This window comes from Scylla paramamosain, chromosome 19 (assembly GCF_035594125.1).
Source record: "Scylla paramamosain isolate STU-SP2022 chromosome 19, ASM3559412v1, whole genome shotgun sequence".
Lineage (NCBI taxonomy): Eukaryota > Metazoa > Arthropoda > Malacostraca > Decapoda > Portunidae > Scylla > Scylla paramamosain.
The window spans coordinates 7,369,989-7,442,077 of NC_087169.1; the positions used below are offsets into that span (position 1 = coordinate 7,369,989).

The 72,089-nt window shown below is 40.0% G+C and overlaps 1 protein-coding gene across 1 annotated transcript; it reads right to left on the minus strand.

Moving 5' to 3' along the window:
* Nucleotides 1–22,149: 22,149 nt before the first annotated feature.
* LOC135109460 (probable glutamate receptor) lies at nt 22,150–54,883 on the minus strand. The gene is made up of 7 exons (XM_064020839.1): nt 54,759–54,883; nt 53,431–53,663; nt 50,105–50,292; nt 49,749–49,985; nt 43,564–43,742; nt 24,706–24,868; nt 22,150–22,221 (listed from the first exon to the last, which is right to left on the minus strand). The coding sequence occupies exons 1-7, from the start codon at nt 54,881–54,883 to the stop codon at nt 22,150–22,152; spliced, it is 1,197 nt and encodes a 398-aa protein (XP_063876909.1).
* Nucleotides 54,884–72,089: the final 17,206 nt, after the last annotated feature.

A 72,089-nucleotide genomic window follows, 5' to 3' on the forward strand; every position in this document is an offset into this window, starting at 1 on the left:
GAGAAAGAAGAAGAAGCAAAGTTATTGGAGATATTTTTGGCTAGATGCCAGAAATCACGAGGGGAGTTAGATCTTGAAAGGTTTTGACATTTTTTGTTAATGAAGGAGTTTTTGGCTAGTTGGAGAACAGACTTGGCATGGTTCCGGGCAGAAATATAAAGTGCATGAGATTCTGGTGAAGGAAGGCTTAAGTACCTTTTGTGGGCCACCTCTCTATCATGTATAGCACGAGAACAAGCTGTGTTAAACCAAGGTTTAGAAGGTTTAGGACGAGAAAAAGAGTGAGGAATGTACGCCTCCATGCCAGACACTATCACCTCTGTTATGCGCTCAGCACACAAAGACGGGTCTCTGACACGGAAGCAGTAGTCATTCTAAGGAAAATCAGCAAAATACCTCCTCAGATCCCCCCAACTAGCAGAGGCAAAACGCCAGAGGCACCTTCGCTTAGGGGGATCCTGAGGAGGGATTGGAGTGATAGGACAAGATATAGATATGAGATTGTGATCGGAGGAGGCCAACGGAGAAGAAAGGGTGACAGCATAAGCAGAAGGATTAGAGGTCAGGAAAAGGTCAAGAATGTTGGGCGTATCTCCAAGACGGTCAGGAATACGAGTAGGGTGTTGCACTAATTGCTCTAGGTCATGGAGGATAGCAAAGTTGTAAGCTAATTCACCAGGATGGTCAGTGAAGGGAGAGGAAAGCCAAAGCTGGTGGTGAACATTGAAGTCCCCAAGAATGGAGATCTCTGCAAAAGGGAAGACGGTCAGAATGTGCTCCACTTTGGAAGTTAAGTAGTCAAAGAATTTCTTATAGTCAGAGGAGTTAGGAGAGAGGTATACGGCACAGGTAAATTTAGTATGAGAATGACTCTGTAGTCGTAGCCAGATGGTGGAAAACTCGGAAGATTCAAGAGCGTGGGCACGAGAGCAGGTTAAGTCATTACGCACATAAACGCAGCATCCAGCTTTGGATCGAAAATGAGGATAGAGAAAGTAGGAGGGAACAGAAAAGGGGCTACTGTCAGTTTCAGTGAGGAAAAGAAGATGAGGTTTAGAAGAGGAGAGGTGGTGTTCTACAGATTGAAAATTAGATCTTAGACCGCGAATGTTGCAGAAGTTAATGAAGAAAAAGTTGAGGGGGGTGTCAAGACACTTAGGGTCGTCGACGGAAAGACAGTCCGACCTGGGGACATTTATGGTCCCCTCCCCAGATGGGGACTCCGAGGCTGGTGTAGGAGTCGCCATGATTTAAAAATTTTTTGAGTGAAGGGTGTGTTTTATTAGGTGCTTGTAGTTTTGTGTAGAGGACTAGAGTTGTCTTTAGAGAGCAGGCTGTGACTACCCCCTTGTGTTGTGAGACACAAAGGGAAACGTTCAGTGAGGTCACAGCTGGGTTTAATGATAAGTTCACAGCACCCCCTCAACAGTGCTTTAGACCTCACTGGAAGTAAGTATCGTTTCGGCAGGTGTCTACTGCCTCCTCCTTGAACTTGTACTCCTCCTGCGGTTGCTTCTCATGGTCAGGGGTTCCCAGTTGACCTCCCCCACCCCGCAAAAAAAAAAAAAAAACATGTTTTACATATCAACATTTATTTATATATTACATTGATGAATAAGGTCTTTATATGTACATATACATAAAAAAAAATTGTAAAAGGAGTCGAGCCTGACCCGTTCATTTCCTGTATCGTACAAGTTAACACAGGCTTTATCAAACTGGACCAATCTGTATCAGCATGGCCGAAACAAGTGTCTGTTTTTCATTAATATAAAGTCTCAAAATCTTTCAAGATCTAACTTTCCTCGTGACGTTTGGCATCTAGCCAAAAACATCTCCAATAACTTTGCTTATTCATCTTACTCTCCTTTATTTAAACTTCAGGGCACCACTGCCATCTAATCTATTTCTAAAGCTGAATCCTTCGCTCAAACTTTTTCTAAAAACTCTACCTAGGATGATTCGGGTGATGTTCCTCCCTCTCCTGCACCATCTGACTACTTCATGCTATCCGTTAAAATCCTTCGCAGTGATGTTTTCTATGCCCTCACTGGCCTAAACCCTCGGAATGCTTATAGACTTGATGGGGTCCCTCCTATTGTCCTCCGAAACTGTGCCTTTGTGCTTGCACCTTGTCTAGTCAAACTCTTCCAACTCTGTCTATTAACATCTACCTTTCCTTCTAGTTGGAACCTTGCTTAATCTCAGTTTATTCGTAAAGAGTGAACATTCTAGTTCCTCAAACTAGCGTTCTATTGCTTTAAATTCCTACTTCTTTAACGTTTTGAATCTATCCCCAACAGGAATATTCTTAAACATCTATCACTTCACATCCTACTATCTGATCGTCAATATGGATTCTGTTAAGGCCGCTCTACTGGTGATTTGGCCTGGTAATCCTCTCTTAAGGATTTTGGTGAAACGTTTGTTGTTGCCTTACACATATCAAAAGATTTTTTAATAGAGTCTGGCACAAAGCTTTGATTACCGAACTACCCTCCTATGACTTTTATCCTTCGCTCTGTAACTTCATACCAAGTTTCCTTTCTGTTCATTCTTTTGTTGCTGTGATAGACGGTCACTCTTCTCCTAAATCTATTAAGAGTGATGTTCCTCAAGATTCTTGCCTGTCACCTACTCTCCTACTTCTATTATCCATCAATGAACTTATAAACCAATCTTCTTATCTTATGCACTTTTAAGCTGATGATATCACACTGCACTTTCTCACGTTTTTTTTATAGACATCCAACACTTCAGGAAATACATAGTTCTTGCAGGGAAGCCACATAACGCCTGACTTCTGATCCCTCTAAAATTTCTGATTGGGGCAAAGTAAACTTAGTACCGTTCAATGCCTCAAAAACTCAACTCCTCCATCTTTCAACTCGACATAACCTTCCAGAAAACTATCCCCTTTTCTTTAATTACACTCAAATGTCTCCCTCTTCTACGCTCAACATCTTCGGTCTGTCCTTTACTTATAATCGAAGTAATCTCCGCCAGTTTATTTCACCACCATCCCCAGCTGCTGTTGAATCTTGTCTTGACATTCATGATCATTAATGTCTATGCATCCATGCCATACCGTGCTATCCACTCGGTTTTCAAGCCTTCTGGAACAATTATATATATCCTTTTCAAATATGACGACGATTGTATCTCTAATCGGTGTTATGTGACATTTAAATTTGAAATTTCTGACAAAACTTCCCTTGAGGGAATAGATTATCTGCCTCTTAGAGACAACAATTTACTTGCTGAGATTAGTCGACCAAGCAATGTAGTTGACGGTGAGAATGATTATTGTCCTAATGTCTTTGATGATGCTGAAGAATGTGCTCCCAAAGATCGCCACGCCCCTACACCTTACTGGCATATTATTGGGAAGATAGAGGTAATTTTATTCACGCTGCTAAATATCTAGAAAGAAAGGCTGGAGTGCTCTCTACAAATAGCATGAAGAAATATGGTAAAGGTGCCTTGACCCGAGCTAAAAATTTAACGTAGGCCATGATGCCTCTCCATCTACTATGACTTTCTGATGGGATCTTTGAATCCATCAAGCCACACCGGACGTTAAACGTGCAAAGGGTATACTTGAATTTTATAGTTCTTATCTTACTGAGCGTGTAAAGATCGATCCTCTTTCTCTTCCAATAAAGGCATTCGTTGACCGTCCTTTACGATGTTTTTGGCATTGAGCTCATTTACGGAAGGAAAAAGTCATCGGCGGTGCGGTTAGTGCTCTACCGTTGACTCACACTCTACTCATGGATGTGAATAGGAGCCTTATTGTTTTATTTCTGGGGAAGCTCACCAGTTGCGTTCATGACAATGCAGGAGCAGGACATTCTTTAACTGGGTAATTTTCAGTTTATAAGTCTTCATAATGTCAGGCGAGAATTTCTTTTTAACAGAAGGATGTGGAGCGAAGACATACGCCTCCTTTCTCAATTCTAGCTCTTTCACTCTACATTGAAAACAGTTGTTGCACCTTCCGTCTTTCTCAACCATCCATTGTTTCCTTTCGCTCTTGTGAGAATGCTGTTCCTGCAGTTACCGTCTTCAACAAGTTTTCTGTATTGTCAGAAGCTACAGATAACCTCTCCACTACGTCTTCAGTAAAGGCTTAATTGCGTCTTCAGCTACGATATCACAAACTTCCTCTACAGAAATCCACGATTTCATGGATTCTCAACCAAAAACACTTCCCAAGCTGTTAAACTACAACAAACGTATACAACGAAATTTCCCTAAGTTCCTTCTCAGTCCCACCAGAAACGTTCCCGCAGATCTGGCGAGTCCCTTCACTCAAGAGGCGTTCTCCCTAGAAAGACTCATTTGGGAGCATCAGATACCCCTGAGCCGGACACTAGTAATCAAAGTAATCCACATCCGATATGGACTTTGAGGGTTTCTCTGCACGTCTTCACAATACAATTTCGAACAGGTGCGATACCAATCTGTCAGTCTCGAGGAATCCTCCTCCTATCCGTCCCTTCAGGAGCTTCAGAGAATCGTGTGAGGGTTCCTATCCCTACGTGAAGCACACAATCTTTGGTTCCTGCAACTTTACGCAACACAGGACTAGATAAGAGTAGTAGGGAAATTGCCATGTGAGTCGCCATTCCTAAAATGGCAAGCCATTCCCAAAATGGCAATGCCATTTTAGGAATAGCGACTCCTATGGCAATTTTCCGGAGGCCTCAGTGGCAATCCATTTCAGGATGGCGACCCTGGCTGTAAATTAACGGGGGTGGGGGGATGATGGGGGGGTCATTCACGACGGCGTCACCATGGGTCATGTTAAGGGGGAGTGGGACGGCGACGGCGGCGCTGACGGGAGAGGTGGGGCCGTGTGTCCTTATCCTTCGCCGGTTATGGAATGACTAAATGAATCAATGATGGTGGGTGGAAAATAATTGAATGGAAATGGGGGGTGGGGGGAATGGGGGGACTGAACGCATCAGGCAAGGCAGGCGGCTGGGATCGCTGACGGCTAGACGTGGGAGTCGCCATCACACGCGTGGTTTGGGAGACCCTCTCGGCCTGCCATTACGGTCTCCCTTTCACTCGCGCGGATCCTGGACAGCCAAGGTGGTTTGAGTCTTGCCATCACGTGTTCCCTCCGACATCTCAGTACATTCCAATGTCTCATACAACTCGATGGTCAAGGTCGGCGGAAGAAAAAGTGGGTGTCAACGCCGCCAGGGACCATGCGGCCTTTTGTTTTTATGGACGGGAACAGGAAGTTGTAGGCCATAGAATGGACCGCCGCGCGGCCGCCACGCGCTAGTTGCACGCGAGGATTCTGGACAGCCAGGGTGGCGAGTCTTGCCATCACGTGTTCCCTCCGACATTTCAGTACATTCCAAGGTGCTGTCACTTCCCAATGGCCAAGGTCGGCCACGCTGTGCCGTTATATCCTCCAGCTTGTCGACGTATATATGACATGAAAAATTAAAATTTAAAGTCAGTCTGTTAGTTGACAGGCCATAAAAAACATGTCGTTCAGAGATAATGACGATATATATGTATACCTATCTTCTCTTGCAGGCGGTAGATCATTTCCCAAAAAACACAACAACAGAATTTGAAAACAGAATCTTACCCATTCATTTAGACACCGGCAGGGATTATGAAGTCGGTCCGTGTAATATCTTATTCCCTAAATATTTCTACTGCATTATGGAAGGGGATCCAAATTCCAGTATATCGTTTTATGGTCGGGTTATGCAGTCAAAGTTTGACGTGTATGAATATAACATGTATACCTATCTACCGGAAAGAAATATTATCTCCAATTTTACCGATAAGAACATACCGGCCATAACTAAGGCGATCAATGGACAGATAGTGAGAGAACTTCAAGCAAATTTGAATTAGTCCTTTAAGATCTATTTCCCTTACTCGGAAATAATCTGTTATGGACGCGACTTGGAGAGAGTCGTAGTTAACAATGCGATCGTGCCTCCTATTGACGATCGTATTTACTGTGATATAAGTATAAAATTTGCCTCGCATATAGCTCGCATTCTGGGTTTTAATCCAAATTTTCGCTACACCGTCTACTTTCAAAGATCTGGCGACGCCATTTCATCTTCCAGTGCGAGCGAAGCTTCCCCCTCGACACCCATAAAATTATTCGCTCAACACGTACCGCGAGCTGATGTGGGGACGGATTATATGTACGTTTATACCGACATCATTTCTCCCACGGGATTTGGTAACCAACTAATTAATATATTAGACGACAGCACTAGTAAAGGTGCGAATCCAGTTACATATAAACCACTTTCTGTATCAACTATACAGAGTGTTGCCATCAAAATTGCCAATCAAAGAGGCAAACCTATTCAGTTTGAAGATGGGGAAAACAGTGGTACTTGCGTGTTACATATAAGACCACGTTAACTTTTGCCCCTCGGACGTAAAGTTTTGAATAGAATCTTCAGTGTTTGAAGAGAAGCTTCAGTGTTTCCCCGCGTGCCATAGCGGACGGGGTGCAAGTGTTGACAATGTTATAGAAAAAAAAGAAAAAAAAGAAAAATGGGGGTTCATTGTGGGACAGCAGAGACGCGGCTTCTATATGAAGTGTGTGGGAGATGGCACACTAATCCACCCTGCCCCTCATGTGTGGAAGACCAGTGCGATTTATGTGAGCGGTGTGGGGTTCTGTTTCCACATCCTCCACCAGAACACACCTGCGAAGTTGGAAATCCTGATTCTTCTGGTAAGCATTATTACTTATTTTGGCGAGAATGTATAATAATTAAGATGAATTGACTGTTAATATTTACAAGTTTTAGCTCTGAGTACATCTTCCCGTACAGGCTCGCACTCGATTGAGGTTGAGCAGAACGGTGACGTAGAACACACTCGTCAGCAAGCGTCAAAAGCCAACATCCCACACGGAGGTGGGGGAAGAGGTGAAAGAAAAAAAAAAAAAATACTACAAATAATAAATCAATAAATACGGTGCCACCGCCACTACTACTAGCTACTACTAATATTCTTTATTTAAGGCTCGCCACAGCCGGGACCGAGTGGATTATCGGAGGACGTATTAAATTCTTCCGAGACTTCAAGTCTCTCGCTACCTACACAAGGTAAATATCAATTCAATAATGATAATTATAATAATAATGATAATAATAATAATAATAATAATAATAATAATAATAATAATAATAATAATAATATTAATAACAATAACAATAATAATAATAATAATAATAATAATAATAATAATAATGATAATAATAATAATAATAATAATAATATATATATATATATATATATATATACTCGTATATATATATATTTTTTTTATGTAGGAAGGATACTGGCCAAGGGCAATAAAAATCTAATAAAAAAAAATGCCCACTGAAATGCCAGTCCCATAAAAGGGTCAAAGCAGTGGTCAAAAATTGGTGGATAAGTGTCTTGAAACCTCCCTCTTGAAGGAATTCAAGTCGTAGGATGGTGGAAATACAGAAGCAGGCAGGGAGTTCCAGAGCTTACCAGAGAAAGGGATGAATGATTGAGAATGCTGGTTAACTCTTGCATTAGAGAGGTGGACAGAATAGGGGTGAGAGAAAGGAGAAAGTCTTGTGCAGCGAGGCCGCGGAAGGAGGGGAGGCATGTAGTTAGCAAGATCAGAAGAGCAGTTAGCATGAAAATAGCGGTAGAAGAATGCTAGATATGCAACATTGCGGCGGTGAGAGAGAGGCTGAAGACAGTCAGTTAGAGGAGAGGAGTTGATGAGACGAAAAGCTTTTGATTCCACCCTGTCTAGAAGAGCAGTATGAGTGGAACCCCCCCAGACATGTGAAGCATACTCCATACATGGACAGATAAGGCTGGGGGAGAGCTAGTAGCTGGGGGATGAGAAAAACTGGCGGAGACGTCTCAAAACTTCATAGAAGCTATTTTAGCTAGAGATGAGATGTGAAGTTTCCAGTTCAGATTATAAGTAAAGGATAAACCGAGGATGTTCAGTGTAGAAGAGGGGGACAGTTAAGTGTCATTGAAGAAGAGGGGATAGTTGTCTGGAAGATTGTGTCGAGTTGATAGATGGAGGAATTGAGTTTTTGAGGCATTGAACAATACCAAGTTTGCTCTGCCCCAATCAGAAATTTTAGAAAGATCAGAAAACAGGCGTTCTGTGGCTTTCCTGCGTGATATGTTTACCTCCTGAAGGGTTGGACGTCTATGAAAAGACGTGGAAAAGTGCAGGGTGGTATCATCAGCGTAGGAGTGGATAGGACAAGAAGTTTGGTTTAGAAGATCATTAATGAATAATAAGAAGAGAGTGGATGACAGGACAGAACCCTGAGGAACATCACTGTTAATAGATTTAGGAGAAGAACAGTGACCGTCTACCACAGCAGCAATAGAACGGTCAGAAAGGAAACTTGAGATGAAGTTACAGAGAGAAGAATAGAAACCGTAGGAGGGTAGTTTGGAAATCAAAGCTTTGTGCCAGACTCTATCAAAGGCTTTTGATATGTCCAAGGCAACAGCAAAAGTTTCACCAAAATCTCTAAAAGAGGATGACCAAGACTCAGTAAGGAAAGGCAGAAGATCACCAGTAGAGCGGCCTTGACGGAACTCATACTGGCGATCAGATAGAAGGTTGTGAAGTGATAGATGTTTAAGAATCTTTCTGTTGAGGATAGATTCAAAAACTTTAGATACGCAGGAAATTAAAGCAATAGGACGGTAGTTTGAGGGATTAGAGCGGTCATCCTTTTTAGGAACAGGTTGAATGTAGGCAAACTTCCAGCAAGAAGGAAAGGTAGATGTTGACAGACAGAGCTAAAAGAGTTTGACTAGGCAAGGTGCAAGCACGGAGGCACAGTTTCGGAGAGACTAAATAATGATAAAAATAATAATAATAAATTGTCGCTGCTACTTTTTTTTTTTTTTGCCAGACACGCCACAAGCAGAAGCAAGCCATGATGAGCGCGGCATGCCGGAAGAACCAGTGGAAGCAAGCCACGGTAAGCACGGGACGCCGGAAGAACCGCGGTTAATTAATTCGAGGGAAAATTTTATGAGGAGCTTCACGAGACATCAATATGACATATCTGATCATGTAAGCAAAGATCCACTCGGTCTACTTACCGAATACAGGGCGTTCTTTATACGGGAAATTCATATTTCACGTCACATGACTCGCCATTCCCCCCACCCTGAAAATATTTTCACACATTTCTCTGGAACTAGTTAAATTCTCTATCTTCGGCGAGGATGAACATCGAGTCATTGATATTGCTTTTAGAGCACGTCTGATCACCTATCAAGATGTGCCTGACCTTGTTGATTTATGGATCCATCAGCTGAACAGACGGTTGGAAAGCCTTACCAGCGAGACTGAAGGACCAGGTTTTATCATTTCAAGAGTACAGAATTTTTTAATCAACTATTGCATGTCACATGCAGTGGCATAGGAGATTATGTTGCTTATCCTAGAGGCGTGCGAGGTGGGAATTAAATTTTCAATCCTGATGGCCGACATTCATCCTGTGTTATTCAGTGTTTGGCGGCTTTTAGACTTCACGCCCGAGGTGTAACCTGGAAAAGAATTCCAAAAATATTACGGAGACGGCATGGCGGAGAGAAATACGTCACGCGCGGAAAAGTAGAGAGTCCTGTGACTTGGGAGAACTTGAGTCAGTTAAAAAGGTTAAATCGACTGTCTCTGGATGTGTATACACTGACAAAAAGCGGTGAGATGTACTGTTTAACATTATCAAGAAAAAGCTCGTAACCCCACTCCTTTTACTAGGCGGAAGACATACGAGTATGACGCTCATTAAAGACGTGGAGATGCTGCACCGAAAATTGACGAGAAGCTGTCCCACCCTAGAGGGTCATCAGTTTTGCAAAATATGTTTCAGCTCAGTTCCCAAGTCTGTCAGTTTGAGCGATCACGGGTGCCATTGCGACTTCACTCAAACTCTTCTCTTTCCAGGTGATGCTGAAAAAGTAAAATTCAAAAATTTTGCCTACACCTATCAGCCTGCCTACTTAGCATTTTTTTTTTATTTTGAAACTATGATAAAACCTAAGGAGAATAGGAGTGTGATAGCTGATAGCCAATTGGATACTCGTATCTCATCATCAATAGGCATGTAGATGTCGTGAAAAAGAGAAGTTATTTCGGGGAAGATCCCGTGAATAATTTCATTGATAGCCTATCCGAAGCTTGGCGAATCATCAAGGAAAGTGTAGTTAGCTATCCAGTTAGCATGTGTGCGGAGGATGAAGTCCACTTCAAACGTCAGCGCCACTGCGAGCTCTGCCGTCAACCCTTCAATATGAAAACCCTACTTCATAAACATCACGACCACTCATTACCACAAAATAATTACAAGGGGGCATTGTGCGCGCGATGCAACCTCCAGTGTCGTGACATGAGGAAATATCTCATCTCTCTGGCTCATAATATGATCTTTGACGTCTCCTTAATCAAAAAAGACATTCAGTTGCCAGAGTCGCACGTGGACATCCTTGCCAAGTCAGAATCGCATTTATTGAAAATAAGGATTAAGGAATTGCAGTTTCAGGACACGCTTTCCATTATGAATGCCGGCCTCGGTGATTTCGCTCAGAGTCCATGCTATATATAGCTTCAGACAGGCTTCATACCTGAAACCTTTCATAGAAAGGAACGTTGCTCAGCGTAAAAATGAGACGTGCTATGACACGCGTTACGCACAGGAGATGGTGAATTACCTCCCCGAGGATGTAAGACGTGTAATTTGCACTCAAAAACATTTTCTTTGTTATGAGTACATCACCGACCTGGCCCGCTTAGAAGATCGGCAATTGCCACCTCGCGAAGCATTTTATGACACGCTAAAGGGGAAGGCTCTGTCACCTGGAGAATATGAACACGCTGAAAGCGTGTGGAGTATGGCATCCTGTCGCACTTTAGGCGATTACAGAAGACTGTATTGTGAGATTGATGTGAGGTTATTAGCCGATACATATCTCAAATATATATCATACCTGCATGAATTTTATGGAATGGACGTGGTTAATTTCGTGTCACTGTCTTTTTATGCTTATGACGCTTTTTTTAAAGTCGACAGGCGTTCAACTTGATCCACCTTACGATCCTAACATCACCTGATCAAAAGAAACGTACGAGTAGGCTTTGTAACTTGCGTCAGACCACACCTGCAGTCAAACCCGACACCTATATGTTCTATCTGGACTATAATTCATAACTATTACAGAAGATGACATCTCGCCGTACAGTAAAAGACTGTTAGAAGCTGAGGGTCGTAAGCTGGGGAGGAAAAATCGTAAATTCGTGGCCAGTCATAAGGGACTAAAAGATCATCTCATCAGTCTGGAATTGCTGCAACTTTTACTCTCACTTGGACTGGAAATACAATGTGTCCATGCTATATATAGCTTCAGACAGGCTTCATACCTGAAACCTTTCATAGAAAGGAACGTTGCTCAGCGTAAAAATGAGACGTGCACCATTAAAAATCACATTTGCAAACTGATGTCAAACGCAGTTTATGGCAGATCCATGTTATCTGAAGTGAAGTATGGACTCCAACAGAAATTAGTGACAAAAAGAAAGTCTTTCCTGAAGTATGCAAGAAATTCATCCTTTAAAAGGGTACACCAATTAGGCGAGGACCGAGTCATATGCGTCAACAGTAAGAATACGATTAAAATCAGACAGCCAAATTACTTGGGATACCATATTTTGGAAGCGGCAAAGAAGTACATGTACAACTAATTATGGGGAGAGAGCTTGATTAGCTTATGAAGATGCTGACAGTTTCATATTCTGTCTACACATACCTACAAACTTAAGTGATGAACTGAAACATGGAACCATGGCAAATTTTCTCGACACCAGTAACTTTGCTTCAGATCACCCGTGTTTTAATGGGGAGCGGAAGGGTCAACTAGGCTTGCTGAAATCTGAAACCAGATCCACGCCCATCAAAGAAGCGATCATATTAAAGCCAACGATGTATTCGCTGCTGTTGGAAGATGAGAAGCAAGTATCTCGAGGTAAAGGCATTCCAACTGACCATCAGCAAAATATATTGCATCAGCAGTATAGGGAAACACTTAATAATGTCGCATGTGGGATGGTGAATTCCTATAATATCAGGAATGTGAAAGGACAAATTAGCACCACTCGCATGCGAAAGCGTACGTTGTCACATTTTGACGACAAGCGCTTTCACGTCGATGGCTATACCTCAATGGCGTATTATCACCCCGACAATGATCAGCGGGAAAGAGATGTGGAGAATTAGATGGATGAGGAGGTGGCGGCGGATGTGAAGGAGAAGGTGGATGAGGAAGAGGAGGAGGAGGAGGAGGAGGAGGAGGAGGAGGAGGAGGAGGAGGAGGAGGAGGAGGGGGAGCGGGAGGATGGGATAATGAGTGTACTGTGGCGTGATCGGGAGAGACTTTCCACGACATTATTCACATCATAATTAAGGGGTAGAGAAAGAGAGGACGCCGCTGGTAGCAGCCGCCCTTCATATAATGTAAAAAAAAAAAAAAAAACATTTGCACTGACCATGTAGGCTAAGGAAGAGGAGGAGGAGGATGGGTTAATGAGTGTGTTGTGACGTGATCGGGAGAGAGTTTCCATGACATTATTCACATCATAATTAAGGGGTGGAGAGAGACCGCGGGGGCTAGCAGCTGCCATCCATGTAATGTAAGAACATTTGTATTGACCACGTGATTAAGGAAGGGGATGAAAGGATTGTTCATGTAATGTAAGAAAATTTGTACTCTCCACGTGGGATAAGGAGGAAGAAGAGAAAGAGGAGGCGGAGGAGGAGGTAATGTAAGAACATTTGTACCCAGGTTAAGGAGAGGGAGGAGGAGGTTGAGGAAGAGGTATGGGTCGTGGGGAGATCCACGTCATAATTAGAAGGCAGGGATGAGGATGCAGCTGGGGAGGCTAGTTATGCTGTTACCAACATGACCATACAAATAAAGGTTAATCAATATATACTGTAAACATATCGTAGCGTCTTTTAGTGATCCTCTGAACTTAACATGGACAAGACATTTAGCAAAGAGATGCTGAATCTCTTCAGATATCCTGCACGCATAATTATCGCAGGTTATACAAATTCCGGCAAAACACACCTCTGCACACCTCTGCAATAAAATTATAGATATATATCAGCATGGATTTAACAGAATTATCACTTGTGGCGTCTCATCGCATTCGCTGCAGCAGAATTCTCCTTCTGAAGATAAGGTCGAAGTGCATGAGAAAATTATTGATCCCGTGATGGATGATGACAATCCATATGACGATCCGCAAACGTACACGCTCTTGATATTCGATGACAATTTCCTCACGGCTGGCAATTCTCAAACGATAGCAATGATAGAATGCTAGAACGATAAATTTAAATGCCTCACATTACATTCTTATGAAAAACAGAGATATATATCAAATGGAATGTCTGGGCAGGCAACTTTATGGAAAGGAGCGCGCCAAACACTTTATAGAAATTTATAAAAATGTCATGCTTAGACGAGATCACGGTTATTTGTTGTGCGATTTATCCTCGAACGCACCCGAAGAAATTCAACTGCGCACGAATATTGTGGATGAGCAGCCCTGTGAGAAAGTCTATCTGCTATGAAAGCCGTTTTGGACGAACTTTAACGGGATATGACGATTCCTGTGGCTTTAGGATGTGTTCAAGCACTCTACAGAGAGGGGAAGAAAAGGGATAAGAATCTAACACTCCGCTATGTGAAGACATTTCTGCAGGGCGTCCGCACTTATACGCTTCACAAGCCGGCATTGAAACATTTTCCGCGACGAAATATTATCGCTCCTAAACCCTCCATAATTTTAACTTGCGATTTGGCAGATTTTACGAAGCTGCACAGACACAATGGCGGCATTCGATACACCATGTTTTGCCTCGACGTTTTCAGCAGGTACTTGAAAGTGGCAACGCTGACAAGTAAATCCGGACGCAGTAGCCTGCAAGCAATGAAAAAAAAAAAAAAATAAAAATTAGAGTCGGGAAGTTTTACAGACGTGTCGCGTCTTTTTACCGATCAGGGATCTGAATTTTATAATCAAACAGTGACAAAAATATCTAACTTTGAAAGATATTACCTTGTATTCCAATTACTCGCGTGAAACAAAGGCGAGTTTGGCAGAAAGGGTCATCCGAACCATAAAGGAGAAAATATATAAATATTTCACGCAGAACAATACACTGACGTATATTAACGTCTTGCCCACCCTAATAAACACGTACAATCACACCCCACACCGTGGTTTGGGTGATAACCAAACACCGGGCCAGGTTGACCGCCTCCGCGACCTGTCACAAGTCAGGAGGCAATTTAAACGAATGCATTTAAATCGGCCAAGATTTCGGTCACTCATAAATTAGATGTATGAGACATTGTACGCTTGCAACGTGCTTCCCAAACGCAATTTAAATTCAAGAAGGGTTATACCATCAACAATACCGAGGAGCTTTTTAAGATAAGTCGTGTGGATTACTCACATAAAATCCCTATTTATTACATAAGGGATTTGGTGGATGAGGACGTGACCGGCGCATTCTACAAGGAAGAATTAATTAAGTCCTCTTTTCCGACACATTACCAGGTCGATATATTACGATCGAAGGTCGAGCGAGGTAAGAGAAATTATTTCGTCCACTGGCGTGGATATCCAGATAAATTTGACAGCTGGATAGATGTGGACGACTTAGTAAGATATGGATGAGGAAAAGCCATTGATATTGAAGTACAAGGATTTGGTTTTCCTCCTCTCTCATGTCTCCCCTAAATTGTGGAAGCAGGTCTTGCAAAGTTTGAATAAGCGCGAATCAAATAAAAATCTAATAAAAAAAAAAATGCCCACTGAAATGCCAGTCCCTTAAAAGGGTCAAAGCAGTGGTCAAAAATTGGTGGATAAGTGTCTTGAAACCTCCCTCTTGAAGGAATTCAAGTCATAGGAAGGTGGAAATACAGAAGCAGGCAAGGAGTTCCAGAGTTTACCAGAGAAAGGGATGAATGATTGAGAATACTGGTTAACTCTTGCGTTAGAGAGGTGGACAGAATAGGAGTGAGAGAAAGAAGAAAGTCTTGTGCAGCGAGGCCGCGGAAGGAGGGGAGGCATGCAGTTAGCAAGATCAGAAGAGCAGTTAGCATGAAAATAGCGGTAGAAGAATGCTAGATATGCAACAATGCGGCGGTGAGAGAGAGGCTGAAGACAGTCAGTTAGAGGAGAGGAGTTGATGAGACGAAAAACTTTTGATTCCACCCTGTCTAGAAGAGCAGTATGAGTGGAACCCCCCCAGACATGTGAAGCATACTCCATACATGGACGGATAAGGCTCTTGTGCAGAGTTAGCAGCTGGGGGGGTGAGAAAAACTGGCGGAGACGTCTCAGAACACCTAACTTCATAGAAGCTGTTTTAGCTAGAGATGAGATGTGAAGTTTCCAGTTCAGATTATAAGTAAAGAACAGACCGAGGATGTTCAGTGTAGAAGAAGGGGACAGTTGAGTGTCATTGAAGAAGAGGGGATAGTTGTCTGGAAGATTGTGTCGAGTTGATAGATGGAGGAATTGAGTTTTTGAGGCAATGAACAATACCAAGTTTGCTCTGCCCCAATCAGAAATTTTAGAAAGATCAGAAGTCAGGCGTTCTGTGGCTTCCCTGCGTGATATGTTTACTTCCTGAAGGGTTGGACGTCTATGAAAAGACGTGGAAAAGTGCAGGGTGGTATCATCAACGTAGGAGTGGATAGGACAAGAAGTTTGGTTTAGAAGATCATTAATGAATAATAAGAAGAGAGTGGGTGATAGGACAGAACCCTGAGAAACACCACTGTTAATAGATTTAGGGGAAGAACAGTGACCGTCTACCACAGCAGCAATAGAACGGTCAGAAAGGAAACTTGAGATGAAGTTACAGAGAGAAGGATAGAAACCGTAGGAGGGTAGTTTGGAAATCAAAGCTTTGTGCCAGACTCTATCAAAAGCTTTTGATATCTCCAAGGCAACAGCAAAAGTTTCACCAAAATCTCTAAAAGAGGATGACCAAGACTCAGTAAGGAAAGCCAGAAGATCACCAGTAGAGCGGTCTTGACTGAACCCATACTGGCGATCAGATAGAAGGTTGTGAAGTGATAGATGTTTAAGAATCTTCCTGTTGAGGATAGATTCAAAAACTTTAGATAGGCAGGAAATTAAAGCAATAGGACGGTAGTTCGAGGGATTAGAACGGAACAGGTTGAATGTAGGCAAACTTCAAGCAAGAAGGAAAGGTAGATATTGACAGACAGAGCTGAAAGAGTTTGACTAGGCAAGGTGCAAGCACGGAGGCACAGTTTCGGAGAATAATAGGAGGGACCCCATCAGGTCCATAAGCCTTCTGAGGGTTTAGGCCAGCGAGAGCATGGAAAACATCATTGCGAAGAATTTTAATAGGTGGCATGAAATAGTCAGAGGGTGGAGGAGAGGGAGGAACAAGCTCAGAATTGTCCAAGGTAGAGTTTTTAGCAAAGGTTTGAGCAAAGAGTTCAGCTTTAGAAATAGATGTGATAGCAGTGGTGCCATCTGGTTGAAGTAGAGGAGGGAAAGAAGAAGAAGCAAAGTTATTGGAGATATTTTTGGCTAGATGCCAGAAATCACGAGGGGAGTTAGATCTTGAAAGGTTTTGACATTTTCTGTTAATGAAGGAGTTTTTGGCTAGTTGGAGAACAGACTTGGCATGGTTCCGGGCAGAAATATAAAGTGCATCAGATTCTGGTGATGGAAGGCTTAAGTACCTTTTGTGGGCCACCTCTCTATCATGTATAGCACGAGAACAAGCTGTGTTAAACCAAGGTTTAGAAGGTTTAGGACGAGAAAAAGAGTGAGGAATGTATGCCTCCATGTCAGACACTATTACCTCTGTTATGCGCTCAGCACACAAAGATGGGTCTCTGACACGGAAGCAGCAGTCATTCCAAGGAAAATCAGCAAAATACCTCCTCAGGTCCCCCCAACTAGCAGGGGCAAAACGCCAGAGGGACCTTCGCTTAGAGGGATCCTGAGGAGGGATTGGAGTGATAGGACAAGATAAAGATATGAAATTGTGATCGGAGGAGCCCAACGGAGAAGAAAGGGTGACAGCATAAGTAGAAGGATTAGAGATCAGGAAAAGGTCAAGAATGTCGCTCTACTGGTGATCTTCTGGCTTTCCTTACTGAGTCTTAGTCATCCTCTTTTAGAGACTTTGGTGAAACTTTTGCTGTTGCCTTGGACATATCAAAAGCCTTTGATAGAGTCTGGCACAAAGCTTTGATTTCCAAACTACCCTCCTACGGTTTCTATCCTTCTCTCTGTAACTTCATCTCAAGTTTCCTTTCTGACCGTTCTATTGCTGCTGTGGTAGACGGTCACTGTTCTTCTCCTAAATCTATTAACAGTGGTGTTCCTCAGGGTTCTGTCCTGTCACCCATTCTCTTCATATTATTCATTAATGATCTTCTAAATCAAACTTCTTGTCCTATCCACTCCTATGCTGATGATACCACCCTGCACTTTTCCACGTCTTTTCATAGACGTCCAACCCTTCAGGAGGTAAACATATCACGCAGGGAAGCCACAGAACGCCTGACTTCTGATCTTTCTAAAATTTATGATTGGGGCAGAGCAAACTTGGTACTGTTCAATGCCTCAAAAACTCAATTCCTCCATCTATCAACTCGACACAATCTTCCAGACAACTATCCCCTCTTCTTCAATGATACTCAACTGTCCCCCTCTTCTACACTGAACATCCTCGGTGTGTCCTTTATTAATTTTTATTTTATAATCTGAACTGGAAACTTCACATCTCATCTCTAGCTAAAACAGCTTCTATGAAGTTAGGTGTTCTGAGACGTCTTCGCCAGTTTCTCTCACCCCCGCAGCTGCTAACTCTGTACAAGGGCCTTATCCGTCCATGTATGGAGTATGCTTCACATGTCTGGGGGGGTTCCACTCATACTGCTCTTCTAGACAGGGTGGAATCAAAAGCTTTTCGTCTCATCAACTCCTCTCCTCTAACTGATTGTCTTCAGCCCCTCTGTCACCGCCGCAATGTTGCATATCTAGCTGTCTTCTACCGCTATTTTCATGCTAACTGCTCTTGTGATCTTGCTAACTGCATGCCTCCTCTCCTTCCGCGGCCTCGCTGCACAACTTTCTTCTTTCTCTCACCCCTATTCTGTCCACTTCTCTAACGCAAGAGTTAACCAGTATTCTCAATCATTCATCCCTTTCTCTGGTAAACTCTGGAACTCCTTGCCTGCTTCTGTATTTCCACCTTCCTATGACTTGAATTCCTTCAAGAGGGAGGTTTCAAGACACTTATCCACCAATTTTTGACCACTGCTTTGACCCTTTTAATGGACTGGCATTTCAGTGGGCATTTTTTTTATTAGATTTTTGTTGCCCTTGGCCAGTATCCTTCCTACATAAAAAAAATAAAAAAATAACGTATCTCTTTCCGCTTTGACATCTATCTGGGCGATGTTGGAGGTAAGCGAAGCCGCGCCGACCATGAAGATGTCGATGTGGAGAAAATGTCGGAGCCTGTAAAGAAGAAATTGATCTTTAGCGATGACAACATGTCACCGCTGCCGGCGAGTCCACCTCCTGATGTCCCATCAGGATAGGAGCCACAGCCGCAGCAGCAGTCGCAGCAGCAGTCGCGGCCGCTAGCTCCGGAGTCACTGATGCCGCCGCCCGCCGAAACACAGCCGCGGCGGACAGATGAATCGGCTGTAGGCGGCAATGAGGGTCAGGAGGTAAAGAAGAAGTCGCAGGAAAACAGAAAAAAATAAATAAAAATATGCCCCCTAAGACGCCAGAGGATGTCAGCACACCAAAACTCCCCAATGCCCCACCCCCTCCTCGTAAGAAGGTGATTCCTAGAGTTATTAAAACTACGCCCGTCATTGACAGCGATGACGATGATCTCTTTGCCTTCAATTCGCAAATGTTTTGAATGAATGAGATGTATTTGTTCTAATAAATCAATGAGCTGTATTTGCCCTAATAAAAATAAAATGTCCCATCGACTCTGCATAACCTTTCTAATAATAATAATAATAACAATAATAATAATAATAATAATAATAATAATAATAATAATAATAATAATAAGGTGACCATCTGTCATAAGTATTACGTCGGCGAAATCATCCACACTGCTGGCGATCAGCGAAAGTGAAGGTGACGGCCGTCCGCTCTAGCCATCACAGATGCTTCGTCCAGGTAAAGGGATGGCAGGTAACGGAACCGCGTGGGTAGTCGCGACGACCTTGCCCATCGGGAAGTGGCAGGACCTTGGAATGTACTGAGATGTCGGAGGGAACACGTGATAGCAAGACTCAAACCACCTTGGCTGTCCAGGATCCATGCGAGTGAAAGGGAGACCGTAATGGCAGGCCGAGAGGGTCTCCTAAACCACGCGTGTGATGGCGACTCCCATGTCTAACCGTCAGCGATCCCAGCCGCCTGCCTTGCCTGATGCGTTCAGGCATCCTCTCCCCCCCACCCCGCCTTTCCATTCAATTATTTTCCATCCACCATCATTGATTTATTTAATCATTCCATAACTGCCGAAGGATAAGGATACACGCCCCCACCTCTCCCGTCAGCGCCGCCGCCACCGTTCCCCTCCACCTTAACATGAGCCCTGGTGACGCCGTCGTGAATGACCCCCCCATCATCCCTCCACCCTCGTTAATTTACAGCCAGGGTCGCCATCCTGAAATGGATTGCCACTGAGGCCTCCGGAAAATTGCCATGGGAGTCGCTATTCCTAAAATGGCATTGCCATGGGGGTCGCCATTTATGGCGACCCCAATGGCTTGTCATTTTAGGAATGGCGACCCCCATGGCTTGCTATTTTAGGAATGGCGACTCCCATGGCAATTTCCCTACTACTGATAAGCGTCGCTGCTCAAATAAGGTACTCAGTCAGGTTAGCAAAGGAAGTTTCTCTCTGGGGTGTCCCTGAGAACCCCCTTAAAGTAAAACTGTTCTAGATCCTTCAGTGGAACCGTCGTGGTCTGCGTGCCTACCAGGAGGAGTTGCCCCTCCTATCACATTTTTTTCCGGTGTGTGTTTATCTCCAAGAGACTCTGCTTCTCTCGATTCTTTTGGATACTGTGCATTTTATTATGATTTTAATTTAAAGCAAGGTCACATACACAAAATCAAGCTTGAGCTGCAATGTTCACTACAGCCTTTGCAATGAAGATATTTTTAAGTTGTTTTTATATAATTTGCAGTTTGTATCTTCCAACCAGTGTTCTTATAGAGAGGGCCATTCTTACCTGCCTCGTGCGAGACGTACCCCCTCCTTTGTTCCTATTCGGAGATTTTAATTGTCACCACCCGCTGTTGGGTGACAGCACAATCAACCCCAGGGGTGTTTACTTGCTTCTTTTATAAACGAGGAGTCGGGAATTTTAAGTATAAGGGAAACAACACATTTTAACATTCAAACTGGTACATTTACAACCATTGGTATTTCACTCAGATCTCCTAATGTCTTTTAGACTTTAATTGGCAGGTTTTACCAGATTTTACCAGATGGCAACGAACAATTTCCTTTAATATTGAAATCGATAGTGTATGAACCAAGGTCTTGCATTCCCCGGTGGGGTCTAGATACAGCTGATGACAGCTTTTTGCAGAATTCACTTTACCTAATTGTTCGTTGGCTTACTTTCATAGCTCTGATGAGGCTGCCACATATTGTACTGACGTATTACAATCCACTGGTTTCTAATCCGTCCCTAGGACGTCTGACCGTTTTCTCAAAAGTCCGGTACATCGGTGGAACAGTGTTCTGGTGCTGTACGCATGAGGCGTACTGCTTTCTCCCGTCTTCGCTAACATCGTGGGGATCCCTAGTGTCTATCGATGTGCTTGCACTCAGGCTCGACGGGTACTAATGGATGCACAACTGACGTCTTGGAGAAACTATGTTTCCTCGATTACGACTCAGACGCCACTTACACAAGTGTGGAACAGAGTTTGCATGACTGATGAGGCCTGGGATGGAGGGTGCGGGGGAAAGGAGCCAAGGGACACCCACACCTCAGTGGAGAAGCAGGAACGGCGAACAGCGAAGAGGAACTGCGGCGTGAGCAGGAGCAGTCGGCGACAGGGTGTGGTAGCAGACAGATGTGGTCACAGGGACGAGTCAGGTGTGGAGAGGAGAGGCGGGAGCGGGCAGGAGAGGAACAGGCGGGAGAGGGCAGGAGAGAGCACACTTGGGGTGTATGGTGACTCAGGGTTTAAGCGTGGTTAAGAAAGCCTCGAAACTTGCCAGCGATGGGGACGTGATATTCGTCTCTCAGCGTGTACTTGATGTATGAGAGAGTCGAAAGTTCGTGAGTCTTCGATCGCATAACACCACTGGCACCACTGTATCGGTTTTGATGTCACCTCTGTTCCTGATTGAAAGACTGCTCATCTTGTTTTAGATGAGAATGATAATGAAAGTGTCTTGGCCACCCCGTTGCTACCACTTGTTATGGATGATTGTTTTTTGCTGTCACCTCTGTTCTGGATTGATGAGATACTTGCCGCTTCTGTTGATGATGTTTGCCACCGCTAGATCAGATAAGAAGCTTGGTGTGTTGGTAGCGTGGAGGACTGGGTAGTGAGCTTAGTATTGTTGGTAGCGTGTACGTTATGAATAGTAAGTTGATATTGTTGATGTGTGCGCGTAAAGGACACGCCTGATGAAAGTTCTTGATTTGATAATGTAGAGAATGTACAGACTTGATATGAAACAAGAAACAGATGATTACAGACGTGACGATTGATCTTGTGTTCTCTCTCTCTGAACTAATATAGGCTGGACTGCTCGTAAGCTGATGATGAGCTGAACAGTCTGATGTGAACTCTGTCGGAAGACTGATTGGACTTTCTCAGTCTCTTTGACTGGGACTGACCGAGACTGACTGAATCCCTGAGACTATGCATGCGGGTTCTATTTATGTGACCAAAGTTTATCACGTTACTGCTTTTGGGGTGATGAAATGACCATCGAGATGCCAGGAAATGGGGTGAATTAGCGAATGACCGCGGTCGTTATTTTAGCCAATAACCAGGGAAGACTCAGAGCGAAGGCAGGTGTCCCTAAGGACTGGAAGGAAGGTGTGAGTTCCCTTGAGAGGTAGAGAAGGAGGAGAAAGGTTAAAAATATAATAGATTGGCTGGCCACGGGCACATGTGGGATGAATACGTGAACGCATCGCTTGTGGAATGGATACATGAAATGATATATATATATATATATATATATATATATATATATATATATATATATATATATATATATATATATATATATATATATATATATATATATATATATATATATATATATATATATATATATATATATATATATATATATATATATATATATATATATATATATATATATATATTACGACCACAATTTCCAACCCCTTTACCAAGCTGCCGCACCTGGACTAACTTCACTGAGCCACCTCCTACGTGGACTCAGTGCAGGGGTGAAAAACGGGTGTACAGGGTCCCTTGTGACTCCTGCACCCTTTTCACGACAGTTGTAACTCTAGATCACATTAAGTTGAGGTCCCCAATCTGTTTTGCCTACCCACAGACAAGGGAAATACACAAAACAACACTTAACTCCTACAGCTGCAGAAGTATCGAGAACCACGTCTCAGAAAACAATTAACACACAATAACATGCATATTATCAAGGTCTAATACCAATAATTGCATCAGCCTAAAGTAGCATTTAAGAAAAAAAAAAACAGGGTTACTAACAAAAGACACAAGAAACTACTACGAAAGAATGCCCACGAACACACAAGAGGGTCAGTCACCGCTCACTGTGCACAAATTTCGGCGCATGCACACACGAAGCCGAGGAGTAACTTTCCCGGGTATAGTGCGTTGTATACCCTTCTTGGCAGATTTGTATGGAGACTCTTGTTATATATAAATAGGCAGGGGCGTGCGGCCGGTAATGACTCACTTATCTCCCTTAAGGTAACTGACCCGGCTACCTTGTATCCCTTCTTAATCTCTGATAAATGTTAGTGCACGTCACAGTTCTTCTGCTCCTTCTAACTGCTGAGTAGAGACTGCCATGGGAAAGTGATCCAACCACCTTCCCGCTTCGCTGCCAAAAGGGCAGCACACATAGACAACTCGCCCGCTTCCGCTCCTCGCGCGGTCTCTACTTGAATGAAACAATTTACTTTTAAAAATTCTTCTGAGCCAACAAAGGGGGGCCCATTTGAACAGTAATTATTTTATTGTCAAGGGCAACTCTTCTGCTGCAAACTATGTGAGACTCAAACTGAATGAACAAAGGGAAATAAAGTAAATTAATCGGAAAAGGAGAGTGTCTTGGAGTGAAAATTCTTATGGTAAGTTAATAGCAGTGAGTGGCCACTTAAACATACATCTGGCGTACGTAGCCTGACTCTCTCTCTCTCTCTCTCTCTCTCTCTCTCTCTCTCTCTCTCTCTACTCGTTTATTGTTTTGTGTTTTTAAATCATTCTTACTTTCTTCATTGCGTTATTTCGCTGTACAATATATATATATATATATATATATATATATATATATATATATATATATATATATATATATATATATATATATATATATATATATATATATATATATATATATATATATATATATATATATATATATATATATATATATATATATATATATATATATATATATATATATATATATATATATATATATATATATATATATATATATATATAATATATATATATATATTTTTTTTTTCTCTTTATGATATTTCATTATATAGGAGATAATCGGCTGATTACTTAGTATTATATACCTTTAAAAGAAAAGGATATTGAAAAAAAGTGTTCATCGATCCGGACACAATATATTTGTAGTGTGTGTGTGTGTGTGTGTGTGTGTGTGTGTGTGTGTGTGTGTGTGTGTGTGTGTGTGTGTGTGTGTGTGTGTGTGTGTGTGTGTGTGTGTGTGTGTGTGTGTGTGTGTGTGTGTGTGTGTGTGTGTGTGTGTGTGTGTGTGTGTGTGTGTGTTTGAGTTACTGTAAATTTCATACAAATTTATTGTAAATATAAATCTTACATGCATATTACTGAATCCTCATATCTTTCCTTTAACTTGCACGAATGAGTGCTTCTAAAAACAAAGTCAATGCACCTAAAGCCAATCCCAAAAACAATAAATAAAATGCTCCTTGCAGGTGATTTAGTCCAAGGATGACTTTCCTCTCACCGTCCTTTAGAATATAAAAGAGAGAGAAAAAAAAAATATAATATATATATATATATATATATATATATATATATATATATATATATATATATATATATATATATATATATATATATATATATATATATATATATATATATATATATATATATATATATATATATATATATATATATATATATATATATATATATATACTTGTTTTTTTATCTGGTTATCTATTTTTATTAATTTATTTATTATCTTAGTATTTGAGTTGAGTAAATGTGAATAAATATTCCATGAAAAACTATAAGTAGTATTTAAATTTTGGTAACTAAACTCGATGGTAGCAAGTTGTATGAAATTTTACCTGTATATCACCAGTGGAAAAGCCGTCTCCATTCACTGTTGTATCTATTTTTTTATCCATTACCCGCTGATAAATTGTGTCCTCTGTCCAGTATTCGATTATTCCACCATCCTCCAAATGGTGCATTATATTCTGGAACTCTTGGATAAAAGGTGCACCTTTTCTGCAAAAATCAACATTTAAAGAACACTGAGAGAGAGAGATAGAGATAGAGAGAGAGAGAGAGAGAGAGAGAGAGAGAGAGAGAGAGAGAGAGAGAGAGAGAGAGAGAGAGAGAGAGAGAGAGAGAGAGAGAGAGAGAGAGAGAGAGAGAGAGAGAGAGAGAGAGAGAGAGAGAGAGAGAGAGAGAGAGAGAGAGAGAGAGAGAGAGAGAGGAGAGAGAGAGAGAGAGAGAGAGAGAGAGAGAGAGAGAGAGAGAGAGAGAGAGAGAGAGAGAGAGAGAGAGAGAGAGAGAGAGAGAGAGAGAGAGAGAGAGAGAGAGAGGGGGGGGGGAACGGGTCCAGTAAAGTTATAATCGTTAATTATTAGGAAAAAGTGGCTTTTCGTAAATTTCTCTTGATAAACATTTATGAAAGATTTTTCCACATCCAGCGGCCTTTATTAATGTTATTAATCTTTATTAATATTATTATTTATTTATTTATTTATTTATTTATTTATTTATTTTATTTTATTTATTTATTTTTTTATTTTCTATTTTTTTTTGTGAGTATGGAGACCTCTTACGTGACGTGCCAGCGCGTCAATTAATAGCATCTTTCAAGGTTTTACCAGCTATGGTCGGATTGTTTACCTCGGTGATTGGATAGTTTTCCCATGAGATGTATGTAGCCATATTGAAATATCTGCCCCTGTATTTTAAAATCCTATTATTATATATATAATATATATATATATATATATATATATATATATATATATATATATATATATATATATATATATATATATATATATATATATATATATATATATCTACAAACAAACACACACGCACGCTAAGTGTCTTGACATACTCCATTAATTTTTTAGTCAATACCTTTTGCAACATTCATGGTTTTAGATCTAAGTTTCAATTTGTAGAACATCACGTTTCCTCTACTAAGCTTCATCTTCTTTTCCTAACCGAAACACATGTGTCTGAGACAACTGGCAGTAGCCGCTTCTCTATTCCCTCCTAATTTACCGATCCTTACTTTCAATTCAAAGCAACGAATTACCTTGCTCGAGCACACGCTCTTAAGTCTTACTGAATTTTCGACAATCTGTCTACGACTGCACACTCACCTCTCCTTGCACTGACCAATCTGTTCAATTTGCCTTTAATTTTCCACAACTTATAGCAATTAGTGCAACACCCTACTCGTTTTCCTGAGCGTTTCCTGAGAGAAGATTCATACAACATTCTTGACCTTATCTTAGAATTATTCTGCTTATGCTGTCACTATCATCTCTGTATTATCCTATTGCTCCAATTCCTCCTCAGAATACCCCAAAGGGAAGATACCTCTGGCGTTTTGCTCCTGCTAATTGAGGGGACCTGATAGGTATTCTGCTGATTTCCTTAGAATGACTACCGCTTCCATGGAGGAGGCAGTAGACACCTGCTGAAAGGATAATTACTCCCAGTGAGGTCTAAAGCACTGTTCAGGAGGTGCTGTGAACTTATCATTAAACCCAGCTGTGACCTCACTGAACGTTTCCCTTTGTGTCTCACAACAGAAGGAGGGAGTCACAGCCTACCCTCTAAAGACAACTCTCTTCCTCTACACAAAACTAAAAGAACCTAATAACACACACATTTCACTCAAAAATTTCAAAATGATTAGGGCGACTCCTACACCAGCCTCGGAGTCCCCATATGGGGAGGGGGCCATAAATGTCCCCAGGTCGGACTGCCTTTCTGTCGACGATCGTAAGTGTCTTGACACCCCTCTCAACTTTTTCTTCATTAACTTCTGCAACATTCGCGGTCTAAGATCTAATTTTCAATCTGTAGAACACCACCTCTCCTCTTCTAAACCTCATCTTCTTTTCCTCACTGAAACGCAGATGTCTGAGGCAACTGAAAATAGCCCCTTTTATGTTCCCTCCTACTTTCTCTATCCTCATCTTCGATCCAAAGCTGGATGTTGCGTTTATGTGCACAATGACTTAACTGCTATCGTGCCCACGTTCTTGAATCTTCCGAGTTTTCCACCATCTAGCTACGACTACAGAGTCACTCTCAAACTAAATGTATTTGTGCTGTATACATCTCACCTAACTCCTCTGACTATAAGACATTCTTTGACTACTTAACTTCCAAAGTGGAACACATTCTTACTCTCTTCCCTTGGAGACTTCAATGTTCACGACTAGCTTTGGCTTTCTTCTCCCTTCACTAACATCCGGGTGAACTAGCCTTCAACTTTGTTATCCTCCACGACCTAGAGCAATTGGTGCAACACCCTACTCGTATTCCTGACCGTCCTGGAAATACGCCCAACGTTCTTGACCTTTCCCTGACCTCTAATCCTTCTGCTTATGCTGTCACCCTTTCTTCTCTGTTGGGCTCATCTCATCTCTGTATTTTGTCCTATCACTCCAATCCCTCCTCAGGATCCCCCTAAGCGAAGGTGCCTCTGGCGTTTTGCCTCTGCTAGTTGGGGGGACCTGAGTGAGTATTTTGCTGATTTTTCTTGGAATGACTACTGCTTCCGTGTCAGAGACCCGTCTTTGTGTGCCGAGCGCATAACAGAGGTGATAATGTCTGGCATGGAGGCGTACATTCCTCACTCTTTTTCTCCACCTAAATCTTCCAAACCTTGGTTTAGCACAGGTTGTTCTCGTGCTATACATGATAGAGAGGTGGCCCACAAAAGGTACTTAAGCCTTCCATCACCAGAATGGAAGGCTTAAGGCTTCTCATGCACTTTATATTTCTGGCCGGAACCATGCCAAGTCTGTTCTCCAACTAGCCAAAAATTCCTTCATTAACAGAAAGTGTCAAAACCTTTCAAGATCTAACTCCCCTCGTGACTTCTGCCATCTAGCCAAAAATATCTCTAATAACTTTGCTTCTTCTGTCCCTCCTTTATTTCAACCAGATGGCACCACTGCTATCATATCTATTTTATAAAGCTGAACTCTTCGCTCAAACCTTTGCTAAAAACTCTACCTTGAACGATTCTGGGCTTGTTCCTCCCTCTCCTCCACCCTCTGACTATTTCATGCTACCTATTAAAATTCTTCGCAATGATGTTTTACATGCCCTCGCTGGCCTAAACCCTTGGAAGGCTTATGGACCTGATGGGGTCCGTACTGTTGTTCTCCGTAACTGTGCCTCCGTGCTTGCACCTTGCCTAGTCAAACTCTTTCAGCTCTGTCTGTCAAGAGACAGTTTGCCTACATTCAGCCTGTTCCTAAAAAGGGTGGCCGTTCTAATCCCTCAAACTACCATCCTATTGCTTTAATTCCCTGCCTATCTAAAGTTTTTGAATCTATCCTCAACAGCAAGATTCTTAAACATCTATCACTTCACAACCTTCTATCTGATCGCCAGTATGGGTTCCGTCAAGGCCGCTCTACTGGTGATCTTCTGCCTTTTCTTACTGAGTCTTTTAGAGATTTTGGTGAAACTTTTGTTGTTGCCTTGGACATATCAAAAGATTTTGATAGAGTCTAGCACAAAGCTTTGATTTCCAAACTACCCTCCTACGGCTTCTATCCTTCTCTCTATAACTTCATCTCAAGTTTCCTTTTTGACCGTTATATTGCTGCTGTGGTAGACGGTAACTGTTCTTCTCCTAAATCTATTAACAGTGGTGTTCCTCAGGGTTCTCTCCTGTCACCCATTCTCTTCTTATTATTCATTAATGATCTTCTAAACCAAACATCTTGTCTTATCCACTCTTACGCTAATGATACCACCCTGCACTTTTCCACGTCTTTTCATAGACGTCCAACCATTCAGGAAGTAAACATTTCACCCAGGGAAGCCACATAACGCTTGACTTCTGATCTTTCTAAAATTTATGATTGGTGCAGAGCAAACTTGGTATTGTTCAATGCTTCAAAAACTCAATTCCTCCATCTATCAACTCGACACAACCTTCTAGACAACTATCCCCTCTTCTTCAATGACATTCAACTGTCCCTCCTCTTCTACACTGAACATCCTCAGTCTGTCTTTTATTTATAATCTGAACTGGAAACTTCACATCTCATCTCTAGCTAAAACAACTTCTATGAAGTTAGGCGTTCTAAAAAGTCTTCCCCAGTTTTTTTTTTTCACACCCCCAGCTACTAACCCTGTACAAGGGCCTTATCTGTCCATGTATGGAGTATGCTTCACATGTCTGAGGGGGTTCCACTCAAACTGCTCTTCTAGACAGGGTGGAATCAAAAGCTTTTCGTCTCATCAACTCCTCTCCTTTAACTAACTGTCTTCAGCGTCTCTCTAATCGCCGCAATGTTGCATATCTAGCTGTTTTCTACCGCTATTTGCATGCTAACTGCTTTTCTGATCTTGCTACCTGCATGCCTCCCCTCCTCCCGCGGCCTCGCTGCACAAGACTCTTCTTTCTCTCACCTCTATTCTGTCCACCTTTCCAACGCAAGAGTTAACCAGTATTTTCAATCATTCATCCCTTTCTCTGGTAAACTCTGGTACTCCCTGCCTGCTTCTGTATTTCCACCTTCCTATGACTTGAATTCCTTCAAGAGGGGGGTTTCAAGATACTTATCCTTCAATTGTTGACTACCGCTTTGGACCCTTTTTATGGGACTGGCATTTCAGTGGGCATTTTTTTTTTTCGGATTTTTGTTGCCCTTGGTCAGTGTCCCTTCTACATAAAAAAAAATAAATAAATAAAATAAAAAAATGTCAGAGGCGATAATGTCTGGCATGGAGGCGTATATCCCCCTCTTTCGTTCGACCTAAACCTTCCAAACCTGGGTTTAATGGAGTTTGTTCTCGTGCTTTACATATCAGACAGCTGGGCCACAAAAGGTAATTCAGCCTTTCATCACTGTCTTTAGCCTCTCTCTTTTCGCCGCAATGTTGCATGTCTAGCTGTCTTCTACCGCTATTTTCATGCTTACTGCTCTTCTGATCTTGCTAACTGTATGTCTCCCTTCCTCCCGCGGCCTCGCTGCAAAACTTTCTTCTTTCTCCAGTTGTCCTCGCGACATACTACCATTGTCCTCGCGACATATTCTAGTTGTCCTCGCGACATACTACAGGGAAGAGGTCACCGTGCACGCTCCGGTGACCTACTCCGCTTCACTTCGCACCATTACTAACTCTTGACTTATATCCTTAATACCTACACCTGTTTCCTTCCTAGCTATTTTTTCTACATACATTTTACACACCTCTTCACAAAGATACACACAGTGATAGACTCGTTGTCACTAACATAGACACTTTCCTCACCAGTTTGCCAGTTATTTTCTGACCACTACTCCTTACTAGATTGTTTGTTTTGGTTTGTTTACGTCTAACCTCTCCTTCTTGCAAGGCTATGACTAACCCCTGTAGGTGCATTTGTCTCTGTGTAATTGTGTAATTGTGTAAAAAAAAAAAAAAACGAATTCTCCAAGGAGTTGACCTGACGTTACCAGTCCCCACACCACCCTCCCTCTCCTCACCAATCCCTGCCCAACCCTTATCCTTTTTTCCGCTAGACCACACTGCGCGCGTCCTTGTTGTGTTGCTGTACTCGGTCTTGACTGCTGTTGTTCCTGCTTGTTCTGTTGTGTTAACGATTGCCACCGTTGCCACTCATCATGCCTTCTCTCCTCAGACAATGCGACGCCTGTCAAGGCAAGTTTTCTTCCCAGTATTTTAGGAATTCCTCAGCTTGCTGGTTGTGCCATATGCAGAACAAGATAGTTAGGCTACATGAGAAGTACGAGGATAAATGAAAGAAGTATGACGCCCTCGCCCGGCAGTTTGAAGTTCTTAAAGACTTTGTTTCAGCTAATATTGGTTGTTCTCTCCCAGACATTGCACCCGCCACTGCCCCAACCCCCCCAGACCCGCCGCCACCTCCGCCAGGCCCACCGCGCCGCGCCCCCCTGCGCATGAGGAAACACCATTCACTGTAGTCTGGAATAGTGTCACCTCCACTAATAAAAATAAATTCCTCCCTATTTCTACCTACAACAAATTCAAGGTCCTGTTTGAAGAGGAGGAAGACTCCCTCGAGACGAGACTGGTTGGTGACTCCATAGTGAGAGGTCAGCTATCCGAGTTTTGTGGTCGGTCCCGTGAGTCACGGAAACGTGTGTGTAAGCCTGGTGGACGCCTAGACGACATCACGGCAGCATGCTATGAGGCAGCCAGCTGAGCGGAAAATAATGTCCTTTTTATCATCCATGCAGGTACAAATGACGTTGAGAACACAAAATCCTAGGAGCTTGATAGAGAAGTGGAAGAGGATGATTCAGCGGTACTAGACTAAATATCAAAATATTATTGTTTCAGGCATCCTCCCCCGGACCGGAGCACCGACCATTTTCTATGATAGAGCTTTTAGTACTAACAGCCGTCTAAGATCTCTCAGCGCAGATGAAGGTGTGGACTTCGTGAATCTCTGGGACGACTTCTATAATAAACACTTCCTATTCCAGGAAGATGGTTTGTACCTCAATGTGGTGGGGGCAGCACGACTCGGGAGGCTGCCAAGTAACAAAATTTCTAGTTTCAGGTCAAAAAAAAAAAAAAAACGCCCAGCAGGATCGCGCAGCCTCATCCACGTAATCGATTCCCCACCTACTCGAAATATGCTTAAGGTCTTCTATGTGAATGCTCGTAATTTGCGTAACAAGTTTTTAGTTACAAGACATAAGGCTCACAGAAGTATACGACATAATAGGAATAACAGTCATGGTTAAACATAGAAGTCAGGGACTATATAGCAGAATATAAAATTCCCGGGTACGTAATATTTGAAAAAAATCGTGTAAACAGAAATGGAGGTGGCATTTTTTTCCACATCAAAGCCAGCCTCAACCCAGTTCTTTTATCAAAACCTCTCATTGCAAACGTAGATGTTCTATTTATGTTATTAAATAATAATTACGGGACCAAACTAGCATTATCCCTTATGTGCAGAAGCCAGCCCAGCCAGTCCAAACTGACAGTGAAATTTTCCGCCAAATTGGCGAGATAAGTGACACACACGACGCCGTAATCCTTGGAGATTTTAGCTTAACAGTGATTAAGTGGGGCGAATCACTTACCTCACAACGTGGACATGACCTGTATAATAATTTAAGTGAAAGTTCACCTACACAATTTGTTCAAAACCTGACACGTGATAATCATGTCATTGACCTCGTGCTTACTATGAATGAAGAATTAATAGAAAATGTGAATGTCGGAGAGGAGTTTAGTAACAGTGTCCACCGTCCAAAACAACAAATTTCTGTAAACTCTTAAACTCTGTAAATTCTTAACCGAATAGATTGGAGTCACCTACATAAGTAGGTGACTCCAATCAATCCATATAATGATCACTGGAAAATATTCATGAATAGATACTTAAAAGCAGTGCAAAAATTTGTACCCATGAAAAATCTTCGTCCCAATAAAAACGTTAAGCCAAAGTGGAGGAACACTCAAATAGGTGAATGCTTGCGCGCCAAGAGGGATTCACACAACAAATTAAAATCATTCAGTAATAACGAAGCACGTACTAGCTTCGTTGAACTAAGACGTAAAGCAAAGAGGCTAATCAAACATAGCAAAAGGTCTACCGAGTTACATGTTGCGAACCCAAAGGAATTTTATAGCTTTATCAGGCAAAAGAGAGTGATTACTTCAACTATTGGACCCATAATTGATGTTAATGGAGATTACACTAATGACGAGGAGCAACTTAGTAACATTTTAAATACTTTCTTTGCCTCAGTATTTACAGTAGAAGATCTCAGCGACATCCATACGGCGCCAGCAGTCCAGCTTAATAACAATGAAGTCCTAAATAGCATCAGTATAAGAGAAAGTGACGTGCCGAAATGCATCGATAAACTTAAAGTTAGCAAGTCACCCGGACCTGACATTATCTCACCCCGCATCTTAAAAGAAGCGAAATCATAACTGATTAAACCATTAACCCTATTGTTCAACAAATCCTTGCAGTCCGGTACAATGTCTGATGAATGGAAGCTTGCTAACATAACTCCGATTTTCAAAAAAGGCAGTAAATCTTTAACATGTAATTACCGGCCAATTAGCTTAACCTCAGTCTTATGCAAAATGCTTGAAACACTAATAAAAAATAAACTCATTAATCACTTAGAAGAAAACAATTTAATTAAAAATACTCAGCACGGCTTCCGCAACAAACACTCTTCTTTGGCGAACCTGTTAGACTTCTATGATATTCTGAACCAGTACGACGAGGGTAAAGCGGTAGATATAATATATCTTGATTTTCAAAAGGTCTTTGACAAAGTCCCCCATAAACGCTGATTAAACTAAAATCACACGGTATCCAAGGCGACGTGTTATGATGGGTTGAAAATTGGCTAAATAACCGTAAACAAAGAGTAGTAATAAATGGAAAAACATCCAAGTGGACTAACGTAACCAGCGGGGTACCACAGGGATCATGACATAGATGAGGGTGTTACCAGTATACTATCGAAGTTTGCTGATGACACCAAAATTTCGAATTCCGTAGTCTCTAATGAACTAGTAACAGAAATGCAGAAAAAAATATAAACATATTGACTGAGTGGGGGCAAACCTGGCAGATGAGTTTTAATTCAGATAAGTGCAAAGTGCTTCACGTAGGGTATAGAAACGAGAAAGCAAATTATATTTCAAATAGTACCCAGCTTAAAAGTGTTGACAACGAAATTGATTTAGGAGTGACAATATCGAGTAGCTTAAAACCTAGCCAGCAATGTTCAGAAGTCGTAAAGAAAGCAAATAAGGTAATTGGCTTAATCGGCAGATCTTTTGAATATAAAGCAAAGGATACAATCCTCACTTTGTATAACTCTTTACTCCGTCCCCTTTTTTTGGAATATTGCGTTCAAGCATGGTACCCCTACTACCAGAAAGACATTGATAAATTAGAAAGAGTTAAGCGTAGAGTAACAAAAATTATACTAAGCCTAAGAAACAAATCATACGAAGAGCGTCTTAAAGAATTAAATCTTTTCTCATTAACACAAAAAAAGACTAAGAGGCATTTAAAATCACCCAAGGCATTGATAACATGGAGTGTAATAAATATTTCACCTTAGACTCTTCAAATTACACGCGAGGAAACGGTTGCAAAATTGTTGGGAGATCCTTCAACTCTCACGATCCATTTTTTTTTTTTTTTTTCATCGAGTTGTAAATCTGTGGAATGGGCTTCCTTGGGACGTGATAGACTGCAACACCGTTGAGACTTTTAAACGCCGTCTTGATAAATATCTTGCTTGCAATCCGTGGCTAACAATGTTTGTTTGCTAGTGATTAACTTTCTTGCCCTCAGGAAATGTGGGCACCTCACTTCATCTATTTTCTTTATTTCTTATAAAATTTCCTTTTTTTTTCTCTCTCTCTAACCCCATACGGTATTTCTTTCCGACGTGTTTTTCCTGTACGGCTTATGCCGGAGGGAGTGGAGGGTGGGGAAAGAGCCTTCTGCTTTTCTGTCCTTTTCTTCTTATATCACCTTAGTAGTCTTAGGTCAGGTCACCTCGTGAGGACCGCAAGGTCCTCACGAGGGATGTAAATTTATGTAACCCCTATTATGTCCAGCTCTCTAATGCAAGAGTTAACCAGTATTCTCAATAATTCATCCCTTTCTCTGGTAAACTCAGGAGCTCCCTGTCTGCTTCCGTATTTCCACCTTCCTATGACTTGAATTCATTCAAGAGGGGGGTTTCAATAAATTATTCTTCAATTTTTGACTACCGCTTTGGACCCTTTTTCTGGAACTGGCATCTCAGTGGACTTTTTTTTTTATTGGATTTTTATTGCCCTTGGCCAGTTTCCCTCCTACAAAAAAAAAAAAAAAAAACGTAGTCAAAGCCTTATAGGAAACAGCAAGTGACATGTTAATTTTCTGCATTTGTCAGTGTATTTGTACTGGTAACATAACTATACAGTGCTTATAAAGTGCTACTTTTTAAACATGTATGGCAACTCACTGCAACTGGCACTTCTTCAACACTCAACAGCTCATGTCTTGACATCTAAGATACAGGCCTTGTCAATCAGCTGACTCCCAAAGCGTATTTTTTCCCTATGGTGAAAATGACACTCACATTCAGTAACATTGAGTATTCGGACATGGCATTGATCGGATGATATTCATGACATAATATTATTCTGTGATGAGAATGCAGCAGCAGAATACAGACGCAGGTACTCAGACAGAAGACATCCAGACAATAGAGTATTCTACAGAGTGTCAGCATCTCCGTGAGAAAGGATGTTTCACCCGGGACTTCTGCAGCAGCTAAACGTATTGTTATCGTCCGTATAACAATACGAAGCCCCGCTATCAGTACATAAATGCACGTACAAATACAAATACATAAATGAATAAATGGGCAAAAATCACGGAACATAGCATAATTTGACATCACTTGGAAGAAAAAAATATCAATTAATCTAAAAGGACATTCACATGAGTGATGGGAACACCGCTGTTGTGAAGTTGGTGAGTTGACATGTATGTTTAAGAAGTCGCACTTGACAACCATTGCATAGGTGTGTTTCCTGTACTTTTTTTTTTCACTGACACATACACGAATTTAATCTGTCGTTTACTAATTGTTTCCATTAAGGCTTTGACTGCCTAGATTGTACACAAAACATTATCACTCGAGTACGTAGCAACCCGAGGCCAAGGTCCACCTAGGCGAGCAGTTCCAGCAACACACAACTTACACGTTAATTTCTCGCAAAATAAAGCAAACTGAATCATGGGCATCCGTGGATAGTTGGAACAAGATACTAAAATATAAGGTATGTAACTAATACTTAGCCTCTCACCCAATTACTCGTAAGAGCTATAAAAACTAAATTACACGATTATAGCAAGTCTCACAAAAGGTTTGAAGGTGACACGCCAACTCACTGAAATGAGTTAGTATGGGATAAGGCAGGATGCGGCAGCCGGTCCGATCCATCAAAATGCTCCATACCTCGGGGAAAAAAAAAAAAAAAAAAAAACATGTGGCTCACACCCGATGAGGCTTTCAAGCTGTCTCAGTCTTAAAACCATCTCAAATTCAATAAATAATTTCACAGAAACTATAGAAGCTGGCTGAAATTCTATTATCGGGGATAGGAAAAAAAAATAAAGGATTAATATATATATATATATATATATATATATATATATATATATATATATATATATATATATATATATATATATATATATATATATATATATATATATATATATATATATATATATCGTTGGCAACGCTGACAATAGTGAATATGTTTGTTGCAACACTGCATTAACTGCAAGATGTGTGACCTTGAGAAAGGCCTGTGCACACGTGGATGAAAGGGCGCTGGTTGCCCGGGGGAGCCGAGCTTATATAAGATGTTGTAATCGCCGGAAGAGCGAGTGCAGAGGTACCTAGCAAGAAAGCAGGGCCACGCTGCTCCGTTTCCCTGACTCGCCTCTGTCACGTCACCGGAGTAGTGGCAGAGGCGCAGAGAATACCGCCTGTTTGTGCCTCATGCCCATGCTAGGTTGTCAGGAGTGCAAAGAGAATGCAACGTTCCGGTGTCGTGACAAATCTCTCCCCGGGTCCAAATTTCTCCCTGGTGACGCTACACCGCGTGTGTAACATATCGAGGCGACAGTATCAAAACATCACCCAGGTGTTTTATATATTTTTACGCATTATCAAATACTTTTTGAGATTTTATTGACAAATATTTATTGTTTCATTGTATGTGGATATGTTAGAATAGGAATGTAGCAAGCAAGAGTACTGACTGATAACAGAGCACCAAAACTTTCTCCTTGTGCAAGTGTCAAGTCCTACCACCTTTTTATATATTGTATGCATTATCAGCAACGTTATGAAGTTTTACTGACAAATTACTATTGTTTCATTGCTTATGGAATATTCCAAAATAGGAATTCAACAAGTAAACAAGAGTAGTAAGTAATAACAGAGCACCAAAATTTTTTCCCTTTCCATATATCAAGTCCTACCTCCATGTGTTATGTTTAAAATATTTCACATACAATGGAGAATTAGTAATTTGTCAAAACAATTCCAAGTGATGTTGATACTACGCAAAATACAAAGATATAAAACATGGTGGTATGGCTTGACAAATGGAAAGGGAAATTTTGGTGTTTCTATTATGACTCACTACTCTTGTTTACTTGCACCATTCCTATCCTAACATATCCACATACAATGAAACAATAATAATTTGTCAGTAAAACCTAAATGAATAAATAAATAAATAATAATAATAATAATAAATATATAAAATACTTGGGTGATGTTTTGATGCTGTCGCCTCGATGTGGTGCGCATAAGCCTTGGCGTCACACGGGAGAAATCTGGACCCGTGAGAGATTTGGTACGACACTGGGTCCCTCTAAAAGACTTTTTAATTTACTCCCAGCTAAAAGCAAATGCTTAAAGTGTATACAAGAAACTATAAAAGTTTTCTTAAGTCACTTTGAACTAGGAGTAAAAGTAAAATCTAAATTTGCTATACGTGCTATGTTTAGCGATTATGAAAGACCCTAACCATTACGTTTTTGTACTTGAATTTTATAACAATAAAAATAAGTACCTAATGTTGATTTATATTTCACTTTTCGATATAAAAAAAAAATGCGGATTATTGACATTTTTTGAGTTTAATTATGAACATGAGGCGAGTTCAGACTCAAACCCACACCGGGGATGTCAACAAAACAATGGTGGGGGCAGATTGGCCAAACCAAGGAAAGAGAGAGACAACTCTTTTAGGACGACAATTGGATAACATACTAGTTTCTGCTTAGTGCAAAATGATTTTCAAAATTCTCCTTATCCCTGCAACTAGCTGTGGGGATGGTTGAAGTAGACTGAATGCAATTAGCTGTATTAAATTCCACTCCCTAAAAGCGGCTGTGAAATGACTTGGTTAAGTTGGGTTGAATTCAGAAGGATTTGTTAAATTGTATTTACTCTCAGTAAGGAACTATGGGGTATTTGTTTGAGGTTATTAAGTTGAATGCAAAAAAACAAATTAAAGTCCAGTTATTTGGACAGTGTGGTAACGTGTTAAGTTAGTTTCACACACACACACACACACACACACACACACACACACACACACACACACACACACACACATACACACACACACACACATACACACACACACACACACACACACACACACACACACACACACACACACACACACACACACACACACACACACACACACACACACACACACACACACACACACACACACACACACACACACACACACACACACACACACACACACACTGCCAAAACACAATTTTAAAATGGATCTCGGTACCATGAGCTAGAATTGCATTCTACAGTTAGCTTTATTTCATGACTTATTTATATATTCTGCCTCCAAATCTCTGAATGCAGTAATTCTAATATGTGTACCATCAATAACACTAATGATAGTGGAGAATCCTGGAACTTATATAAGGTGTTTGTCTCATAGTATCCATGAGAGAGAGAGAGAGAGAGAGAGAGAGAGAGAGAGAGAGAGAGAGAGAGAGAGAGAGAGAGAGAGAGAGAGAGAGAGAGAGAGAGAGAGAGAGAGAGAGAGAGAGAATAAATCTGAAGATGCGAGTCCTAAGTGCGAGTTCTAAGTGCATTCCTCACAAGTTCTGTCACATATAAGGTGTCAACAAGGGCAGGCAAAACTCTCTCGATCAGCTGAGCATTTTATACTCTCGTAGGACGCCTCTCCTTTGCAGAAAAATGAGGTGTTGGGCTGTCATCCTGCCGCTTAAAGTAATTTTAGGCGCTTATGAGAACCCCTCACCATTCCTATTCCTAGCAGCTATAAGTCTTTTAGGTCTTAAAAGTGATTATGTATTACTTTTAAGAAACTTCTAGCAGTAAAAATAAAATTGGTCTCTTATATGATTTTTAGCCTGTTAAAAATGTTTATGTATACGGGCCACCGCCGCCGCGTTACCAGCAGAGCTGAAAGAAAAGTGAATGTACGCGTGTGCGCGCCTTACTTGGCAGCTACGAGAGCCAGGTGACTGTGTGATTCCCGACCTGCTTCCTCGCTGTCAGTGTGATTCACGACTCGTATAATGTACCTGATAGCTGTAGTCTGTGATATAGAAGACTGTGGAGTGATATTAGCGAAAGACAGGGACTTGCCCGGCTTCTGCGGTGCGGTGTGTTTGTACTGTGTTCTGTGTTTTGCTCTGTGTGGTGATGTACTGCTAAGGGCTGAGATTCTGTGGAGTAAATGACGATCAGAGTGCCAAGTGAACCTGTGTCTCGTTACCCTCCCTTATTATAGCCTGTCGAGTCTTCCTCAGTGAGTGTGCCTGCCTTGTCGCGTCAACAAACGACGGACCCCGGGAATTGCTGTTGTGCATTGCCGCTCCCTAGCTGTTAGGCTGTAAGTGAGGGCTTGAAGGCGGTGGTCATAACAATAAAGGTGTATGCTGAAAGGGAATATATATATATATATATATATATATATATATATATATATATATATATATATATATATATATATATATATATATATATATATATATATATATATATATATATATATATATATATATATATATATATATATATATATATATATATATATATATATATATATATATATATATATATATATATATATATATATATATATATTACAGCATGCACCTTTAATGCTTGCTAAATGTTTGCCGGTATTTAATATGTTCCTATAAAATCAAACATTTATTTATTTCAAACATCTGACCAGTGGTAATGGTTTTCTGCATTTCTAAATTATTTTAGTATGTGCTCAACATTAAAACTCGTTATCATATATCTACTCACAATTGCCTGTCTTATAGTCTATATGAATTTCTTAAAGTGATATTCACAAGTAAGATTTTGCCACACTATACTGAATATTGAGCATCGTCTCGTCTTGTACCTTATTTTTTTTTTCATTTATTTATTTATTTTACGTAGGAGGGACATTGGCCAAGGGTAACATTAATGAAATGAAAAAAAAAAAGCCCACTGAGATGCCAGTACGAGAAAAGGGTCTAAAGCAGTAGTCAAAAACCTACCTCTTGAAGAAATTCAAGTCTTAGGCAGGTGGAAATACAGAAGCAGGTAGGGAGTTCCAGAGTTTACCAGAGAAATTGATTGAGATTGAGATTGAGTTTGAGAATACTGGTTAACTCTTCAATTAGGGAGGTGGACAGAATAGGGGTGAGAGGAAGAAGTAATTTTTGCTCAGTGAGGTCGAGGGAGCAGGAGAGGCATGCCGTTTGCAAGATCAGGAGAGCAGTTAGCATGAAAATGACAGTAAAAGCTAGCTATGCAACATTGCGGTGATGAAAGAGAAGCTGAAGACAATCAGTTAGAAGAGAAGAGTTGATAAGACAAAAAGCTTTTGATTCCACCTTGTCTAGAAGAGCGGTACGAGTGGAACCCCACCAAACATGTGAAGCACACTCTATGCATGGACAAATAAGTCTCTTGTACAGAGTTAGCAGCTGGGGGGATGAAAAAAACTGGCTGAGATGTCTTAGAACGCTACTTTCATAGGAGCTGTTTTAGCTAGAGATAAAATGTGAAGTTTCCAGTTCAGATTATAAGTAAAGGACACGCCGAGGATGTTCAGTGTAGAAGAGGGGACAGTTGAGTGTCAATGAAGAAGAGGGGATATTTGTCAGGAAGGTTGTGTCGAGTAGATAGAGGGAGGAATTGAGTTTTTGAGGTAATGAACAATACCAAGTTTGTTCTGCCCCAATCAGAAAATTTAGAAAGATCAGAAGTAAGGCGTTCTGTGGCTTCCCTGAGTGAAACGTTTACTTCCTGAAGGGTTGGATGTCTATGAAAAGACGCGGAAAAGTGCAGGATGGTATCTTCAGCGTACGAGTGGATAGGACAAGAAGTTTGGTTTAGAAGGTTATTATTGAATAATAATAAGAGCGTGAGTGACAGGAGAGAACCTTGAGGAACACCACTGTTAATAAATTTAGGAAAAGAACATTGACCATCTACCATAGCAACAATAGAACGGTCAGAAAGGAAACTTGAGATGAAGTTACAGAGAGAAGTATAGAAGCCGTAGGAGGGTAGTTTGGGAATCAAAGCTTTGTGCCAGACTTTATCAAAAACTTTTGATATGTTCAAGGCAACAGGAAAAAAATTACGAAAATCCCTAAAAGAGGATGACCATGACTCGAAAAGGAAAGCCAGAAGATCACCAGTAGAGCGGCCTTGACGGAACCCATACTGGCGATCAGATAGATGGTTGTGAAGTGATAGATATTTAAGAATCTTATTGTTGATGATATATTCAAAAACTTTAGAGAGGCAGGAAATTAAAGCAATGGGACGGTAGTTTGAAGGATTAGAACGGTGACTTTTTTTTTTTTGGAACAGGTTGAATATAGACAAACTTCCAGCAAGAAGGAAAGGTAGATGTTGACAGAGTTGAAAGTGTTTGACTAGACAAGGTGCAAGCACGGAGGCACAGTTTCGGAGAACAATAGGAGGGACCTCATCAGGTCCATAAGCTTTTCGATGATTAAGGCCAGCGAGGGCATGGAAAATATCATTGCGAAGAATTTCAATAGGTAGCATGATATAGTCAGAGGGTGGAGGAGAGGGAGGAACATGCCCAGAATCGTCTAAGGTAAAGTTTTTTTAACAAAGGTTTGAGCGAAGAGTTCAGCTTTAGAGATATATGTGGTAAAGAGATAGATGTGGTAAAGTTTTATAACAAAGGTTTGAGCGAAGAGTTCAGCTTTAGAGATAAGATGTGAAGTTTCCAGTTTAGATTATAAGTAAAGGACACGCCGATAATGTTCAGTGTAGAAGAGGGGGACAGTTGAGTGTCATTGAAGAAGAGGGGATATTTGTCAGGAAGGTTGTGTCGAGTATATAGAGGGAGGAATTGAGTTTTTGAGGTAATGAACAATACCAAGTTTGTTCTGCCCCAATCAGAACATTTAGAAAGATCAGAAGTAAGGCGTTCTGTGGCTTCCCTGAGTGAAATGTTTACTTCCTGAAGGGTTGGATGTCTATGAAAAGACGTGCAAAAGTGCAGGATGGTATCCTCAGCGTACGAGTGGATAGGACAAGAATTCCAACCAGCCTGGTTGAAATAAAGGAAGTAAAGAAGAAGCAAAGTTGCTGTAGGTATTTTTGGCTAGATGCCAGAAGTCACGAGACGAGTAAGATCTTGAAAGATTTTGACATTTTCTATAAATGAATGAGTTTTAAGCCCGGAACAGACCTGGCTTAGTTCCGGGCAGAAATATAAAATGCTTTAGATTTTGGTGATGGAAGGCTTAAGTACCCTTTGTGGGCCACCTCTCTATCTTGTATAGCACAAGAACAGGTTGTGTTAAACCAAGGTTTGGAAGGTTTAGGGCTAGAAAAAAAGAGTGAGGAATGTACGCCTCCATGCAAGACACTGTCACCTCTGTTATGCGCTCGGCACACAGAGACGGGTCTCTGACACGGAAGCAGTAGTCATTCGAAGAAAAATCAGCAAAATACCTCCTCAGGTCCTCCCAACTAGCAGAGGCAAAAAGCCAGAGGCACCTCCGCCTAGAAACGTTGTAAACTTCTTATTGAGACTTAAGCGTCTTATTCAGTTTCTATTAAGTTTTCTGGACGTTTATAGCGAAATGATTTATAAATATATTAGTAGCATTGTTCAATTTGAATTTATAATATCACCCTTTATTTTTTTTCATAAATTCTAGATATCCAGACATTAAATCCCAACAAACTGTTGAATTGTCACTGATACATACAGTCTAACAAGTAATCACTGCGATGCACAACCGTAACTATTAGGCGCAAATCACAGGTGTCACCAAGGAAATTTGGATTCTTAAGCTCCCTTCATTATCATAATAGCTCATAACTCTTACAGTGATGAAAATATCACTCACATCATTCACTACGTCACACTGAAACATAAGAAAGACTTCATAATCGCAGTCAACTTGACTCGTCACAGCAACAGCCTTCAACCAAGCACAATACAACCCCTCTGGCCACTACGAATGCGCCATTGAATAGCCTCAAGTTGATCCTCGCGAGGGGTGACTTGGAGTGTGTCAGCAGCAGAGCGATGGTGACAGTAATGGAGACGAGCATTTCACTATTATCAAAAACTTGTTATGATCCAGAAATTATTATTATTATTATTATTATTATTATTATTATTATTATTATTATTATTATTATTATTATTATTATTATTATTATCATTATTATTATTGTTATTTATTCATTATTATTGTTATTATTATTATTTTCTGAAGCACTCCACCCACTCCCTCCAACGTCTACGTTTTAGCGGACATTTTTCTCGTCGGGGATGAAGGTTTGTTGCTTAGAGACAAAGCCTCATCCCCCAATGATACAGTTCAAGATTATGCAATTATACAGTTCAAGAATAGTGACCATAGTCAAACTTATGGACATATCTATGGTTTCCTACAGTGGCAAGACTTATTTAATGCTATTCAATGGCTCACGAGAGAGAGAGAGAGAGAGAGAGAGAGAGAGAGGAGAGAGAGAGAGAGAGAGAGAGAGAGAGAGAGAGAGAGAGAGAGAGAGAGAGAGAGAGAGAGAGAGAGAGAGAGAAATAACAATGAACGCATATGGCTATAACTTTACCTTAGTCCCCATCCAAATGTAGCTAATATGGATATTCCTTTGTTACTGATGTAAAATTGGGTCTGCCCTCGAGAATCTGTGTAGCGAGTCGCGACCACAACTTTAATATAATTCTTGTGGTCGATTAAGGTGAAGCCTCCCTTTCTGACTTCCTGCAGTGCCTTGTCCGCCACCATAACCTGTTGATGATTATCATGAACAGATCTTTCACTCCCTTACTTGGCAATAATGAATCAGACATATATATTGATGGTGAATGAAAGTATCCACCTAATTTCAAATTTATTACAGATTACTGGAATAATAAAATATACGCTTAAGGAACACATTACTTCAACGAAACTACAACTGAAAATTCACTTGTATTTAGGTAATTAATTTCAATACATCCTCAGTGCGTTATTCACCAATACCTTCTACTGGTCTCGCGTCACGGGTATCTGTTCCTCAGTGGTTAACACACCGGAACAGCGAGGTTACAACCCTTCGACTTAAAGCGTTTACTTACTTGCTGTTGGTGAACAATTATGAATGTTAAACTTCGACCATCTGCCTCTCCGCTCCTGATATTCAAACCCAGGTCATCGTGTTAAGAGCCGATCATGCTAACCACAACACTACACATGGTGTGTGTGTGTGTGTGTGTGTGTGTGTGTTTTGTCTATACATATATATATATATATATATATATATATATATATATATATATATATATATATATATATATATATATATATATATATATATATATATATATATATATATATATATATATATATATATATATATATATATATATATATATATATATATATATATATATATATATATATATATATATATATATATATATATATATATATATATATATATATATATATATATATATATATATATATATATATATATATATATATATATATATATATATATATATATATATATATATATATATATATATATATTTTTTTTTTTATGTAGGAAGGATACTGGCCAAGGGCAACAAAAATCTAATAAAAAAAAATGCCCACTGAAATGCCAGTCCCATAAAAGGGTCAAAGCAGTGGTCAAAAATTGGTGGATAAGTGTCTTGAAACCTCCCTCTTGAAGGAATTCAAGTCGTAGGAAGGTGGAAATACAGAAGCAGGCAAGGAGTTCCAGAGTTTACCAGAGAAAGGGATGAATGATTGAGAATACTGGTTAACTCTTGCGTTAGACAGGTGGACAGAATAGGGGTGAGAGAAAGAAGAAAGTCTTGTGCAGCGAGGCCGCGGAAGGAGAGGAGGCATGCAGTTAGCAATATCAGAAGAGCAGTTAGCATGAAAATAGCGGTAGAAGACAGCTAGATATGCAACACTGCGGCGGTGAGAGAGAAGCTGAAGACAGTCAGTTAGAGGAGAGGAATTAATGAGACGAAAAGCTTTTGATTCCACCCTGTCTAGAAGAGCAGTATGAATGGAACCCAACCAGACATGTGAAGCATACTCCATACATGGACGGATAAGGGCCTTGTACAGAGTTAGCAGCTGGGGGGGGTGAGAAAAACTGGCGGAGACGTCTCAGAACACCTAACTTCATAGAAGCTGTTTTAGCTAGAGATGAGATGTGAGGTTTCCAGTTCAGATTATAAGTAAAGGATAGACTGAGGATGTTCATTATAGAAGAGGGGGACAGTTGAGTGTCATTGAAAAAGAGGGGATAGTTGTCTGGAAGTTTGTGTCGAGTTGATAGATGGAGGAATTGAGTTTCTGAGTCATTGAACAATACCAAGTTTGCTCTGCCCCAATCAGAAATTTTAGAAAGATCAGAAGTCAGGCGTTCTGTGGCTTCCCTGCGTGATATGTTTACCTCCTGAAGGGTTGGACGTCTATGAAAAGACGTGGAAAAGTGCAGGGTGTTATCATCAGCGTAGGAGTGGATAGGACAAGAAGTTTGGTTTAGAAGATCATTAATGAATAATAAGAAGAGAGTGGGTGACAGGACAGAACCCTGAGGAACACCACTGTTAATAGATTTAGGAGAAGAACAGTGACCGTCTACCACAGCAGCAATAGAACGGTCAGAAAGGAAACTTGAGATGAAATTACAGAGAGAAGGATAGAAACCGTAGGAGGGTAGTTTGTAGTTTGGAAATCAAAGCTTTGTGCCAGACTCTATCAAAGGCTTTTGATATGTACAAGGCAACAGCAAAAGTTTCACCAAAATCTCTAAAAGAGGATGACCAAGACTCAGTAAGGAAAGCCAGAAGATCACCAGGAGAGCGGCCTTGACGGAAGCCATACTGGCGATCAGATAGAAGGTTGTGAAGTGATAGATGTTTAAGAATCTTCCTGTTGAGAATAGATTCAAAATCTTTAGATAAGCAGGAAATTAAAGCAATAGGACGGTAGTTTGAGGGATTAGAGCGGTCACCCTTTTTAGGAAGAGGTTGAATGTAGGCAAACTTCCAGCAAGAAGGAAAGGTAGATGTTGACAGACAGAGCTGAAAGAGTTTGACTAGGCAAGGTGCAATCACGGAGGCACAGTTTCGGAGAACAATAGGAGGGATCCCATCAGGTCCATAAGCCTTCCGAGGGTTTAGGCCAGCGAGGGCATGGAAAACATCATTGCGAAGAATTTTAATAGGTGGCATGAAGTAGTCAGAGGGTGGAGGAGAGGGAGGAATCGTCCAAGGTATATATATATATATATATATATATATATATATATATATATATATATATATATATATATATATATATATATATATATATATATATATATATATATATATATATATATATATATGACAGCTTATACATGACAAAAAAAAAAAATCAAGCAAAATAAAAGTATAGTACTATGGACACATCTTGTGTGCTCTCCCTTGTGATATTATGAGGTCTGAAAAAGGGTGGTGTGAGAACTCGATTAGTTTTAAACCTGGATCCCTAAAGTTCCGAGCAGAGTTTATGAAATATATAATTGTGATGATGACAGTTGGTTATTTAATTTAGGTTTCATGTGTTTCATGCAAATAGCTTTCTAATATTTTAATGTACGTATGTGCCTCAGCTTCATGTAATATACTAAAATCCTTCTCCGAAAACGGATCATGTGTGCGAATGTGTTCTTATTGCTAGAAAAAAAAGGAGGTGAGATAATTGCTTCTCTGTACGTTTTGAAGTATCTTTAAGTTCACTGATTTTGCCTGTGTTAGATTCCTCTTGGTTTCTCCAGTATACCGAGTCTTGCAATTCGAACGAGTACATTCTTAAATGATGTTAGAGGTAAGTCCAATAATACTGTCTTTGAATTTAAAGAAAAAGCCAATAATAAACGTGTTGGTAAAAATATATATGAACTTGGTGTCAGGATACCGTTTTAATTATGGTAGTGAGTCTCCTTCTAATACTATGGCTAAAATGGACATATGTAAGGCAATTTTAAGTATTTCTTGCTTGTCATTAGAGGAAGGCTGACTAAATTAGCTTTCTGAAAAAAAAAATATATATATATATATATATGTTACGCATAATGTGGACAATTGCCTAATGTGAACATTAGGCAGAAAATTGCCTAATGTGTACATCAAGCAAGTAGGTTGCGTAAAGTTTACAAATTGTTAACATTAGGCAAAAAATGCCTATTGTTCAAATTATGCAGTTCAATTTTGCCCAATGTGAATAAGGAAAACATAATTAATTAATGCAATATTAGTATAAGTAAAATAGGTCAATCGATCTCAGGGTTCAGTTGAGTCCAATCACAAATTTTTGCATGATCTGCCTGGGTGACAGCGCGAGTTGCATTTAATTTCTTTTCTTAGGCAGCTGCACCTTCCTGATGTACATTGAGTAGTACATTGACACTTTGTATAACCTTGCCCACCAGTGGCTCTTGCTGTTGCTGTTCTCATCGATAGGCAGATATCAGGAACCTCTTCAGACTTTATAAGGGTCTGTTTGATCCCACTTAGGTCAGCTGGTGTAAATTTTGTTCTAATAATAACCTAACCTAACCTAACCTAACCTAACCTAACCTAACCTAACCTAACCTAACCTAACCTAACCTAACCTAACCTAACCTAACCTAACTATAACAGACCCAAAGTTTCGAACAACATTCGAACAAAACTGTAGACACTGGTTTGTCATTCAATTCACATTAGGCAAAATACCCTTGCCTAATTTGAAAATCATGCCTAAAGTGGACATTAAGCAAGTAAGTTGCCTATTGTCAACATCGTGCAAACAAATTGCCTAATATGAAGATTAGGCAATTTCACTGCCTAATGTTCACATTAGGCAATTATCCACATTATGCGTGACATATATATATATATATATATATATATATATATATATATATATATATATATATATATATATATATATATATATATATATATATATATATATATATATATATATATATATATATATATATATATATATATATATATAGTGTTATTGATGATGCTTAACGGGAAGCTGTTATTGTGGAAAATTGTCCTTGACAATTTGACCTCATGATCAAGAGCAAAACGGCTAGAACATATAGCGTAAAATTGATATAAAAAGGCTTTTATAGCACTAATCTTTAAAAAAAAATCGAGGGATGAAAGTTAAATAATTAATCCCCAAACCTGTGAAAATTTGTTTGCGTCAAACTGCAGTGTGTAGTTGGTTGTTGTTACAAGTCACAATTACATCCAGAAATGAGAGAGAACTATTGCTTTCCGTGTCACACGTGAATTCAATATTAAAGTGTTTTGAGTTTAAGTAACTTAGAAATTTAGGGGTATGTTGAGAGCGTGTAAATAAAATCAAGGTGTCATCAAGATATCTTCTGCAAAACAGGTTTAAATTCACTAGGACATTCTTTTAATCGTTTGGTTTCATGATGACATAAAAAAAAAAATATTTGCAAGAGTCAGGCTAAGGCAAGAAACCATAGCCACACCGTCAAGTTGGACATATAATTTATTGTTAAAAAAGAAAGGGGAATCTTTATATTTTATTTCTTTATTTCTTTATTTTTATTTTATCTCTTTATTTATTTTTTTTATTAATGTAAGTGTCATAGTCCTTAAATTATTCACGACAGATTATTTGAATGACTTCATCAAGGGGAATATTACTGAAGAGTGACTTAATATCAAAACTAGCTTTGACAATATTATGAGCTTCTAATTTATTTATTTCTTTAACGAATTTTTTAAGATAAACTTATTTGACGTTAGTAGTTCTAGTATAGCAACGAAATATTTAGCTAATTCATAATTAAATGTATTAATGGTGCTACGAATGAGCCTAATAGGGTTGTCGGCTTTGTGAGTTTTCGGAAGGCCGTAACTGATACCTGGAGACGAACCACTTGTGAAAAAGTGGTTAAAAATATTTTTAGTGATAAACTTCAGTTGTCTCATAAATCTAGCTAGCTTATCTTCAGATTTAGTAATGTAATGGAAAGGTATATCGTTGATTAATTTAAACTTGAAAGAATCACTTAAAATTTATCTTCAATTTTCATGAGATAATTTTTTTTATTTATTTATTATTATTTTTTTTCAATCATAACTGTGCCACAGCCCTTTTCTGGTTTAGTGATAATGATGGAGTCATCGAATTTTAATTTAATGAGAGAATCATAGAAAGATTGTCGTAATTTCAGGAAAGAACGTTTAACTATGTTGAAATCTTGGAATGAAGAGTGAGAAACTGAAGAGATGTCGTTAATTATATATATATATATATATATATATATATATATATATATATATATATATATAGAGAGAGAGAGAGAGAGAGAGAGAGAGAGAGAGAGAGAGAGAGAGAGAGAGAGAGAGAGAGAGAGAGAGAGAGAGAGAGAGAGAGAGAGAGAGAGAGAGAGAGAGAGAGAGAGAGAGAGAGAGAGAGAGAGAGAGAGAGAGAGAGAGAGAGAGAGAGATAACGGTACCTTCGGAAGCGAGCGGAGTCTGTATTTTTTACACCAAAATGTACTACTAATGAAGACACACCATGTGGTTCCATCACTTCCATAAATACCATCCTGAAGGAGAGTGGAGGACGGCACAGTACATGATGGCGCCAGCGGTGCACCTGACTGTATTCCTGAAATTCTAGGTTACCGTGACGATTGGTGTTGCCTAACATCTCTCTTACTCTGTACCCTGCAGTTAACTCTTTTAAATGAAAACTTACCTTCATTTTCCTGTGCACCAGCTGGACCACAGGATCTGTGTGTTTAGAAAAGTACTCCAGTGTAGCGCCTTTATATAGCCATGGTTCTATTATCCATTGCCACCCATCTCGTTCAAGTAAATCCTCAAAACGGTCTAGGGGTTGAGAGGTGCTCAAGACTGTAAGATGGGCGATGAGTGAGGATTTGTAGCCACTAGAGAAAATCAGGCAGAAAACCAACCAAAATCCAACCAGCATCTGCAGAGAAATGTCAATGTACGGGTGACAATCACTGGATATGTACTACTGCAGTTAAACACAGGAATTATAGAGTCAAAACAAAAAATAATTTTAAATTGGTGAAAGTATATGCTCACCTGTCCAGAGATATTGACCGACGGCTCAAGAGAAGGTTTCTCCAAAAGGGCAGATGAACCATAGAGGAGGGCGATTGTAAACTCTGCACTGGCTGTCCCCTTTACTGCCCACTTCCACAACCACTGAAGTCCCCACAGTGTCACACTCCATATTATCGTGGCCATCGTAACGCCAAGCCACACCTCATCTGATTAGTTATATATATATATATATATATATATATATATATATATATATATATATATATATATATATATATATATATATATATATATATATATATATATATATATATATATATATAACGGGTTTTCCACCTCCATATGGACTAAAGTCATGTATAACAGGTTTTGTAGAACATTACAATCCAGTCTCGTTTATGGTAACGACCAAAGAAAGCAATCATAGGGTAACCTTATCATGGAAGTTAAAATCTGGTTGAATATACCTTAGACACTGTATTTTTTCATAGAAACTAAAACATTAGAGAGACCATCATAATCTTGCAGGTCAGTACGACGAATTATTTTATTCTATTTATTTTGTTTATTTTTTTTTATTGTTATTAATATTATTATTATTTATTTTATTTTTTTCTTGTGGGATTGTGCGGTACTGTGTGTGGTTTGGCGGAGTGAGGATGATATTAGGAGTGTTTTCAATCGAAGTGAGATCAATTTGATTTTGCATCAAATAGGGCAACCAATGACCAAAATGTTGATTATTTTAATTAGGTCAATGAAATACTAAATATAACTGACAGGCTTTACCCGAGCACTTTAGGTTTACATTATTTTTTAGCTCGGTGAACACCTCGGAATTCACGGATGGAGCCAGAACTCTTCCAGATGAGGCAAAAAAAAAAAAAAAAAAAAAAAAAAAAACGAGTGTTCCAGGTTTAAATTAAGGGAAATTGGAACATCAAGATTTTACACTACATTGAGGGGAAAGCCGCTTAATAACAGGATACTTAATGTCAAGAGAAATCATTACCCTTGGCTATCATTGTGACTTTAACGGTAAGGTAAACAGATTTTCTTCTTGGAAATGCATTTTTTTTTTAATGTAAGAGGGACACAGGCCAAGGGCAACAAAAATCAAATAAAAAACAAAATACCCACTGAGATGCCAGTCCCAGAAAAGGGTCCAAAGCGGTAGTCAAAAATTGAAGGATTAGTGTCTTGCAACCTCTCTTTTAAAGGAATTCAATTCATTGGAAGGTGGAAAAACACAAGCAAGCAGTTCCAGAATTTACCAGAAAAAGAAATTAATGATTGAGAATACCGGTTAACTCTTGCGTTAGAGTGGTGGACAGAATAGGCGTGAGAGAAAGAAGAAAGTCTTGTCCAGCAAGGCCTCGGAAGCAGGGGAGGCATGCAGTTAGCAAGATCAGAAGAGCAGTTAGCATGAAAATAACGGTAGAAAACAGCTAGAGATGCAACATTGTAGCGATGAGAGAGAGGCTGAAGACAGTCAGTTAGAGGAAAGGAGTTGATGAGACGAAAAGCTTTTGATTCCACCTTGTCTAGAAGAGCGGTATGAGTGAAACCCTCCCAGACATGTGAAGCATACTCCTTACATGGACGGATAAGGCACTTGTACAGAGTTAGCAGCTGGGGGGAGGCGGGGGATGAGAAAAACTGGCGGAGACGTTTCAGAACTCCTAACTTCATAGAAACTGTTTTTGCTAGAGATGAGATGTGAAGTTTCCAGTTAAATAAAGGACAGACCGAGGATGTTCAGTGTAGAATAGCGGGACAGTTGAGTGTCATTGAAGAAGAAGGGATAGTTGTATGGAAGGTTGTGTCGAGTTGATAAATGGATAACTGAGTTTTTGAGGCATTGAACAATACCAAGGTTGCTCTGCCCCAATCAGAAATTTTAGAAAGATCAGAACTCAAGCGTTCTGTGGGTTTCCTGCGTGAAATGTTTACTTCCTGAAGGGTTGGACGTCTATGAAAAGACGTGGAAAAGTGCATTTTCAGCGTAGGAGTGGATAGGACAAGAAGTTTGGTTTAGAAGATCATTAATGAATAATAAGAAGAGAGTGGATGACAGGACAGAACAATGAGGAAAACCACTGTTAAAAAATTTAGGAGAAAAACAGCGACCGTCTACCACAGCAGCAATAAAACGGTAAGAAAGGAAACTTGAGATGAAGTTACAGAGAGAAGGATAGAAGTCGTAGGAGGATAATTTGGAAATCAAAGCTTTGTGCCAGACTTTATCAAAAGCTTTTGATATGTCCAAGGCAACAGCAAAAGTTTCACCAAAATATCTAAAAGAGGATAACCAAGACTCAGTAAGGAAAGCCAGAAGATCACCAGTAGAGCAGCCTTGACGGAACCCATACTGGCGATCAGATAGAGGGTTATGAAGTGATAGATGTTTAAGAATCTTCCTGTTGAGGATAGATAGATAGTCTTTAGATAGCCAAAAATTATGGCTTTAGATAGCCAAAAATTAAAGCATTAGAATTGCCACTTTTTTTTAAGAACAGGCAGAATGTAGGCAAATTCCCAGCAAGAATTAAAGTTAGATGTTGACAGACAGAGCTGAAAGAGTTTGACTAGGCAAGGTGCACGGAGGCACAGTTTCGGAGAACAATAGGAAGGACCCCATCAGGTCCATAAGCCTTCCGAGTGGTTAGGCTAGCAAGCGCATGGAAAACATCATTGCGAAGAATTATAATAGGTAGCATGAAGTAGACAGAGGGTGGAGTAGAGGGACGAACAAGCCCAGAATCGTCCAAGGTAGAGTTTTTAGCAAAGGTTTGAGCGAAGAGTTCAGCTTTAGAAATAACTGTGATAGCAGTGGTGCCATCTGGTTGAAATAAAGGAGGGAAAGAAGATGAAGCAAAATTATTGGAGATATATTTTGGCTAGATGCCAGAAGTCACGAGGGAAGTTAGATCTTGAAAGATTTTGACACTTTCTGATAATGAAGGAGTTTTTGGCTAGTTGGAGAACAGACTTGGCATGGTTCCGGACAGAAATATAAAGAGTTTAAGATACTGGTGATGGAAGGCTTAAGTACCTTTTGTGGGTCACCCCTCTATCATGTATAGCACGAGAACAAGCTGTGTTAAACCAAGGTTTGGAAGATTTAGATCGAGAAAAAAAGTGAGGAATGTACGCCTCCATCCCAGATACTATCACCTCTGTTATACGTTCAGCACACAAAGACGGGTTTCTGACATGGAAGCAGTAGTCATTCCAAGAAAATTCAGCAAAATACCTTCTCAGGTCCCCCCCAACTAGCAGAGGCAAAACGCCAGAGGCACCTTCGCTTAGGGGAATCCTGAGGAAGGATTGTACATACTTACTTGCGAATGGCCTTACAAGAGACAGATGTGCTGGTAACACTGAGGGTTTTAGAGACGTGAGGGTCAGGGGATCGGATGGGTAGGTTCGTAGGTAGTCGACAGCCTTTAGGCGACCTGGAGTGGGTGCCACGATAGTGCTCAGGTCAGATTCTTCCCGCTGGAGTTGTCCAATCATACCAGTGAAACCATGCGACTTTTCTTCTCCAAAAGAGCGATCTGGTTCTGCATAAATTCTGTAACTAATGTAGATCAAGGCGTGGTTACATAAAACAGAAAAAAAAAAATTAAATGTTATAAAAATAACAAAAACAAACATTTTCAATATAATGCAGGAAAATAAGTATATCATGAACTATTTAATAATTTATTATATATGATTTGGTACATTCTTTTATTATATATGATTCTGAAACTCTTCCCAGCCTCAACCATTCCCCAGGGGTGCAAAAATTTTCCTAGTACGCATATCACTTGGATATACTGCTATGAGGGGCGAAAAGAAAGAGAAAAAGAATAAGAAGTAAAGAAAAAAACAAGTAGCAATATATAGAGAGCCAGAAAAAAGGAAGATGGAAAGAAAGGAAAAAAGTAGCTGGACCGCGGACACTAGGGGAGCAGGACGCGTCAGAGAAAGCGAGATTTAGAGCCGGCAGGGAGTCTTGTGGGAGAGTGGGGTGCATATTGTAGAGGGTTGTTCTTAGTAATTAGTGATTAATCAATTAGTTAGAACAGTCAAGAGGTTAACGAGGAGAGCTAAAAGCAATTATGAATTACAGGTAGCCAGCCAGGCAAAGACGGATCCCAAGGGATTTTATCAGGCATATATGACGAAGAATAAGGAAACTATAGGTTCATTAAAGGCAGCATATGGGCAGTTGGTTAGTTCTCGAGAGAAGATTAGTAATATTCTGAATGAGTATGTTTTAACTGTCTTCACTCAGGAAAACATGAAGGATATGCCAAATAGTGAACAGATGTTTAGAGGAGATGAAAATGAGAAGCTGACAGAAATTGTCATAACTTAGGAGATAGTGGAACAGAAGATAGATAGGCTAAAAAATTTGAAGACACCAGGAACAGATAAAATATATCCCAGAGTACAGAAATGCAGAGAGGTTGTTGGCGCCAGGGGTTTGAATGATGTTGACACCAGGAGTTTGAACTTGGTTCACTCGGTTTGTGAGGAAGAATGTGATTACCAAGATTATTTGTATAGAGACTTTAAAGGGTGTTGATATTTGATTTATTATTATATATGAATTTACATTAATTTGGGTATAAATTATATGTTTGTTCATAGGTCGGTGCACAAATAAGCTGTGCCTGACACGTCATTGTTGCCTGCGGATTTGCCACGTCGGCAGGCGAAACAGATGTTTGGGTTATTAAACTCATTAATCGCTGTTATTAAACTCAGTACACCAGGAGACTCGAGCTGTTTGATAGCCCCCATGTGTTGCTCCACTTCGCGAGTTATTTTCACCGGTTTCTCCTCCTATGGGACTTGTGTAGGAGGAACAGTGGTGCCCAGACCCGGGAGCAGCCTTTACGTGCTCAAGCGAACTGAACTTCTGTATACATGCAGCAAGCTGTGGTGATTACTCGTGATGGCGGAGAAGGAGCAACTTGAAAGAGGACAGGCGGCTGCTCGACGGTGGTGTACGAGAGCGTCCAAGGTTTTGCAAACTTTCCTTGAACTGCCAACTGGGTCCAGGGTGCAGCTGAAAGACGCTATAGCGGATTTAGATAAGCGTCTAGACACCTTGGACCGAGTTCAAGTAGAATATGAACTGACAATAAGTGACCTTGAGTTGTTGGAAGCAGACCTAAACAAAGCAGATAGTTTTCGCAGTGGTGTTAAAGCTGTTCGGGTGCAGGCTGGCGAACTGTTGGCGATAAGACTGCCGTCCATGAAAGGTCGGGAAGTAGTGAAGATAAGTCTGCAAGTGCAAGCGCAGTGTCTACTAGTGCCAGTGTGAATCTTCCACGGCTCGACTTGCCGAAGTTTAGTGGTGAACTAACCCAGTGGCAATCATTCTGGGATTTGTTCGTGGCCATGGTAGACGACTCTACTCTACCAGCCATCAGCAAGTCCACCTATCTGCAGGCCTTATTGGAAGGTGAGGCCAAGTCTGTCATCCAAGGCTTGTCACTTACTGCAGTTAATTATGCTGTGGCCCGTAATCTGTTGAAGGAGCGGTATGGGAGGCCAGAGAGGATTATCTTAGTCCACATTCAAGCTCTTCTTGGCTTGAGCATGCCGTTCAAGCCTCAAGGATCTACGACTTATGTGTCTGCCTTGAGGAAGCTGCAGGATGACCTCATGATCCACATCAGGAGTTTGAGGGTCGGAAAGAAGAAAGAAGTCTCCTTGTTCTGCATTTGCTCTTCAGACAGTCTCAGAGACATATTCAGGTGGGTGTGGATTTTGTAATAAGTCCCATTCCAGTGAAAAGTGCTTTAAAGTTATCAAACTTCCACATACAGAACGACTGGAAAATATTCGTTCTGCTGAGCTGTGTTTTAAGTGCTTAAAAAGGGGGCACATAGCTAGAGGTTGCAAGGCAAAGTGCTCTAAGTGTAAAGACAACCATAATGTCCTTCTCTGCTCAAAGGATAATGTTTCATCTAAGGGCAGGGCTGTTAGTCAGCCGGCCAAGGAGAGTGAAGGTGAAACGAGAGATACCAATGTTATGCCTGGTGATCTAGTTGGTGCTTCTCATTCTTCATATTTTAAACAAAGGTGTTGTGTCTTGTCAACAGCAAAAGTCAAAGTGTATGGAAAGCATGGCAAGTACAGTGAAGCTACCTTGTTGTTCGACTCCGGGGCAGATCGATCTTGTGTCGAGTGAATTTGTAAGGAAGGTTAGGCCTACATGGGTATCTTCTGAACAGATGCCCTATTCTGCCTTTGGGGGAAGTAAGAATTCTAGATCTACCCAGTGTAATATTTATGACCTGAATTTAGTGGATGTTAATAATGAAGTTGTGTGTTTACTTGCAGCTGAAGTGCCCACAATATGCTCTCCATTATTACGCCCTTGTGTTCCAGTTGAAACCCTACTGCTTTTTAAGTCTGTGCAGTTAGCAGATGAGTATGAGCAGGACAGGAAGGTAAATGTTGACATTTTGATAGGACTTGATGCCTTTTGGAAATTTGTAATCCCCAACAAGAATTTGCAGGTTTAGGGACTAGTGGCTCAAGAGATGGTGTTTGATTGGATCCTGTCTGGGATTTGTGCCTTGGCATCCAAGGGAAATGTTAAGTTGTCTCAGATTTTATGCATTAACAATTTCAATGAGAATGAGTTACATAAGTTTTGGGATTTAGAGTCAGTGGGAATTTGTAATAAGGAAGCACATCCTGATGTTAGCAACCATCCTGTGTTAAAATCCTTTTCAGAGACAGTTAAGTTTAAGGATGGTAGATATGAGGTTGCTCTTCCCTGGAAATCAGAGCATAAGTGTAGCCTCCAAAATAATGAAAGGCTTGCAAGAAAAAGGTTTGATGCATAAATCTGAATACAATCCTAAACTTCAGGAGGAGTATGATGCCGTATTTGAGGGTTACGAACGGGAAGGCATCATTGAAGAGGTACCTGAGGGTGAGATGAACAGCCCATACCCCACATTCTACCTTCTTCGTCATACTGTCGTCAGGGAAGTCAGCACCACAAGTAAAGTAAGACCAGTCTTTGACGCATCTGCTGTGAGCTATAATGGAGTCTCATTAAATCACTGTCTTGAGGTAGGTCCCCCTCTTAACCCACAGTTGGTAGAGGTGGAAGGTTGCCTTAACTGGTGATATAACTAAAGCTTTTCTCCAGATTAATGTAAGGAAAGAAGACAGGGAAGTGCATAGATTTCTTTGGAACTATAATGGTAACATTCGGATAATGAGATTTACTAGAGTTCACTTGGCAATAAAAGTTGCCCATTTATGTTAAACGCAACTGTTAAACATCGTCTTAAAAGCTTTCCTGATTCTGAAGTTACTGCAGAGCTAAAGGATATCCTATATGTGGATGTCTGGTTGTCAGGAGCTGACTGTGCAGAGGAAGCCTTTGCTAAGTTTGATGAGGCACGGTCGGTTCTATCCAAGAACAGTATGACACTTTGAAAGTGGAGCTCGAACTGCAGTGCCTTAACAGACAGATTTAATGACTACTTAGAGCCCAGGAAGCATGCAGAGACAAAGATTCTTGGTTTACAATGGTGTTTAACTAGAGATATTTTTTCATTTGATTGTTTAGAATTGAAGGATCTTGAGGTAGCATCCACAAAGAGAACAGTTCTCAGTGTCATCAGTAAATTATTTGATCCTCTTGGCCTTCTATGCCCAGTAATCATGATGGCAAAAATTATGTTCCAAGATATTTGGAGACTTGGACTTTCTTGGAATTAGATCTTGCCTACAGAATTGCAACACCGGTTTCAGAAGTGGGCTCAAAATATAAAAGTTCTTAACACATGGCAAGTTAATCGTTGTTACTTTCCAGAACTTGTATGGAACAAGCTACAAAATGTAGAACTGCATGCCTTTGGAGATGCTTCCGAGAAGGGGTATGGTGCCTGTGTTTACTTGAGAGTTCCTGATAATGACAGGTCATTTAAGGTAATCTTAGTTGTAGCCAAAGGAAGGGTAGCACCTATCAAGAAACTGTCGGTGCCGAGGTTGGAATTAATGGGTGCTCTTCTGTGTGCTAGGCTATCTGTATTTGTGAAGACTTCCCTACACTTAACTGATGTACAAATATACTGCTGGACTGATTCTAAAGTAGCATTGTCATGGATAAAAGGAGACCCTAATAGATGGAAGACTTTTCTAGCGAATAACTGAGATTCAGAGTTTAATCCCCTCAGTTCAGTGGAAGCATATTCCTGGTAAAGATAGTCCAGCAGACCTTATTTTCAGAGGTACCTTTGTTGAAAACCTAATTTCCTGTACCTCGTGGCTGAATGGTCCTGCTTGGCTCTCTGAACACTTTACTTTCATGCAACAGGATGAGGTACCAGCAGCACTGCCCATTGTAGAGGAGGTATTCCCTGACAGCCCAGTGACATGCTTAGTGTCCGAGCATCCATCAGTAGGAAATGACTACGCCCGCTGGGGTCATTTTACAAAAGCTATTAAGTGTGTAGCTTGGGTAATAAGGTTTGTGAACAATTGTAAACCTCATGCTGTTAAATGTTTTGGGACCTTGTCTTATACAGAGTTAGATCAAGCTAAGACAAAGTTAATAATTTGTGTTCAGAGAGAAAGGTACAGCCAAGAGATCAATGCCTTAATGCTTGGAAAGTCACTCCCTAAGAGTTCTGACATTAAGAAATTGAATCATTTTATGGATCAAAATGGTCTTTTGAGAAGCAAGAGTCGGCTGGACCAGACTGAATTACGTTATGATTATTCCTGCAGGTCACATTGCCAAGCTGTTAATTAGTTTCCAACATGTATTTCTGAAACACGCTGGTGTTTTCACTTTAATTTCAACATTAAAATCTTGTTACTTAATTGTCGGATTAAGAAAGCTTGCTAGGGTAGTCTGTAGAGAGTGTATGATTTGTCGTAGACATCACTCACAAGCTTGCCGTCAGCCTGTAGCTCCTCTCCCAGGACTAAGAATTAACTCTGCTCCTCCTTTCACTGTGACAGGTGTAGATTATGCTGGATCACTGTTTTGTGTTGATTTTCCATGCAAGAAGCGGTACACTTTGTTATTCACTTGTGGAGTTGTCCGTGCAGTACACTTAAGAATTGACTAACTCTGTCTTATGATGATTGCTTACTTGCCTTTCGTAGGTTTTCTGCCAGAAGAGGCCGTTCATCAGTTATTTACTCTGACAATGCCAAGACTTTTATTAGTATGTCTAAACAAATGCATCAGTTCTTTGGCACCCTTGCTCCCCAGTGGAAGTTTGTTGTACCCCATGCTCCATGGTGGGGAGGTTGGTGGGAAAGATTAGTCCGATCTGTTAAATTAGCTCTTAGAAAGACTCTTGGTATAAAATGTTTAACAAGATGTGAGCTAGAGACTACCTAGCATGAAATTGAGGCATGTGTAAATTCCAGACCCTTAACTTTTGCCACAGATGATCCTAATTCTGTAAGCCCTTTAACACCACCTCCTTTTTTTTTTTTTAATTGGGCGCACTGCTGGATTTCATAGAGAGCTTAAAGGTGTTTGCCAGGTTCCTGAAATATCACATAAGGACCTATGTGAGCGAGAAAGCCTGAGACAACAACAACTTGATAGGTATTGGAGTTTGTGGGTGTCTGACTATTTACTGAATTTACCCCCTATCATTAGAGGTTTCATACCCAGATGTAAACTGGAGAAGGGATCTGTTGAGCTGGTTCGGGAAGATAATTCTCCTCGTTTGCAATGGTCCCTTGGAGTGGTTGTTGAGTTATTCCCTGGGAAGGATGAAATGATTCGTAGTGTCAAAGTTAAGACTGCAAAGGTAGGCCAGTGCAAAAACTGCATAACTTGGGGCTACAACAGATGAAGCTCATAGTCCCTTACCACAAACAGATGCCTTCCCAGCATATGCTAAAGGTTCTGATGAGGCTCACTCCATGACACCGTCGTCAACTTGTGTGTCTAGAACAGGACGAACTGTAAAGCCTCCTCAGAGGCTGAATATGAGAGATTTGAGGGTTTGAGATGTATTGAAGATTTAGGTTGATGATCAGTATTGTCCCTTTGGGTATTGTTTATTGTTTTATTGTATCATTTGCTTCCCAGGGTGAAGGTTGAGTTGTCTCTTAGTGAGACATTTGTATTTATACATCCTGATGCCATATGATCATGTTGTTGAGAGTAAGGATAGGAGTTATTAAAAGTACTCCTACGGTGGGGAGATGTTGGCGCCAGGGGTTTGAATGATGTTGACGCCAGGGAGTTTGAACTTGGTTCACTCGGTTTGTGAGGAAGAATGAGATTACCAAGATTATTTGTATTGAGACTTTAAAGGGTGTTGATATTTGATTTATTATTATATATGAATTTACATTAATTTGAGTATAAATTATATGTTTGTTTATAGGTCGGTGCCCAAATAAGCTGTGTCTGACACGTCACTGTTGCCCGCGGGTTTGCCACGTCGGCAGGCGAAACAGATGTTTGGGTTCACCGCTTTTATTAAACTCAGTACACCAGGAGACTCGAGCTGTTTGATAGCCCCCATGTGTTGTTCCACCTCGCGTGTTATTTTCACCGGTTTCTCCTCCTATGGGACTTGTGTAGGAGGAACAGAGGTTATTAGTAAAGCATTAGTTTCTGTCTTTAGGAAATCATTTGAGTCAGGTGAGGTACCAGTAAAGTGGAGGCAGGCTAATATAGTACCTATCTCTAAGAAAGGAGGTAAAACTTAAGCGTCTAATTATAAACCTGTCAGCTTAACTTCTGTTATAGGTAAAATCATGGAGTCAATAATAGTGAAGAACATTTGGGAACATTTAGACAAACATGACTTGATAAATCAGTCACAGCATGGATTCACGAAGGGAAAGTCTTGCCTGACGAACTTGTTATTTTTTTTTACAGTAAAGTGTACGAGGCAATAGATAATGGTGATAGTTATATTTTATATCTGAACTTCAGGAAAGCGTTTGACAAGGTACCCCATCAGAGGCTTCTGAGAAACGTTAGGGCGCACGAGATAGATGGGAAGCTGCTAGGATGGATAAGGTCATGGCTAAGCGACAGGCGACAGAGAGTTGTAATAAATGGCTCTAAATCCGAGTGGGGTCATGTAAATTTGTGAGGTGCCACAGGGATCATTCTTAGGGCCATTATTGTTTTTAATATACATCAATGACATGGATAGTGGAATTAGTAGTGATGTTAGTAAATTGCGGATGACATAAAGATAGGTAGATTAATTAGATCAGAATCAGATGCCGTCTCCTTGCGGGCAGATTTAGATAGAATGAATTAATAGACAGACAGATGTTAAATGCAGTTTAATATCAACAAGTGCTTAGCGTAAGTAGAGGAAACCCACACAGTAAGTACACAATAAACAACGGAACTCTGGTAGGTTTATGGTACCCCAAAAAATTTAGGAGTTATAGTTAGCTCTGAACTCCGTCTAGGAAGGCAATGCATAGAGGCCAGAAACAGGACAAATAGGGTATTATGATTCATTTTTACGAGTGTTAAAAGTAGAAGGCCCGAAATAATATTAAAGTTATATTTGGCGCTGGTCAGACCTCATCTAGATTACACTGTCAAATTCAAGTCCCCACATTACAGGAAAAATATAGGTCTATTAAAATCAGTACAAAGGAGAATAACTTAAAGAATACAGGGCATGAGGAGTATTCCTTGAAAGGCGAGATTGAAACTTTTAAATTTACATTCTTTAGAGAGACGTAGGTTAAGAGGGAACCTGAAAGAAGTCTTTAAGTGTTATAGGGGTTATAACAAGTAGGACGTAAGCAAAATTCTTAGGATCAGCAACCAGGACAGAACAAGAAATAACTGGTTCAAGCTTGAAAAATTTAGGTTTAAGAATGAGATAGGAAGAAACTGGTTCTCCAATAGAGTGGTAGATGAGTGGAACGTACTCGGTAATCATGTTGTTAGTGCTAAGATATTAGAGAGCTTTAAGAGAAGATTAGACGGGTTTGTGGATGGGGATGATAGGTGGATATAGGTAGGTATATTTCATACAAGAACTGCCACGTGTAACCCTGGTGGTTTCTTGCAGCTTCCCTTATTTCTTATGTTCTGAGTGTTTGTGACAGTTCGCCCCTGTCATCCTAGTTAAGAGGGACTCTCACGGGGGCCTGCTGGATACTGTTGCGTCTGATAACTTTGGGAAGTACGTTGTCTTACCAACTCCAGCTAGAGCAGTCTGAGTATGTTGGCGCCATGCGTCGTGGTGAAAGGCGGAGAACGGTCTGTGGACCATCTGATGTCTGTCAGTTGCCGTTTTTATACTATGAAATGCTATTAGCATTCTGGGCTTACTGCTGTGAGTCTTGGAACTAGATGATTTTGTAATATGGTTGGCTGAACCTGGTCATAACAATATGCTAATGGAAACCTTGTCTCATAAAAGCGATATATCGAAATAATCACATTGGAAATAAATTGATGATACGGGATGGACGTTCAGATCATCTGAACGTTGTCAGTTGTTTGTTGCTTAAGTGTTGGTGGAAGAATAGCAGTATGTACGCTGGCAGGGACAGCGGATAAATGTACGTACGTGTAAACTAGTCACTAGAAGTTGGAACGTTGTTTGTTAATCTCCAAACCTTTCACAGGGCTTCGTAATTTTCTCAAGGTTCAAACCTTTCTTGCTTTTACCAATGTTTTTCTTAGGATTCCATACGTTTCTAAGAACCCAAAACTTTCACAGAGCCCCTAACATTCCAACTTGCTAAACCTTTCTCAAGGACTCAAATCCTTCCCAGGGCCCCAGACTTTTATGAAATCCCCATATTTTTTTTTTTTTTTGTCAGACTCCCAAACTGTTTGTGCAAAAGCAAAATATAGAAGCAAAAATAAAATCAACTAGTTAAGAATATAATTATGTGAAAAAAAAAAATGTGTATAGAACAATGAGATCAGATAGAATTAATCATAGTTGGAATACCACTCGGCTGAAATATGAAATAAGCATAATGATAATAAAAAAAAAAAAACTGAAAGAATGGATACAATTTGCTATACAGACAGCTTTCTAAACTCTAAACACCGCAATATTGAATTCACATGCAACACAGAAAACAATGGTTTTATCGCGTTTTTGGATATAATGGCAACTCGTAATAATAATCAATTACATACAGCAGTTTACCACAAACCAACATTCACAGGTTTGGAGATTAATTGTCTATATTTTATTCCTGGATTGTTTAAAAAAATAATGCTATTAAAGCTCTCTTATACCATTGGTACAGTTTATCCTCTAATCAGTTTATGTTTAACCATGACATTAACTTTCTAAGGACCTTTTTATTTATTTATTTTCTCATAATAACGTATTTCTGTTAAATACCATCAATAGCACTATTTACATCTTATTAGAAAACAGGTTTAATAGACCTTCTTCTAATGACACTCAGACGACCCTGAAGAAATACATAGAATTACCTTGCTATGGCCACCTTAGCTATACTATTAGAAAAAGACTGAGTACCATAATTAAAACACAATATCCTGACAATAAGTTTATTTTCATCTTCACCAACATTTTTACTATTCGCTTTCTTTGAATTCAGAGATAGTATTCATATTGGACTCATCTTCAACATGTTCCAGTTGCAAGACTCGATATATTGCAGAAAGCAAGAGAACATAAGGTTGGAAAACTCCATTATAAGGCAAACAAAACAAAACTAGATATAAAATTCCTCAGTAAATGTAAGATCTACATAATTATCCTTAAATTTCTTCACTTTAAAGTACACAATCTTAACATCAGGAACTCAAAAACCTATCTGCCCTGTCAATTTAAATAACTTAACCTAGAAATTAACAACAAAAACTATCTCCTAAAACAGCAAACAACAAAACTTGATCAAGCTTATCTCAAGTTGAAAAATAACAGTTTCATATTTAGACTCTCATTGTCTGAAGGTCTTTCCCCTGTTTTGTATATCTTCCTTATGCCCTGAACTTGTTTCGGTCCACCTCCTAACCAAAATTGATATCTTATGCAGGTGTTAGTTTTCTTCGGTGGGTAGGCAGCAAGTTGACTTTTCTTGGAAGACTTTTGTTTAGCCCTTAGTCACTTTATGTAAAAAGAAAAAAAAAATCACTCTCCCTGATCTTAATGCCACAAAAACGAGGTCACCCTTATATTAATGCCACAAAAACTAACACTCATTACCATAATTAAAACACAATATCCTGACATTAAGTTTATTAGTGTCTATTAGATGGCATGGCCATGGACATTTTAAAGATGTATGTCTGCCTATTTAGATTAGTTGTCATGCATTAATTCTGATGGCATTATTTATGCACCCTGTGTACCATTAATCCACACCCGTGTGTGAGCGACTACAAATGCCAGCTGTCTTATTCTTTTGTGTTTACTTTATGATAATTGTAAATCTAAGTTTTGTTGTAATTGTAATTGTAATCTAAGTTTTGTTGTAATTGTAATTGTAATCTAAGTTTTACAATTGTAATTGTAAAAAAAAAGTTTTCTAATGGATAGCAATTCATTCTTGTTCATGGCGCACTATAATCTCTCTCTCTCTCTCTCTCTCTCTCTCTCTCTCTCTCTCTCTCTCTCTCTCTCTCTCTCTCTCTCTCTCTCTCTCTCTCTCTCTCTCTCTCTCTCTCTCTCTCTCTCTCTCTCTCTCTCTCTGTCTCTCTCTCTCTCTCTCTCTCTTCAAGATTATGATGCATCTTCTCTTTGCCTGAAATATTTGATTAAGCATTGATGATTTACCTAGCTTTATCTATTATCTTTACAAACTAATGTAATTTGTGCCATGTTGGGTTTTGATTGTTTTCCATGATGTATTTTTTTATACTTATTGCTTTATTAAACCATCCAGGTCCACTGCCTGTTAGTTATGAAGGCTACAGGTACGTTTGAACATTTGTTGACTTCTATACGAAGTTCGTCGACTTCTTCCCTCATGAAGATAAGATCCCTCATGAGGTGTCCAGTTGCATACAGTCCTTTGTACACAGGTAAATTTTTATTATTGGTTTTAGCGCTTCGATGAAGCGCTAAAACGAAGTTCGTCGACTTCTTCCCTCATGAAGATAAGATCCCTCATGAGGTGTCCAGTTGCATACAGTCCTTTGTACACAGGTAAATTTTTATTATTGGTTTTAGCGCTTCGATGAATTATTTTTAATGTAATTTCAAGTAGTCATTTTGGATGCAAAATAATCCATCATAGAAAAAAGTATCCTGATTTCAAGATTAATTCAGTTTACTTACATGATTTTCTTTTGAAGTTTACGTCATCATCACTATTATTATTATTATTATTATTTTTTTCCCCCTCAAAAATAGATACAAACATTCAACAGTACTCATGTAATAAAAAAAATAAATAAAAAAAAAGGCAGAATCATTTTAAAAAAAATATCAAGTCACACAAACCATCCAAAATATTGATCATATTTTAAGTAATAGTGATATGGAATGAGTTTGTTGCTGTTAATCATTATTTCTTTAATAATGTATTACCAAAACCTTTTTGAGGTTGCAATATGGTTTGTCATCAATGCACGTAAAAGTCCTTGCAATCGTGTCGCTCCAAATATTTCTTCGTTCGCTGTTTCTTGCAATTATTTTATTTAATAAATTTTAATGCAATTCAAAGCTCAATTTAGTTCTTATTTAAAAGTTATTTGCCTTGCCTCTTTGTTTGTACTAAATGTGAAATGCTCAATTAAAACATACATTGTCATTATCATCAATTAAATTTGTTTATGCATAATATAAGAATTTTATACGAAATACGCAGATTTATTTTTCTTATGTCTTTTCCTTAGATGGGGGAAACCTTGAAGGATCAGGGACGTAAGTTTTGTGCCCCGGTAGGTCATTATGTTACTGTTACTTCTTTTGTTATTAATGGTAAGGTCATCAGGATATAATGTTATATTAAGGTACGACTGAAAGATGCATTACTACCAATACAGTTGTCAGAGGAGGATGGCATTTGCATCAACTAATGCTTTGTTAGCTCTAATATGCCGAACGACTCCTTAAGTGTTATTAACACTGTAAACAAAGTATACCATTATGATATTCGTATTGCTGCTGATAGTTTTACTTATTTATTTCCCACAGATCAACGACGAACTCTGCAAAATACTATGGGATCCGGAGGAGCATCAAGTTTGCAAACCATCTGCAGACTAATGGACTGACGGGGAGAACTAACAAGACTCTGAAGACCAGGCCTGTCAAACTCGGCAAGGAGACCATGAGCGACCGGTCCGACTCTGGAAGATGTTGCATACTTAATCCGCACCAAAAAACAGCGGAGCACCGGTTTCACACCTTTCCGGTTGACGTTTGCTCATGAGCAACGGCCACTTGATCTGGTAAACACCAGTGTTTAAATTAATAGAAGAAATCTTCTCTTATTGTTTTTTTTTTTTTAATAAGAAGTCATCACCTTCATTAAAAATAAAAAATAATAATAAATAAATAAATAAATAATAGAAAAATGTGGAGTTGTTCTTACACCTAATGGACCCTTTGATGTACATTGGTAAAGTTTGCATCATGTACACTGAGGGAGAGTTGTATGTTCTTTGGTAGCATTCGTCTATACATGTATTTACCGGGTTGGTATGGACGAGCCACATTGTTTCCCAGTGAAAGTGCATCCAATCAACTTATGTCGGCCTACATCACTTGATTCACATATTACACATACATCCTAAGGCACACATTACTGTCACTTTTACTGGTAACTTTACCGCTTTAGCACTAACACTGGAGTCAGTCAATCAATACTGTATGTAATGATTTGTAGCCACTATTAATGAAGCGCTTTACATGTAAATTCAGTAATATCAAATTTTAATGAAACATATAGTGGACATACCCCATTATGTGCTTTATTGAGAAGTGATAGAATACTAAAGTTAAATCTAGAGCTCCCAAGTTTGATTTCCAAGTGTGACTACAGAAAACGAAATTGTCTTACATCTATGCCACTTAATACCCGGCGGTCTTCCTCAATAGTGGAGCTGCATGCCCCATCGTCTCATGTGCGTATGGGGATTGTAAACTCTCGAATACTATGTTAAATTACTTGTATTCAATTAGTTGTATTCGATCTCCTCCCTTATTTATGAACCAGTTTCATTCATTATCAAAGCATTTTAATCAGGAAGGGCAAGTGAATAAATCCTACCCTCTAGTGTGTATATATATATATATATATATATATATATATATATATATATATATATATATATATATATATATATATATATATATATATATATATATATATATATATATATATATATATATATATATTTTTTTTTTTCGTAAATAATTTCGGGAAATATTAGTTGTAGCTAGAAAAAAATATTATTCTCTAGCTGCACGTAGAGAGAGAACCGTAGATTTTCACAGAAGACTAATGAAAACGAATACCTCAGAAAAATATTGAAAAAAAAAGGAAAAAAGTTATCATATGTTTATCGTGGCGCGTAAAACCGCAGATATTCATGACAGGACGCATCATTGCATAACACATAAGAAAAAAAATATATTGAAAAAATACATATACTGAAAAAAAAGATAAAATAGAAAAAAAATATATGAGAAAAAAAAATCAGGTCGCCATCGTACAGACCCACTTAATCAATTATGTTGCTGTTTCATTCTTAATAAAGTAATTCAATATCATTCCAAAGTGAAATTTTGACGTCATGATGCAGCCAACTGCTGGCTGTCAACAGCGATGCCTATCTGATAACAATGTACCTCACCGTCCACACAGCAGGTCAGGATAGACGTCTGTCACGTTCGGTGACTACTTTGTAAATGACTTCCTTCTCTACCAAGGTCACCCAATGCATATCTATTTTATGATTTTCGACTGTTAGAGACATACAGTTCTTCAAAATGGTATACTGAATTAAATAATAAGCTATATATATTTTTTTTAAGAAAGTCACGACTATCGGAGAATTTTCCTCATTGGAAATGGGTGGGATGAGAGGTCTTCTCGTCAAAGGCTCATTCTGCTTTCTGACAGTGCAGCATGATTTCCTGTGCAAGCCGTTTTATTTAAGACGGGATGGAAATTTTCAGTACAGAGGCGTGCAGTTAGCAGGATCAGATGAGCAGTTACCAATAAAATGGCGGTAGAAGAAAGAAAGAGATGTAACATTGCGGCGATGAGAGAGGGGCTGAAAACAGCCAGATAGAGGAGAGGAGTAGACAAAACGAAAAAGCTTTTGATTCCACCCTGTCTAAAAGAGCGGTATGAGTGAAACTCCCGATACGTGTGAAGCATAATCCATACATGGACGGATAGTTATCTGAAAGATTGTGGCAAGTTGAAAGATGGAGGAATTGAGTGTTTGAGACATTGAACAATACTAAGTTTGGTCTGCACCGATCAACAATTTTAGAGAGATCAGAAGTAAAGCGTTCTGTGCCTTCCCTGCGTAAACTGTTTACTAACTGAAGTGTTGGGCGTCTACGAAAAAGACGTGGAGAAGTGCAGGGTGGTATTATCAGCGTAGGAGTGGATAAGACAAGAAGTTTGGTTTAGGAGATCATTGATGAATAACAGGAAAAGATTTGGTGATAGAACCCTGAGGAACACAACTACTATTAGATGTAGGAGAACAGTGACCGCCTACCACATCAGCAACAGAACGTTCAGAAAGGACACTTGATATGAAGTTACAGAGAGAAGGATAGAAGCCATAAGAAGATAGTTTGGAAATCAAAACTTTGTGCAAGATTCTATCAAATTTTTGGATATCTAAGTCAACAGCAAAGTTTTACTGAAATCCATAAAAGAGATGACCAAAAGTCAGTAAGGAAAGCCAGAAGATAAACAGTAAAGCAGCTCCGACGCGATCAGATAGAAGGTTGTGAAGTGAAAGACGTTTAAGAATCTTCCTTCTGAGCAGGAGGAGGCAGTAGACACCTGCCGAAACGATAATGAACTTATCATTAAACCCAGCTGTGACCTCACTGAACGTTTCCCTTTGTGTCTCACAACACAAGGGAGCAGTCACAGCCTGCCCTCTAAAGACAACTCACTTCCTTCTCACAAAACTACAGGCACCTAATAACACAAACACCCTTTACTCAAAAATTTTAAAATCATGACGACTCCTACACCAGCCTCGGAGTCCCCATCTGGGGAGGGGACCATAAATGTCCCCAGGTCGGACTGCCTTTCTGTCGACGACCCTAAGTGTCTTGACATCCCCCTCAACTTTTTCTTCATTAACTTCTGCAACATTCGCGGTCTAACATCTAATTTTCAATCTGTAGAACACCACCTCTCCTCTTCTAAACCTCATCTTCTTTTCCTCACTGAAACTCAGGTGTCTGAGACAACTGACAGTAGCCCCTTTTTCTGTTCCCTCCTACTTTCTCTAACCTCATTTTCGATCCAAAGCTGGATGCTGCGTTTGTGTGCGCAATGACTTAACCTGCTATCGTGCCCACGTTCTTGAATCTTCCGAGTTTTCCACCATCTGGTTATGACTACAGAATCATTCTCATACTAAATTTATCTGTGCTGTATACCTCTCTCCTAGCTCCTCTGACTATAAGAAATTCTTTGACTACTTAACTTCCAAAGTGGAGCACATTCTGACCCTCTTCCCTTTTGCAGAGATCTCCATTCTTGGAGACTTCAATGTTCACCACCAGCTTTGGCTTTCCTCTCCCTTCACTGACCATCCTGGTGAACTAGCCTACAACTTTGCTATCCTCCATGACCTAGAGCAATTGGTGCAACACCCTACTCGTATTCCTGACCGTCTTGGAGATACGCCCAACATTCTTGACCTTTTCCTGACTTCTAATCCTTCTGCTTATGCTGTCACCCTTTCTTCTCCGTTGGGCTCCTCCGATCACAATCTCATATCTTTATCTTGTCCTATCACTCCGATCCCTCCTCAGGATCCCCCTAAGCGAAGGTGCCTCTGGCGTTTTGCCTCTGCTAGTTGGGAGGACTTGAGGAGGTATTTTGCTGATTTTCCTTGGAATGACTACTGCTTCCGTGTCAGAGACCCGTCTTTGTGTGCTGAGCGCATAACAGAGGTGATAGTGTCTGGCATGGAGGCGTACATTCCTCACTCTTTTTCTCGTCCTAAACCCTCTAAACCTTGGTTTAACACAGCTTGTTCTCGTGCTATACATGATAGAGAGGTGGCCCACAAAAGGTACTTAAGCCTTCCATCACCAGAATCTCATGCACTTTATATTTCTGCCCGGAACCATGCCAAGTCTGTTCTCCAACTAGCCAAAAACTCCTTCATTAACAGAAAATGTCAAAACCTTTCAAGATCTAACTCCCCTCGTGATTTCTGGCATCTAGCCAAAAATATCTCCAATAACTTTGCTACTTTTTCTTTCCCTGCTCTACTTCAACCAGATGGCACCACTGCTATCACATCTATTTCTAAAGCTGAACTCTTTGCTCAAACCTTTGCTAAAAAAACTCTACCTTGGACGATTCTGGGCTTGTTCCTCCCTCTCCTCCACCCTCTGACTACTTCATGCCACGTATTAAAATTCTTAGCAATGATGTTTTCCATGCCCTCGCTGGCCTAAACCCTCAGAAGGCTTATGGACCTGATGGGGTCCCTCCTATTGTTTTCCGAAACTGTGCCTCCGTGCTTGCACCTTGCCTAGTCAAACTCTTTCAGCTCTGTCTGTCAACATCTACCTTTCCTTCTTGCTGGAAGTTTGCCTACATTCAACCTGTTCCTAAAAAGGGTGACCGCTCTAATCCCTCAAACTACTGTCCTATTGCTTTAATTTCCTGCTTATCTAAAGTTTTTGAATCTATCCTCAACAGGAAGATTCTTAAACATCTATCACTTCACAACCTTCTATCTGATCGCCAGTATAGTTTCCGTCAAGGGCGCTCTACTGGTGATCTTCTGGCTTTCCTTACTGAGTCTTGGTCATCCTCTTTTAGAGATTTTGGTGAAACTTTTGCTTTTGCCTTGGACATATCAAAAGTCTTTGATAGAGTTTGGCACAAAGCTTTGATTTCCAAACTACCCTCCTACGGTTTCTATCCTTCTCTCTGTAATTTCATCTCAAGTTTCCTTTCTGACCGTTCTATTGCTGCTGTGGTAGACGGTCACTGTTCTTCTCCTAAATCTATTAACAGTGGTGTTCCTCAGGGTTCTGTCCTGTCACCCACTCTCTTCTTATTATTCATTAATGATATTCTAAGCCAAACTTCTTGTCCTATCCACTCCTACGCTGATGATACCACCCTGCACTTTTCCACGTCTTTTCATAGACGTCCAACCCTTCAGGCGGTAAACATATCACGCAGGGAAGCCACAGAACGCCTGACTTCTGATCTTTCTAAAATTTCTGATTGGGGCAGAGCAAACTTGGTATTGTTCAATGCCTCAAAAACTCAATTCCTCCATCTATCAACTCGACACAACCTTCCAGACAACTATCCCCTCTTTTTCAATGACACTCAACTGTCCCCCTCTTCTACACTGAACATCCTTGGTCTGTCCTTTACTCTTAATCTGAACTGGAAACTCCACATCTCATCTCTAGCTAAAACAGCTTATATGAAGTTAGGTGTTCTGAGACGTCTCCGCCAGTTTCTCCAGCTGTCTTCTACCGCTATTTTCATGCTAACTGGTCTTCTGATCTTGCTAACTGCATGCGTCCTCTCCTTCCGCGGCCTCGCTGCACAAGACTTTCTTTTTTTCTCTCATCCCTATTCTGTCCACCTCTCTAACGCAAGAGTTAACCAGTATTCTCAATCATTCATCCCTTTCTCTGGTAAACTCTGGAACTCCCTGCCTGCTTCTGTATTTCCACCTTTTTATGACTTGAATTCCTTGAAGAGTGAGGTTTCAAGACACTTATCCACCAATTTTTGACCACTGCTTTGACCCTTTTATGGGACTGTCATTTCAGTGGGCTTTTTTTTTTTTTTTATTAGATTTTTGTTGCCCTTGGCCAGT

What these genes read in the sequence shown, in the direction of transcription:
- LOC135109460 (XM_064020839.1), bottom strand. Translation starts at nt 54,883, where the DNA reads ATGGGGGCTATCAAACAGCTCGAGTCTCCTGGTGTACTGAGTTTAATA. An exon ending in TCCGCAGGCAACAATGACGT is followed by an intron (nt 53,664 to 54,758) that starts GTCAGGCACAGC and finishes CATTAGTTACAG; the next exon opens with AATTTATGCAGAACCAGATC. An exon ending in TCTTGTAAGGCCATTCGCAA is followed by an intron (nt 50,293 to 53,430) that starts GTAAGTATGTAC and finishes ATAACTAATCAG; the next exon opens with ATGAGGTGTGGCTTGGCGTT.